Here is a 72089-nt window from a genome sequence, read left to right as displayed (position 1 = left end):
AAAGATTCATCAAGGGATCAACAAATCAAGACCCTATTCAAAAGAGGTCTTCAAAAGCCCAAAGTCAAAAAGTCAACCCGAAAGTCAAAGTAAAAGTCAAAGTCAAGGTCAACTCTCGGGAAAAGTCAACTTGGGATCAAAAACATGCAAATCAAGCTAGGAGGCTCATCTACATCAAGACTACTCAAAATTAAATGGTATAAATCTACTTTAGTCTTGTTAAAGTGATTTGCATAGCACACTAAGTTTTTATAAATTTGAATTTTGGCCCATTCACTAACTTGTGCAACAAGTTTTCTCACACGATAGTTCAAAAAAATTTTTGATTGAATTTCTAAATCACATTTTGTTTAACTAAGAGAACAAAGTTTGAATTTCTGAAATCGGATAATCGAGTAGAGAGTTATGGCCGTTTTAGTGCGAAAAATCGAACTTTTTCCCACTGCCTGGATTTAGGTTAACCGGTTTCAAAGAGGTAAACCGGTTCTCCATGAACCGGTTACCCTATTGTAAACCGGTGAACCGATTTTCCCAGAGGGAGTCTCGTTTTTCGTGCCCAACGGCTATAAACGGCTATTTTTCACTCAAACACTATATAAACTCGATTTTCACTCAAAAAATCAAGTTGGTTGAGCATTTATTACATATATCTAACCTATCTAAGTGAGATTAAGGAGCTTCTAAGTTTGAAATCCAAACCAACACATTTCACACACTTTGAGCCAAAATTTGATTTTATTCATCTTAAGTGTGCTTGCTTTTCACTCTAGGTTTCCATTGTATCATCATATTTCTAGAGTTATTTTAGCTTGTATATCAAACACATTTCCATATTGTGATTGAGGTGAGGTTGGCACCGGTTTTGTAAACAACCCGGAAATAGTGAGATTGGCACTTTAACAATCCGAGAAAGAGGTTAATAGTCCTCGGGGGTGCGAAACTATTGTAAGAGGTTTGGAAATACCTTGGTGAAAATTTCCCGGTTGTAAGGGTTAGTCAAGCCCGTTAACTTGGCTCGATATTGGAACTCAAAGCTAGGTCCATAGCTTTGAAGACCAAGGACGTAGGTGGCATAGTTCTACCGAACCTTGTAAAAATCGAGAGTTTGCATTTTCTAATCCTTAAACTCTTTACTTTACAAGTTTAATTATTTGTCTTAATATATTGCTTGCCATACTACTTGCTTTTACTTCGATTAATTGACTAATTGCATAATTTTGTGATAAAAGTTTTAATTTACCGAAATTAGTTTAAATTTCCAATTCCCCCCCTCTTGGAAACATATCTTGGGCTAACAATTGGTATCAGAGCAAGGGCTCAAATTATTTGATTAGATTTCACAATCTAGAGCATGGCGTTTCCAAGTAATTCACAAAATAATATGTTAGAAGGTTTTAGCACAAATAGAGCACCATACTTCAATGGAGTAGATTTTCCTTATTGGAAAATTAGAATGGAAACTTACCTTCAATCTATTGACTATGATTTGTGGCATATTGTGTCTAGTGGTCCTTATGTTGCTAAACATGTCATAAATGGTGTTGAAGTAATTAAGACTTATGAAGCATATGATGAAAATGATAAGAAAATGTTTTCTAAAAATGCTAAAGCTAAATATGCTCTTATATGTGGTTTGGATAGAGATATTTTTAAAAATATTGAACAAGCCTCTACCGCTTATGATATGTGGAAAATGCTTGAAGTTACTCATCAAGGAACTAGTGCTATGAAGGAAACTAAAATTCAAATTTATTCCACTCAATATGAGAACTTTAAGATGAAATCGGATGAAACCATTGCTAATATGTATACTCGCTTCACTACAATTACTAATGGTTTGAACTCTCTTGGCAAGGTACTTACTCAAAAGGATATGGTGACCAAGATTTTGAGAAGTCTCACCAAGGCTTATCAAGGAAAGGTGGTTGCCATTCAAGAAGCCAAGGATCTCTCAACACTTCCCTTGGAAGAACTAATTGGCTCACTCATGAACCATGAAATTTTCATGAGTGCTCAAGAAGAAGAGGAAGTTGAGAAGAAAAAGAAGACTATTGCATTCAAGTCTTCCTCCTCCCATGCCATTAGTGAAGAAGATGAGGAAAGCTTATGTAGTGACATGGAGGACTTGGCACTCTTCTCTAAGAAATACAAAAAGTTCATGAAATTCAAAAAGAACTTTGGGAAGAAGACACAAAGAGGGAGTGACTCAAAAGAAAGAAAAAGCAAAGATGATCCACCAATTTGCTTTGAGTGCAAGAAGCCCGGACATATGAAGATGGATTGTCCAATGAGAAAGAAGAACAAATACAAAGGAAGGGAAATGTTGGCGGATTGGCTCAATAGTGATGAAGAGGACTCCGAAGAAGAAGGAAAGAATGAAGTGGCAAACATGTGCATGATGGCACTTGATGATGGGGTAAGCATTTCTAACCAAAATGGTTGTGATAGCGAAAATGATGATGATAACTTAGATATGTCATATGATGAGTTGTCTAATTCATTTAATGAACTATTTGATGATTTTGGTAAATTGCTTGTTAAAAACCAAACCCTTAGAGAGAAGACCAACATGCTTTTAAAAGAAATTGAGATTTTGAAAATAAATGAAAAAGAACTTATAGCTAAATCTCAATGTGCTACATGTGCTTCACATAAGAAAGAAATTATTGATTTGAAAGCCCATGTGAGAAGCCTAAAAAATGACATATATACCTTCACTAGAGGTAAGGAAGGCTATGATCTCATGGTGGGAAACCAATCATGTGGTTTTTCAAAAAATGGTATTGGCTATGATCCTAGTAAGAAACAAAAAATTTTGAGAAACTTTTTTGTGAAATCATCTAGTCTACCTCACTTTACATGCACGTATTGTAACCGAGATGGTCATACTATTTCCTATTGTCATGTAAAGAAATTTGCATATCTAGGCAAGACTAAATGGGTACCAAAGGGTTCTAGAACTAACATAAATGGACCCAAAGTTATATGGGTACTAAAAGCCAACAAATGAACTTGTTTTTGTAGGAATCAACAAGAAAGAGCCAAAGCTTATGGTTCTTGGATAGTGGATGTTCAAAGCATATGACCGGTGATCCATCAAGATTTTCAAGCTTTAAAAGCAAGGAAAGTGGCTTTGTCACTTTTGGAGACAATTCAAAAGGAAAAATCTTGGGCATTGGTGATATCGGTAACGTATACTCTCCATGTATTAAAAATGTGCATCTTGTTGATAATCTTAAACATAACTTGCTTAGTATTAGTCAATTATGTGATATAGGTTTTCGTGTTGTGTTTGAATCCTCAAAATGCTCCATTGAAAATGTTTCAACCAATGAAGTTATTTTCCTTGGAGTAAGGAAGGATAATGTGTATGTTATTGATGTTGATTCTTTTGATAGTAAAAATAAATGTTTAACCGTTATGAATGATAATTCTTGGTTGTGGCATAGAAGATTAGGACATGCTAGTATGGATTATATTTCAAAATTAGTTAGAAAAGATCTTGTTATTGGTTTGCCATCTATTCCGTTTGTTAAAGATAAACTTTGTGATGCATGCCAATTTGGAAAACAAATTAAAACATCTTTTCATTCCAAGAAAGAAATTTCAACTACTAGACCTTTGCAATTGCTTCATATTGATTTATTTGGTCCTTCTAGAATTGCTAGTCTTGGTGGTAAATACTATGCATTTGTAATTGTTGATGATTTTTCAAGATTTACTTGGGTTATTTTCTTGACTCTTAAAAGTGATGTTTTGGAAAACTTTGTCAAATTTTGTAAAAATGTGCAAAATGAAAAAGGATATTCTATTACCTCCGTTAGGAGTGACCATGGTGGTGAGTTTGACAATGATGCCTTAGAATTGTTTTGTGATGATCATGGTTTTAACCATAACTTTTCGGCACCAAGAACTCCACAACAAAATGGAGTTGTCGAAAGGAAGAATAGAACAATTCAAGAAATGGCTAGGTCAATGCTAAATGAAATTTCATTACCAAAATATTTTTGGGCCGAGGCCGTCGATACCTCTTGCTATATTTTGAATCGTGTTTTCATTAGGCCCAACATGAATAAAACCCCTTATGAGCTTTGGAAAGGAAGAAAACCCAACATTGGCTATTTTCAAGTTTTTGGATGCAAATGTTACATTTTAAACACCAAGGACAACCTTAGAAAATTTGATGCTAAATCCGATGTTGGAATTTTTATAGGGTATTCAACACATAGTAAAGCTTATAGAATTTATAACAAAAGAACTAATGTTGTTGAAGAATCTATTCATGTTGCTTTTGATGAGACTAACCCGCCTACAAGCAAAAGTTTAGATGATGATGTTGTAGGTTTGGGAGATGAGGTTCAAAATCTCGAAATTGGAGAGACTTCCAATGCTCCTTCACAAACTCCCAAAGAGGAACCACCCATGGAAAAGGTAAATGAAAGCCAAGGTATGAACTCTAACCTTCCACATGAGTGGAAATTCAAAAGTGCTCATCCTATAGACCAAATTCTAGGTGATCCTTCTCAAGGTGTCACTACTAGAAACTCCCTTAGAAAGTTGTGTAATTTCATTGCTTTTATTTCTCAAATTGAACCAAAGAATTTTAAAGAGGCCGAAGTTGATGAATTTTGGCTTCTAGCTATGCAAGAAGAAATAAATCAATTTATAAGAAATAATGTTTGGGAGTTAGTTCCAAGACCGTCACATCAATCGGTGATTGGAACAAAATGGGTCTATAGAAATAAGGTAGATGAGCATGGGGTCATTGTGCGTAACAAGGCTAGATTAGTGGCCCAAGGTTACAATCAAGAAGAAGGAATTGATTATGAGGAAACCTTTGCCCCGGTAGCAAGACTTGAGTCCATTAGAATGTTGTTAGCTTTTGCATGCCACAAGAATTTTATCTTGTATCAAATGGATGTAAAAAGCGCATTCTTAAATGGGTACATTATGGAAGAGGTTATGTCTCTCAACCACCCGGTTTTCAAAATCATAAATACCCTAACCATGTTTACAAATTGAAAAAGGCTTTATATGGTTTAAAGCAAGCTCCTAGAGCTTGGTATGAAAGATTAAGCACTTTTCTTATTTCAAATGGTTTTTCAATGGGTAAATCGGATAATACACTTTTTATAAAAAGAAAATCCAAAGACATTATTATAGTACAAATCTATGTTGATGATATTATTTTTGGTGCTACTAATGATGCTCTTTGTGAAGAATTTTCTAAGTGTATGCATAGTGAGTTTGAGATGAGCATGATGGGAGAACTCAACTTTTTTCTTGGACTTCAAATCAAGCAACAAAAGGATGGCATATTCATAGGTCAAACTAAGTACATCAAGGATCTTCTTCAAAAGTTTGACTTGGCAAATGCAAAGTCCATGAATACACCCATGAGCACATCCATAAAGATGGACAAAGATGAAAGCGGTAAGAATGTGGACATCACCAAGTATCGAGGTATGATTGGCTCTTTATTATATTTAACCGCTAGTAGACCGGATATTTTGTTTAGTGTTGGTCTTTGTGCTAGGTACCAATCTTGTCCTAAAGAATCCCACTTGAGTGCCGTTAAAAGAATATTTAGATACTTGATAGGCACAATGAATCTAGGACTTTGGTACCCCAAGAACTCAAACTTTGAAATAGCTAGCTACTCGAATGCCGACTTTGCCGGTTGTAAGACGGATAGAAAAAGTACTAGTGGAACTTGTCACTTTCTAGGAAATTCCTTAGTGTCATGGTTTAGCAAGAAACAAAACTCGGTAGCTCTATCCACAACCGAAGCCAAATATATAGCCGCGGGTAGTTGTTGTGCACAAATACTTTGGATGAAACAAACTCTTAAGGATTTTGATATTGATTTTGAATGTACACCCATAAAGTGTGATAACACTAGTGCCATTAACCTCTCTAAGAATCCAATATTGCATTCTAGAGCCAAGCATATTGACATAAGGCACCACTTCCTTAGAGATCATATCCAAAGAGGTGATATTATGCTAGACTTTGTAAGCACCGATTTCCAATTAGCGGATATATTCACCAAGCCTCTTAGTGATGAGAGATTTAGTTTCATTAGAAGAGAGCTAGGCATGACCAACCTAAATGAAATATAAGGTTTGTTAGCTATAAAAAAATTTCATGTCTCTTTACTTACTTATTTATGCATAATTGTTCCAAATATGATATTAATAAGATTTATATGCATAGATGAGAAAATTTATTGATACTTGACCTATATGAACTATCCTTGTTGAAAGACTTAAAATTATAGGTCAAAATGTGGATTTTTGGTGAACTTTAGACTTGTTTTTAAACAAGTGAACATGTGAATTTTTGCATATTTAATTTTCTTATGTGTCTATATGCTTGAATATGTGAAATTGAATGTATTTAGTATGCCTATAGGTTTATCTTGATTGAAATATGCATGAAACAAATTTTTGGTACCTCACTTGTTGAATTTTTAGATTTTTAGGCCTAAAAGAGTGTTTTTTGCCAAACTCTCTCATTCTTCAACATTTTTTGATTCCGTAAGTTTGTACACCTCACATTTTACTTTATAAAACTGCTGGAAAAAGAATTTTTCAATTTCGTTGCATAAAACTCATTTTTGGTACGGTTCTAGTTTTCTTGGCAATTTTCGAAAAGCTTACCGTAAATCGTCATTTTTCATCATTTTTGAGTTTTTCTTGTTTGAGCAATTTTGTTTTATCATATTTGAGGTGCTAAAAAAATTTGGGGTCAAACGGTTGGGCAAAACGGGTTTTCAAGCAATTTTCGGGAAATCGGCCTGCTGCAGAAACCGGTTTACCGGTTCTGCATATGCCTGATAAACCGGTAAACCGGTTTTGTCGCTGGGCCCGATTCCAAGGCTGTTTCAGTCTTTTCAAAAACGATTTTTTTGCTATAAAAACCCTACTAACGACTTCCTCACCCCCCATTCAGATACCTTAACCCTAAATAGAGCCTCAAACCCTTTTCCTTTCAAATTCTCACTCTCTAAACCTAATCTCCTTATTCTCTTCAACCTCCTACCACCATGGCCTCTTCTTCAAGACCAAAGAGGCAAAAAGTGTCAATGCAACAAAAGGAGCAAAGGACTAAGGCAAAGCATGATCTCTTCTCACATGGAAAAATTGCAAGGAAGTTCAAGGAAGATTACTCTCAAAGGGATGTCATCAATGGTAAGCAATGTGATCTCCAAGCCCTTGAGTATGTCAACTTTAATTTTCTTATTGAGCGTATGGGATGGGAAAAATTGTTAGAAATTCAAACAAATATATATCCTAGGTTAGTTAGAGTCTTCTATGCTTGCATTGAGTTTCAATGTGATCCATATAGCGTTAGGGGAGATCTCAAAGGAGTACATTTTGAGTTAACTATTGACTCGCTTAATGATTTTCTAAATGCACCTAAAGATGGCCTCTTGCCTGACCATAGACCTCGCCTTAAAAATAATGCCTTTTTCAATTTTAACCTCTTTAATAATCATGTGTGTGTAGGTAACTCCTTTAGGTTAAAACAAAAAAGAACCTACCTCACCCTTCAAGGGAAAATAGTCCATGCCTTTATATGCTCTAATCTTATTCCTAGGAAAGGCCATCAAGATGAGGTAAGTGCCATTGATCAAGTTCTCCTATACAATCTTATAATGGGCGAAAACCAAATTAACCTAGGCTATCTCATCCTTAAAACCATGCATGAAGTGTTTAAACCTTCCCTAAAAAGGGCATTACCCTATGGTTATCTCCTTAGCTATTTATTCCCACTTCTAGGAATCCCAATAGAAGATGAAATTGATGTTTATGAACCCAAGGATTCCGACACTCTTGGTGAGATCACATTCAAATTCATGCGCTACAAATTCGATGAAGAGGAAAAGAAGTGGATTCCCACCACTTCAATGTCCCATGTCCATGAGGATGAACACTTGGTCCCAAGTGAAGATGAAGGGGAAGAGCAAGATGTCCAAGCTCAAAATGAAGAGGAAGGCGAAGAGGAAGTGCCTCCAATACCCCAAGCTCCTCACTTTAACCTTGAAGAAGCTTTTGCCAACCTTACCACTTCCATGACTTCCAATTTCACCACCTTGAGAGGTGAAATGAACAATCAATTTTCAACTCTTCAACATGAGATGACAACCATAGGGAGTGATATTACCACATTGAGAGTAGACATGGAGCAAGGGTTTGACAACATGCAAGAGGAAATGACACAATGGAGGGCATACATGGATCGCTTTGGCCCCCCACCAAACTAGTTTTTGCATATTTTTTTTTTCTTTTTGCATCTTTATTTTATTTTTTTGTTTTTGGTTGTGTGCAAAGGCTTCATGCCTCTTGACTTTGTGTTAGTTGGCCTTTTTCTTTGTTTTATTTTTTTTTTGTTGTGTTGAATGTTATTTTGGATATTATATTTTTTTTTAATGCATTGGATTGTTGCTTTGTTTTTATTTTTATTCTTATTATTTATTTTATTTTTTTTTTCTCTTTTCTTTTATATTTTGTGAATTCCTTGCCACCCTTTTTGATGAATCAAAAGGGGGAGAACAACTATTGATTAATTTTTGGCATCACCTCAAATTTTTTTTTTGGTATCTAATTCATTTATCATAAGTAAAAATTGAGGGGGAGTTTACAAATTCATGCAAGGTAAAATTAAAAGGTAAATTTTTTTTCTTGCACACATTAAGGGGGAGCTAATCCAATTTACTTTGTTTAAATTTTTCTTTCCCTTTCAAAATAATCAAATATTTGATATCATCAAAAAGGGGGAGATTGTTAACTCAAACTTTTAGATCTCCTTGTTTTGATGATTAACAAATATTTGATTATTATTTGTTACTAATGATTTATTGATTTTGTAGCAAATTTAAAAGAGAAAATAAATATTTTGGTAATTTTACCAAACTTTTGAAAGCAACACTAAATGGACTCAACAAGCATATCAAGAGCAAAAGATTCATCAAGGGATCAACAAATCAAGACCCTATTCAAAAGAGGTCTTCAAAAGCCCAAAGTCAAAAAGTCAACCCGAAAGTCAAAGTCAAAGTCAAGGTCAACTCTCGGGAAAAATCAACTTGGGATCAAAAACATGCAAATCAAGCTAGGAGGCTCATCTACATCAAGACTACTCAAAATTAAATGGTACAAATCTACTTTAGTCTTGTTAAAGTGATTTGCATAGCACACTAAGTTTTTATAAATTTGAATTTTGGCCCATTCACTAACTTGTGCAACAAGTTTTCTCACACGATAGTTCAAAAAAAATTTTGATTGAATTTCTAAATCACATTTTGTTTAACTAAGAGAACAAAGTTTGAATTTCTGAAATCGGATAATCGAGTAGAGAGTTATGGTCGTTTTAGTGCGAAAAATCGAACCTTTTCCCACTGCCTGGATTTTGGTTAACCGGTTTCAAAGAGGTAAACCGGTTCTCCATGAACCGGTTACCCTATTGTAAACCGGTGAACCGATTTTCCCAGAGGGAGTCTCGTTTTTCGTGCCCAATGGCTATAAACGGCTATTTTTCACTCAAACACTATATAAACTCGATTTTCACTCAAAAAATCAAGTTGGTTGAGCATTTATTACATATATCTAACCTATCTAAGTGAGATTAAGGAGCTTCTAAGTTTGAAATCCAAACCAACACATTTCACAAACTTTGAGCCAAAATTTGATTTTATTCATCTTAAGTGTGCTTGCTTTTCACTCTAGGTTTCCATTGTATCATCATATTTCTAGAGTGATTTTAGCTTGTATATCAAACACATTTCCATATTGTGATTGAGGTGAGGTTGGCACCGGTTTTGTAAACAACCCGGAAATAGTGAGATTGGCACTTTAACAATCCGAGAAAGAGGTTAATAGTCCTCGGGGGTGCGAAACTATTGTAAGAGGTTTGGAAATACCTTGGTGAAAATTTCCCGGTTGTAAGGGTTAGTCAAGCCCGTTAACTTGGCTCGATATTGGAACTCAAAGCTAGGTCCATAGCTTTGAAGACCAAGGACGTAGGTGGCATAGTTCTACCGAACCTTGTAAAAATCGAGAGTTTGCATTTTCTAATCCTTAAACTCTTTACTTTACAAGTTTAATTATTTGTCTTAATATATTGCTTGCCATACTACTTGCTTTTACTTGATTAATTGACTAATTGCATAATTTTGTGTTAAAAGTTTTAATTTTCCGAAATTAGTTTAAATTTCCAATTCACCCCCCCTCTTGGAAACATATCTTGGGCTAACAGAGATCTCGATCATTTATCTCTATTCATCCAAGCTCGAAGGACATTATTGTTTTCTTCTAAATTCTTATAGAAGCTATAGATTCTATACCTATGATTAGCGCTCCCACTCTATTGAACTACCATGTTCCCAAGATGTAAATATTTGCCAGAACCATTTGTTAGCTTCCACGAACAACTTGAACAACATAAATAATACAACTATGTTGAACCTACTCATATCAGGATTAAGATCCATAGACCTAAGATCAACCATTGATATTGAGTTAGGAAGATATAATGGTAAGTTTATGATATCTTATCTAAGATCAATATCGGTCCCTTCCAATGTATACTCCATACATCCGATACTGGTAAACTTTGTCGATGCCCTGAAAAGTACATAACACCTATCCAAGGTGTAAGTTGTGACAGTCAGTAGTCCCGTGATCCGTAAGGGGAAATACCGGGTAAGCTGTGCAATCCCACACTGCCTGGGGAAGGTCAAGTGGGATGATTCTGAGACTGTGTAGGTATGGGACTACACAGTTAAAGAGAGCTTAAATGGATTGATTGGTACTACCTATATCAACAAGGTGCATCTTGTTTTTCGGTAGCCCATCTCGAAAGAACTCCACGAGTTAAGCGTGCTTGGCACGGAGCAATTTCAAGGATGGGTGACCTCCTGGGAAGTTTGCCCAGGAAGCGTGTGAGTGAGGACAAAGCACGCTGGAAACACTCGTGTTGGTCTGTAGGGTCAGTCATCAGTCCATGAAGCAGCCAGAGTGACGTACTCGTGTATAAGAGCCATTCATTCCGTGGGTGTAAGGGCCCAATGGAGGCTTGAAGCGGGGACGTTACAAATGGTATCAGAGCCTTGACCCAGCCGGAAGTGTGGTCGACGAGGACGTCAGACCCCGTAAGGGGGGTGATTGTGACAGTCAGTAGTCCCGTGATCCGTAAGGGGAAATACCGGGTAAGCTGTGCAATCCCACACCGCCTGGGGAAGGTCAAGTGGGATGATTCTGAGACTGTGTAGGTATGGGACTACACAGTTAAAGAGAGCTTAAATGGATTGATTGGTACTACCTATATCAACAAGGTGCATCTTGTTTTTCGGTAGCCCATCTCGAAAGAACTCCACAGTTAAGCGTGCTTGGCCTGGAGCAATTTCAAGGATGGGTGACCTCCTGGGAAGTTTGCCCAGGAAGCGTGTGAGTGAGGACAAAGCACGCTGGAAACACTCGTGTTGGTCTGTAGGGTCAGTCATCAGTCCATGAAGCAGCCAGAGTGACGTACTCGTGTATAAGAGCCATTCATTCCGTGGGTGTAAGGGCCCAATGGAGGCTTGAAGCGGGGACGTTACAAAAAATATGAGGCAACGACGATGGTTAGAACTGGTCAAAGATTATGACTGCGAGATTCTCTACCACCCTGGTAAAGCAAATGTGGTAGCGGATGCTCTAAGTCGGAAAGGACCAGGGCAAGTTTGTGAACTAAAGGAAATCTCAGCCAAGTTGGCTGAGGATATGACGAGAGCGGGAATTGAATTTATAATTGGAAAACTTGCTAATATCACCATACAATCTAATCTATTGGAAAGAATTAGAGTAGCCCAACAAGGTGACCTTGAGCTACAGGGACATAAGGAGAAGTTAGAGGCTGGATTGGCAAGAGACTTTTCATGCTTATCTGATGGGTTGTTGCGATACAAAAACAGAATTTGTGTACCGGTTGACAAAGAAATCAGACAAGAGATTCTTGATGAATCTCATACTACACCGTACTCCTTACACCCGGGAACAACCAAGATGTATCATGATGTGAAAGCTTTATACTGGTGGCCGGGTATGAAGAGGGATATTGTTGAATATGTGTCGAAATGTTTAACCTGTCAACAAGGTGCATCTTGTTTTTCGGTAGCCCATCTCGAAAGAACTCCACAGTTAAGCGTGCTTGGCTTGGGGTAATTTAAGGATGGGTGACCTCCTGGGAAGTTTTCCCAGGAAGCGTGCGAGTGAGGACAAAGCACGCTGGAAACACTCGTGTTGGTCTGTAGGGCCAGTCATCAATCCAGGAAGTAGCCAGAGTGACGTACTCGTGTATAAGAGCCATTCATTCCGTGGGTGTAAGGACCCAATGGAGGCTTGAAGCGGGGACGTTACATAAGTACACCTTATCACCGATTATCATGTCAGTCTAAATCTAGTGAACTGAAAAATCATGGGAATTAAACTTTTGAACGTATAATCATGATTATATTTCACTGTCCTGACGACACTATAATCATGAATAAATATGTAAATATTTATATATGTTTTGGACTTAATAGAATTTATACATTAAGTATAATTATGAAATAAATCATGTGAACCATACAACATAAAAGAATGATTTCTAATCTTATATTAATTAGTAAATTTGATTATATTGAAATGAGTTTTATTTAGGGCACAAAACCAAACAGATATTGCATTGCTTTTGGAAACTTTTCCATTTATTGTCATTGGAAGTTGTACTTTTCCCATGGAATCAACATGTCTCCATTGAAGCCTTGCAATTGAATTGGACAAGGCAACATGTTTGCTTCCACAAGACTGATTGTTTTGAAGGAACCTTTGAAGATGATATTGATAGAGCTTCTATTATGTACAAGAATTCTTGAAACCCTTTTATTTTCTATCTGTATGCCTCTATCACCAATGGGTCCTTGTGAGAAAAATATACATGCCTGGCATCGTTTTCTATGAAAGTCATTGGCAAATTCACTATCCTATGACGCTATGCAGGTGATTGTACCAGGTTGCAAGCTTTGTTTTAGTTCAATTCATTCAAGTACATTTTTTGTGCATTTCAGGTGCTTTCGGCAATGTGTGGTCCACCAGAAATGGTTGCTACATGACCATCCAAAGTTGGCACAACAACTCCTAGGGTATGGATTTCTTGGACCAGGGGCTATAGCTAATGCTCCTGCTGGAGCATTTTGTTCCCCCTGAAGGGCTTGTGCATTTGGAGCTTAGATTTTAGGAGCTTGTGGATGGCCTACTCCACAAGGAGGATATATGGCTCTTTGCTATCCCAGAATAAAAAGTTATCCATTTGCAACCCTTGTCCTGGATAAATTACTAGAATCTTCACCCAATTAGAAAGATGTCCATTTCGTTCCAGTCCTTTAATTTCATCCTTCAGATAGTCATATTCAGTTGTGGTGTGTCCAATATCACCGTGATATTCACATATCTTGTTTGGATCTTTTTTTTTTTTTTTGTATTTTGCCCTTGTCCAATTGTAGAGGCTTCTTGTAATGAACCATGTTATAAGTTTTCTTATACACGCTCTACCAAATATCTGCAAGACTTATGTACTCAGTGTATCTTGACTCTTGGGTCTTTCCCTTCTTTGTTGAATAACTCCAATTGGGACCTATTGATTTCTTTTTACTCTATGACTGGGTTATGTTGGACTGTGCAACTTCCACTTTTTGGTTTGTTTGTCTGGGAGCTGTACTATATCTGGTTTTTACAGCTTTGAACTCGAAAGAACTAGCCTGTGCAGCTGGCTGTACGGAAGAACGTGATCCACACACTGTAGGAGTTGTAAAGGTCGTTGGTAGAGTATAAAAAGATGGAGTTGTCATCTGTGAAGTTTGGGCATTTGGTATATCGGTGGAAGGTTCTAGTAGTACTCCATATGCTTGCGTATAAGCTTCTTCTAAATTTATGAATCCTTGAGCTCTCATCAAGAAATCAGTTATAGTGTCTTCTCTTTTGCGTTGAAGGTCTCCCCACAACAAAGATCCAGTTGCAAGTCCTAATGTTAAGGCCACAATTTTCATGACATCAGTGACCTTGGTTTTAGTAGCAACATCTATCATGCGTTGGATGTATTTCTTTAGGCTTTCTCTTAGTTGTTGCTTGACACTGGTCAGGGAACTGGCTACCAGGTTAAATGCCTTTACTGCTACAAACTGCTTTCTACACATTGCTTGCAAATCTCTCCAATTGTGGATCGATCCCCCAGACAATATCTTCCACCAGTCCTCCACAGATTTGCTTAGTGTTAGTGAAAAGCATAAACATTTTGCATCGACACTGGCCTTGGTGACTTGCATAATGTAGTTGTAGTTAGACAGGTGGTCCCGGGGGTCCGTCCTTCCTTCGTATAGTTTCATTTGTGGCATTCTAAAGTGCTTTGATAGTGGCAGTTCTTTACTTCTTTTTACGATGGCTCCGTATCTTCTTCTTCAGATTTTGACACAGTGTAATTTTGCTTCCTAAAGATCTTTTGCGTGATTTTCATTAACTCCTCAACTTTTCATTCCAGGCGTTGAGTCTTGTCACTTGAGGATTGTCTTTCGTGAACACAATTGTTGATATGATTTCTCATATCGTTCCCACAGGCTCAGGCTTTTTCTACTTTGGCACTTTTTTTCTCTCGTTCAATCTTCTTCAAAGATCAGCCGTGGAGAGACTTCCACTGTTGCCATATGATATTGGATACACCTCATCAACATCATTATCTTGATTGCTGGAATCATTGGGATGATTTTTGTCCTTCCAGGACTTTGGCTTTCGCGTTTCGGCATTAGTATTATTTTCTTGTGCGAATTTACCTCTAGAATTAGTCTGGTCACCATGCCCTTAAGCATGGTTTCCTTTCTTCTTATGTTTAGGTTGGTTGATAGTTTTAGACTTTTTATGCTGGTTGGTGGAAGTAGTTTTCTTTGGGATTTCAACGACTATCCCTTTCCTTTTGTCTTTGCGAAGACCTGAGGTTCCAGGATCTTTTGGATGTGCTCTTTCAGAAGCATCAGTTGTTGGAGGAGCTTGTACATAAGGAGGAGTCTCTTTGGTTAGGGCAGTCATTACACCCTCCATTCTTGTCACCTTTCTCAGAAGTATCTCGTTGAATTGATCTTGATGAGTCAATCTACTTTCTGCCGACAGAAGTTGTTTAGCCATAATTACCACAGGGTCTAACTTATTAAGTTGATTCTTCTCTCTAAGATCATCATCAACAGTTTTGTTTTGAGGATCATCTTTAGGTATATCCTCGGGTGTATCCTGAGAATTGTCGTTAGAACTATTATCTCCATATTTTGCATCTTCGATTATTGGATTGTCTCAATTTCGCTCTTCATCATTGTGATCTTTCTGGCGACTGGTCGCCTCATGTGGGTCATCAATATTCCCTGCTTCGGTGTTAGGACAAGTAAAATAAAGACCAGGCTTCGTTCGGATGAGTACCATGATTACTTGAATGCAATCTCTAAATGGTATCACTGTTGGAAATTATTTTACAAGGATCTTAGATCTACTCACAAGTATGTTGATTAACACCCTAAATATGAACTTTCTAAAACGATGAAATAAACACATATAAAGTTTAGGAAACCTTACATTGGGTGCAGCGGAATATAATGACTCCTTCCGTTCAGATATCTAGCCCTTGATTCCTTTCTGTAGCAGAGCATTATCAATATCTGAACCTGGATCTCTTTCTCTGATTCTTTAGTGCTGAAACTCCTTCTTGCTGAAAGTCTTTCTTCACGATCTTCCTCACTATGATTGAGGTATCACTTGATGTATGTGGGCACTACTCTAACACTAAGAATTTTGAAATCTCAAGGAGGAAGAGAGAGAGGGAGTGGGCGGCCAAAGATAGGGAGAGAGAAAAGCTCAGTTTTTTCTGAATGAAAAAGTAGAAAATTTAAGTGTAAATTTCCTAAAGCCTTCACTATCTATTTATAGCATTCCACTAGGGTTAGGTTTGAATTATTTGGCATTAAAATAATGAAAATATCATAGGATAATTCCTATAAAAGTGGCCGGCCATGCAAAGTGGATTTGGGCCTCACTTTTTGCAATTTTGCAGTTTTATCTTTTCTGCATCTGATTTTCTCAAAAACGCCAATTTTCAAATTCAACCATTTAAATGCCAATTCTAACTATTTAATAACTATAAATAATTATAATATTGTCATTTATCATATTTATTAATTGAACCATACAAAGTATCATAATTAACAAATATGCCCCTAAAACTCTTTCTTTACAATTTCGCCCTTACTTAGTGAAAAATTCACAAATAGACATAGTCTAATTTGAGAATTATAATTGATTAATCAAAACCAATTATATGAGTCTTACAAGAAATATTATCTCAACTAGTGGGGGGATCATGGGTCTATATAACCGAGCTTCCAATAAGCACATCAAGAATTTATAACCTAAATTCACTAACTTATCAATTCTTCGTTGAATCCACGCATAGAACTTAGAATTGCACTCTCAGTATATAGAATGCTCTATATGTTCCACTATATAGACACATCATTAGTTATCCATTGTTATAATCCTAATTTGATCAATGATCCTCTATATGAATGATCTACAATGTAAAGGGATTAGATTACCGTTACACCCTACAATGTATTTAATCCTTAAAACACTTAACCCCGTATAAATGATATTTCAGCTTATGTGAAATGAGATCTCCACCATTTATTTTCGTTTGGTCAAGCTCGAAGGAGATCATCCTTTACTTACTATTCGCCAGATAGAAGCTATAGATTCCATGTTTATGTTAGCGCTCCCACTCAATTGCACTACCGTGTTCCCAAAATGTACGTATCACCCTGACCTAAAAGTAGGCTTAACTAACAAATCAAAGAACACGAATAGCCTCTTGAGATTGAGCCTAATCATAACAGGATTAAGATCATTTGATCTAGGATCAACTAGACGATATTGACTTGAATAGATATTACGGTAAGTTTAATAAATCTAAGTCAAAGTTCAATATCGATGCATACTCCATGCATCCAACCTGAGCTTTACTTTAACTAGTGCTCTGGAAAGAACATAGCATTTCTCCTAATGCAAGTAAACTCTGTTGTAGATTATCATATCAGTAAAACCCTGTGTCTAATAAATCTAGGAAACTTTATTCACATAGTCATGTTTACTTTCCAATGTGTTGACCACACAATAAACAGGATCAAGTATGTGAAAAGGGTTTCAAATGAATTCATACATTATGTACATATAATCATGAAATAAATCATGTGAACCATGCAAAATTAAATGTTATTTCTGATCTATATTAAATAGTAAATCTGATTATATTGAAATGAGTTTTATTTAGGGCATAAAACCCAACAATCACTGCTTCCTTTAGCTCTTAATGAAAGCACTAAAATATTTATTAAGATTTTTGGAAAACTAATTTTAAATAATCAGAACTGAAGAAATAAACAATTAAAAGAGAAAAAGTAAGAAAGACACAAAAAGTCCTTACGTGGTTGAGGCGTTAACTAGCCTTAGTCCACGAGTTGATGCTATTATGTAACACTTTAGCTAGAAAAGCCTTTGGGAATACAATGAATGTAAGTTCTCAAGTTTTCCTGAGCATGTATTGCAAGAGAATTCACCCTTTCCGTAGGATTCATTGTGTATTTATAGTATTTTGAGAATTACACTTAGTTTCCCTTTCCCTTTATTAGGGAGTTTACAATGAATTACACACTTGGGTTGCTTCATGAAGTCCAACCCATGAATGAAAAGATATGCTAACGAAGAAAATTGGATACGGTTGTGTTATACCCAAAATTCGGCTGTCATCTCAGTGGAGGACACGTGTCACGATAAGGGGAATATGGATCGATGCAATTGCCTTATATGGAATAACTCAATAATTACGTGAGTATCATAGTATATTTGTAACATGTAGACTGTAAGGTCTTAGGCGAGGAACTAACATACAAACTGGTACTTAGCATATTAGCGAGAAACCATATGTCACTAAATGTAAATTGCGAGGCATTAAGGACAGTACACATTCGAAGACGAAAGCGACATACATCAATTGCGAAAGTCCTTAGGATACAAATTAAGTGTTACAAACGAATCGACTCAAGAACAAGTAAGCGAGGTGCTAGTCTCGTGATGGGAAGACCTCATATAACTCATCCCATTAGCATCAGCGAGGCTCACAACCCTGGCAAGTCAGAAGCTAACATTCAAATGAGTACCGAAGAATTCTTTGTAAATAAGAACTGTGATCGACACCAGACATGCATTGTCGACCTTAGAAGGAAGAATGGTCCGAGTTCGCTATTGAGATCACTAGAACCAAGTTTCTGTCGAGACAACTCCAGAAACAACAATTAAAGACGTGATTTAAGACACGATCATTTTGACCCAGTAAAAGCGGGAAAATCACAGCTATATGATTTTCAAATCATAAACTGTATTTACACTACGTGATATGTAACCAAATTCCATGATTTTAGGGATGATTGTTGTAGACATATTACAGTCAATTTAGTGAATTAATTGCTTAATACCTATTTTAAGAAGTTTTCCCTTCTAGCTTGATGTGATTCACTATCAAGATCTGGCAATCAAATATTTATTATTTGTGCGCAAGAATAAAAAGAGAAACCACACCAATCTTTTAAGAACACGTTGTCTTACCCTTCCAGACACGGTATTGAACACCTAAAATCCACGTGTCCGCTGTTAAAAATGCCAAGAGCATTTACTTAACTACTTTTTCATTGTGGTCAATTAGTCTAGTGTCAACACTTCATAAAACATTTAAAATTTGTCCTTCCCAAAAAAAAAACATAAAAGTTTGTACTTTCCCAAAAAATCTAAAAAGTCATTCGCTTTTTCCTCGTTTGGGATTGCTCAACCCAACATATCTCCTTTTCTATGTCGCATGCCTGCTGCTACAAATGCCTGCAGAGTGGTGGCGAGGTGAATTGACAATGGTCGCTGCGGCCACTTTCATTCTGCCATCGAGTCAACACACTCATCCACACCGGTTGCAGAGTGTTGCCTTAAGGTAATTTCAATAATTTTTGTTTTGAAGTGAGAAAAGGTAACCCTATAGACTATAGTATTGGTTTTTACCTAGCTTTTGGCTATGTTGATATTTGATGCATTGACAGAGCTTTTGGTTATCTTGTTGGAATTATTTTACCAGGATCTTAGATCTACTCACAAGTATGTTGATTAACACCCTAAATATGAACTTTCTAAAACGATGAAATAAACACATATAAAGTTTAGGAAACCTTACATTGGGTGCAGCGGAATATAATGACTCCTTCTGTTCAGATATCTAGCCCTTGATTCCTTTCTGTAGCAGAGCATTATCAATATCTGAACCTGGATCTCTTTCTCTGAATCTTCGATGCTGAAACCTCCTTCTTGCTGAAAGTCTTTCTTCACGATCTTCCTCACCATGATTGAGGTATCACTTGCTGTGTGTGGGCACTACTCATACACTAAGAATTTTGAAATTTAAGGAAGAAGAGAGAGAGAGTGGGTTCGGCCAAAGATAGGGAGAGAGAAGGCTCAGGTTTGTCTCTGAAGGAAAAATAGAAAATTTAAGTGTAATTTTCCTGAAGCCTTCACTATCTATTTATAGCATTCCACTAGGGTTAGGTTTGAATTATTTGGCATTAAAATAATGAAAATATCAGTTTAAATTTCCTACAAAAGTGGGCGGCCCTATACTAGTGGATTTGGGCCTCACATTTTGCAATTTTGCAGTTTTACCTTTTCTGCATCTGATTTTCTCAAAAACGCAAATTTTTTTTTATTCAACCATTTAAATGCCAATTCTAACTATTTAATAAATATAAATAATTATTAAATAATATTGTCATTTATCATATTTATTAATTGAACCATACAAAGTATCATAATAAAACAAATATGCCCCTATAAACTCTTTCTTTACAATTTCGCCCTTACTTAGTGAAAATTTCACAAATAGACGTAGTCTAATTTGAGAATTATAATTGATTAATCAAAACCAATTATATGAGTCTTACAAGCAATATTATCTCAACTAGTGCGGGGACCATGGGTCTATATAACCGAGCTTCCAATAAGTAGATCAAGAATTTATTACTAAAATTCACTAACTTATTAATTCTTCGTTGAATCCACGCATAAAACTTAGAATTACACTCTCAGTTATATAGAATGCTCTATATGTTCCACCATATAGATGCGTAATTAGTTATCCATTGTTATAATCCTAATTTGATCAATGATCATCTATATGAATGATCTACACTGTAAAGGGATTAAATTACCGTTACACCCTACAATGTATTTATTCCTTAAAACACTTGACCCCGTATAAATGATATTTCAGCTTATGTGAAATGAGTACTCCACCATTTATGTTCGTTTGGTCAAGCTCGAAGGAGATCATCCTTTTCTTACTATTCGCCAGATAGAAGCTATAGATTAATTGTTTATGATAGCGCTCCCACTCAATTGTACTACCGTGTTCCCAAAATGTACGTATCACCCTGACCTAAAAGTAGGCTTAACTAACAAATCAAAGAACACGAATAGCCTCTCGAGATTGAGCCTAATCATATCAGGATTAAGATCATTTGATCTAGGATCAACTAGGCAATATTGACTTGAATAGATATTACGGTAAGTTTAATAAATCTAAGTCAAAGTTCAATATCGGTCCCTTCCGATGCATACTCCATGCATCCAACCTGAGCTTTACCTTAACCAATGCTCTGGAAAGAACATAGCACTTCTCCAAATACAAGTAAACTCTGTTGTAGATTATCATATCAGTAAAACCCTGTGTCTGATAAATCTAGAAAACTTTATTCACATAGTCATGTTTACTTTCCAATGTGTTGACGGCACAATAAACAGGATCAAGTATGTGAAAAGGGTTTCAGATGAATTTATACATTATGTACATATAATCATGAAATAAATCATGTGAACCATGCAAAATTAAATGTTATTTCTGATCTATATTAATAAGTAAATCTGATTATATTGAAATGAGTTTTATTTAGGGCATAAAACCGAACAAACTCCCACTTGCTCTAATATAAAACAAAAAAAGTGCGTTTCAAATAATCTCAACACCTTGATATACAAATCAAGTGTAGTCGTAGTAAACTCCTCGTAATAGGATCTGAAAGGTTGAATTAAATACAACCTTTTCTCCACCATTACTCTTCCTTTAATCACAAAATCATTGATAATGTGAAATTCCTCTCTATATGTCTACTCTCTTGGGATACTGGATTCTATATCTTTGGCAATTATTTTTGGTTAATCAGGAAATAACACTAGTAGTTAAGGCAATTTGGAATGGTGCCAAAGATGTATAGAACTTTCCTTAGACTGAATAAGTACCTCTCCTGCAACCTTAACATTCAGTCCCTCTCTGGTAGACCTAGAGACTTCAGATAGGTTTTTACACTTCTCCAAAATCACTATTCCACCCCCAGAGTAACAACCATCTTATCAGAAAGATTTACTAGCACAAAGGCAAATTTCGAAATCTGATATGGTGTAGTCTAAGAGTTTTAAACACACCCTTATAGACTAACATATAGTTCCTCTTCTTAATCTTAAGATTTACTTGATTGTCTTCCAATGTTCTCCTGGATTAATCTGATACCTACTCATTACTCCCACTCAACAGCAAGTGTCTGGTCTAAGGCATACAAAAGCATATCTAAGACCTCTCACTGTTGATATGAGAAATTCTTTCATGGCTTTATCTTTTCTGGAATAGTTGAGACTTTTGCTTAGATAAAATCTATGCCTAAGAAGTTGTGAAGCTTCTATAGATTGCCATTAGAAAGAAAATGCTTCAGCATCTTACTAAAGTAAGTTGCTTGCATTAGAGTAAGTAATTACCAGGTATACCACAAGCCATAGGTTTAGATAAACTCAAACCTATAATACTAGGAACAAGAAGTTTGTTAAGTCCATTGAATAGACTTATAAACGAAAATTTCCTTTTATGTCCTTGTAATAGAAAACTTTAGGTTACTCCATGTGAATGGATTAAACCATAGTTCTATTGGCTTTCTTCTTAGTTTCTTATCTTGACAATCCATTACTTGTTTAAACTCACAATGGATTTTAATCACTAGTGTGTCCCAAGTCATAAGAAGGTGAGTTCCTAGAAACTCTAACACTACGACAAGGTACCGTGAATTATGTCGAAGAAAACTAAATGGTATTGATCTCTTCGGTTGTGACAAGACAACAGAGGTAGTGGGATCATCATATGTTATATAAGATGATAGAACACTTTTGGAATCAAGAAAAATATCTCCTTTATTTGGTACTTGTTTTCAGACTTAGTCATTATCTTAGAAAAGTAGTATTTGTTTGAACAAACACTTTCTTATCTATTGACAATGGTATGGTCCACCCCTAATCACTTAGAATAGCTAACAAACCATGGTTAACAGTTCTAGCTTTTCTTAAGATTTTGATTAGGTCATCCATGAATCTAGTAATGATTTACATTAAGTATACAACCATTACATCATTCTGAAATTGTATTACCATAGAAGGATTTAGGCAACAACTAGTAACTAATCATCAATATGCCAATCGAAATTTCTGGGGAGGTAAGTTTGGATATAATTGAAAAATCAATTTAATGATCTTTGAACTGCATATCTACTAACTATTTCTCCACCCCTATCAGTTCGCAAGATCTTTAACCACTTACCTTAATGGTTTTAACCATTGCTAGAAATTAATGAAATTTTTCAAACATTTCAAATTTCTTTGCATAAGGTATAATCTAGAGTTATCGTTTTAAGAATACAACGAAAAACTCATATCCACCCCTGAATGTACATCCATCTGCGAATGAGATGAACTACTTTCAGTGGATATAGGCATATTAACTCTTTGTAGAGATTGATCTTGTCTAATCCACTATGAACAAGATACAAATGCCATAGATTAAAAAAAATGTGGTAGTGTCTTTTGATGACTTAGGTTTATAAAAGAATTCTTAGAATAGTGCAAGTGGATCCTGGTCACAGAATACCTAACTCATATTCCATACGTTTGAATCCATTAATAAAAGATGGATATTAAACACTTAAGAAAGTGTAACTGTATTGTATCTGGAATTAGAAATATAAGAAAATTTCTATTTGGAATCTAAAATTAAAGTCAAAGACTTAAAATTTATACCAAATATAATGAGTAATTCTATCTTGGACCACCACTACTAATTTAATTCTAAGTCTGATTTGCCCATACAAGTAGGAGATTTCTAAGATTGATGATTTATATCAATTGGGAATAGAATTTCGGGATTATAATCATATGCGTCATTTAATTTCTTAAGAGAAAATATAGAATGACATGAAATGATTTATAGACCATTCATCCAATGATATGTTTTGAAGCTAATTCGAAATGAATAAGCTAAGAGGAATTAGGATAATTTCGTTTATAAATAAGAATCCAACGATGCTTCGATTAGCGAATGTCAAAGTAATCTTATTTATACAATCTTCTTGTTTCATATCGTAAAAATACTAGTCTAAGGTGTCATCAATTGATGAACAGCTAGATGTCGCATATGCAATATTTATCTTTCGAGATCTAACACTATTATGTATGTCTAATGGTGAAAATCCACTAGGGAGTTATCTCATTAGATAAACAAGCCAAGTTAGACCAACAATGAAGATTCGAAATTAAACTACAACTTAATAACAGAAAATAACATGGTTCAATATAAATTCATACACAATTCAGAAATTATAAACATATAGCAAGTAGGAATGACTAGTGAAAATACTAAAACATACAATCCTAAATAATTTCCAAGGTTTTCAACAAACTGATATCAGTGTCCCGTTTAGGCGAGAGTCAAAGCTACCATCCATTGAATAGAGTTGTCAACTCATCTAAAATTTTAAACATTCTAGCAACCTTTTATTCGATCAAGATTGGAATTTAGCATTGTCCCGTTAAGGCGAGAGTCAGGGCAATTCTATCTTATGAGCTTCCACCATCGTTTCATAATTTGCAAGTCAAGTATGGTCGCCACCATTAGGGTGATCCATACCATACAAAACACTTACAAACTACTTATCATTCGAGATTAAACGGTGCGAAATTGCTAATGAACGTTCCTCCATTAGGGAGGATTACTCACTAAAACAAACGCGGTGTAAAACCCACAATGGAGATCGAATATCTTAATAATAAAGCTCATTATTTAAAGAGAGTTGTATTTTCATTGATTCTCTTTATTTAATCTATTTATTTTAAATATATATTTATTTAATTAAAATTTCCAATTTATAATGAAAAATTCTAAATATAAATTTTAATTTAATATTTATAAATTTTACTTAGATGGATATGAAAATAATATGAATTATTTCCACCTTAGTAATAATTTCCAATAAATATTTTTGGAAAAATATTCAATTTAAGCTGTTACAAAATTAATTTAAATTAATTTACAACTCAAATTGAATTTTCTATAAATATATATTGCCTTTCGAAAAATTAAAGTATTCAAGGACACAATTTTCGAAAATGCATGTTAAAATAAAAAAAAAAAATTAATCCTGGAAAAATTATTCTAATTTAATGTTGGCCCAAAATTAATTAATAAAATTAATTTACAACAAAAAAAAAATATAATTTTCTTATTTAATTAAATATATAAGAAAATTTTCAAATATTTAAGTATGATGATGAAGATCAACTTAAATATTAATTTTCTATTTAATTAAATACATTAGAAAAATACTTCAAGCAAAAATATCATCTATCTAGATTTTCCTTTGACTAATTAATTCAATTTCTAATAATATACTTTAATTCAATTTATTTTAAATTAATAAATAAATGAAAAAATCATTCATTTAAGTTGATCCAAGAATTAATTAAAATAAATAATTAATTTACAACTTAATCTATTTTTCAAGATAGATTCAAAATCATCTTGCATTATGAAATGCAATTTCGAAAATTGATTAATAAAATAAAGAAAAATATATTTTACTTCATTTATTTTAATTAATCATTAAATGAAAAAATCAATGATTTAAGTTGGTCCAAAATTAATCAATAATTTACAACTTTAATCTATTTTCAAATAAAATTCGAAATTCCAACATTTAAGAAATGCAATTTCGAAATTTGATTAATAAAATAAAAAATATATATATTTTGAAAATTATTTAAATTTAGTCGAAAAAATAAATTTCAACTAAAAATAATTTTCTATTTAATTAAGTGTCATGAAAAAAGAATTATTTAAGTATCATGATGAAAATCAACTTAGATATTTAATTTTCAAATTAATTAGATGTATTAAATTCAAGATATAAATAATTAAGTGTAGATAAGGCTTAATTATTAATCTCTAGTTTAATACTAGGAAAATATACTTAAAATAAATTGTACCAAAATTAATTATTTAAATAATTAATTTCACAATGTATAATATTTTCCTATTTAATATTAGAAATAATAAGTAGTCTAGAAATAACTATCTAGAAAATATCTTATTTGACTAAGTATCTTTTCCACAAAATTTGAAAAAAAAAAAATATCTAATTTAAGTTGTATTAGAAAAAATCTAGAACTTAAATATTTTCAAATTTAAATTTAATTAAATATCAAAAATTAAGTTGTAACCACTTAATTGGAAAATATTCCATTTTAAGTTAATATTCGAAAAGATATTAACTTAAAAAAATATCTAAAATATTCCATTTTAAGTTAATATTCGAAAAGATATTAACTTAAAAAATATCTAAAGAATCTTAATAACCAATGCCTAAAATTCCTCAACTTAATTTTGAAATTTTAAATCCAAAAGATATTCAGATTTAAGTTGGTTAGTTGTAGATAACTAAATATCAACTTAAATAAGAATATTTAATGAAAAATTTCAATTAAGTTTCAGAAAGAATCTAGATGGTTATAATTCTATATTTAATTAAATACAAGAAAATACATATAGTTTAGCTTAGAATATAAAATTCTTTAAACTATGGTTTTCTGAAATTAATTTCAAAATAAATGAAATTAATTATGTTGCTAATCAATTTTATTAGGTTAAACTAGTTTAATTAACCTAGTACAGTTATTCAAATCAGGTAAATGGGCCTTCACAATTGGGGTGGTTCATGTGAGGAGGTGCTGGGTTCAGTATGTCGTACCCACTACTATGGCTCCCAACTCTCACACAAGGCCCAAAAGAGAGGAATTTAACCTTAAAATGAACAACTGTTATTAATTGACTAAGCCCAAAAACTAAATGGGCCTAAATAAAATCTATCAATGACTATGACATTTTATTTAGCAACAACAACCTATATGCATCTATAATGAAATTAAACACATAGGCTCACACAGGCACACTTTGGATGGGTCCTATCATGTTGCTAGGTCATACACAGATGAAAGAAGATTGTAAATATACCTGTTACAAATTATTAACTTGACCGAGGGAGCCATGAGTTAAAATCAGATCATTGGATCTGTCAACAAGTTAACCATGGCTATTTGCAATCAAGCAATAATAGGTTTTGAAAACTTACACATAAGCTAAAACACAAACTCCTGCAACAAGGTTAGCTGGATAGTTGGATGTAGGATTTATTTAATTTTAAATTAAATAATTAATTTCGAAAATAATTAATTAAAAAAATAATTTTTCGAAAATTTTAAAAAATATTTGTAAAATTCGAAAAATTTAAAAATAATTTAAATTTAAAATTAAACCTACAATTTTGAAAAATTAGGTTTCAACCAACCTAAATATCATTTCAAAATTTGCTAACTACTTTTAAAATTTAAATGTTATTTTATAAATAAAAATTAAATAAAAAATTAAAAATAGATAAATGAATATCTTTTTCAGATTTTAAATGTAATTTAAATAAATAAAATAACAAATTTTAAAAAAAAATTAGCAAAATATCTTACATCTATTTAAAATTACATGATTATAGTTATGTTATTTTAAATTTAAATAAGGTCAAATTATTTAAAAAAAATTAATTTAAAAATTTAAAATCTGACCTTAAATTTAAAAATAAGATAAGATATAATCAAATTAAAAAATAAGATAGATTATTAAGCAAAAAAAGATAGATACTAACTATTTTTAAATTCAAATTACACTAATATCTTGAATTAAATTTAAAAAATATTAAATTAATTCATAATGATAATTAGAATTGAATTAGGAATAGTAATAGTATAAATACAGAACTACACAAAAAATCGGAAGTTAAATCCATGATAAAGCATGAAAAATTGAAGAAAAATGAAAAAAAAAATGCGAGTTGTACTGACAGTTTTCGCGCGCGTGGGGCAGTGACACCATCCCGATATTTTTCGAAACTTCAAAAAATCATAACTAATTCAAATTAAATCGAAATTGAGTTCTGTAAAAAAGTAACTTGCTTAATTTTTTCCATACTATCCAATAAAAATAATTTCCGAAACAGATATTTAATTATTTTTAACGAAAATTCACAAAAATCAATCAATCATCAAATAACACTCAATACAACATGATACCATCCAAAAACAAACAAACAATCGTTTTAAAGTCCAAATTTCTTGCAAGTAAATCAATTACCATGGCTCTGAGGCCATTTGTTGGAATAATTTTACCAGGATCTTAGATCTACTCACATGTATGTTGATTAACACCCTAAATATGAACTTTCTAAAACGATGAAATAAACACATATAAAGTTTAGGAAACCTTACATTGGGTGCAGCGGAATATAATGACTCCTTCCGTTCAGATATCTAGCCCTTGATTCCTTTCTGTAGCAGAGCATTATCAATATCTGAACCTGGATCTCTTTCTCTGAATCTTTGATGCTGAAACCTCCTTCTTGCTGAAAGTCTTTCTTCACGATCTTCCTCACTATGATTGAGGTATCACTTGCTGTGTGTGGGCTCTACTCATACACTAAGAATTTTGAAATTTAAGGAAGAAGATAGAGAGAGTGGGTTCGGCCAAAGATAGGGAGAGAGAAGGCTCAGGTTTTTCTCTGAAGGAAAAATAGAAAATTTAAGTGTAATTTTCATGAAGCCTTCACTATCTATTTATAGCATTCCACTAGGGTTAGGTTTGAATTATTTGGCATTAAAATAATGAAAATATCAGTTTAAATTTCCTACAAAAGTGGGCGGCCCTATACTAGTGGATTTGGGCCTCACTTTTTGTAATTTTGCAGTTTTACCTTTTCTGCATCTGATTTTCTCAAAAACGCCAATTTTTCTAATTCAACCATTTAAATGCCAATTCTAACTATTTAATAACTATAAATAATTATTAAATTATATTTTCATTTATCATATTTATTAATTGAACCATACAAAGTATCATTTTTAATAAAACAAATATGCCCCTATAAACTCTTTCTTTACAATTTCGCCCTTACTTAGTGAAAATTTCACAAATAGACATAGTCTAATTTGAAAATTATAATTGATTAATCAAAACCAATTATATGAGTCTTACAAGCAATATTATCTCAACTAGTGTGGGGACCATGGGTCTATATAACCGAGCTTCCAATAAGTAGATCAAGAATTTATTACTAAAATTCACTAACTTATTAATTCTTCGTTGAATCCACGCATAGAACTTAGAATTGCACTCTCAGTTATATAGAATGCTCTATATGTTCCACCATATAGATGCATCATTAGTTATCCATTGTTATAATCCTAATTTGATCAATGATCCTCTATATGAATGATCTACACTGTAAAGGGATTAAATTACCGTTACACCCTACAATGTATTTATTGCTTAAAACACTTGACCCCGCATAAATGATATTACAGCTTATGTGAAATGAGTACTCCACCATTTATGTTCGTTTGGTCAAGCTCGATAGAGATCATCCTTTGCTTACTATTCGCCAAATAGAAGCTATGGATTCCATGTTTATGATAACGCTCCCACTTAATTGCACTACCGTGTTCCCAAAATGTACGTATCACCCTGACCTAAAAGTAGGCTTAACTAACAAATCAAAGAACACGAATAGCCTCTCGAGATTGAACCTAATCATATCAGGATTAAGATCATTTGATCTAGGATCAACTAGGCAATATTGACTTGAATAGATATTACGGTAAGTTTAATAAATCTAAGTCAAAGTTCAATATCGGTCCCTTCCGATGCATACTCCATGCATCCAACCTGAGCTTTACTTTAACCAATGCTCTGGAAAGAACATAGCACTTCTCCAAATGCAAGTAAACTCTGTTGTAGATTATCATATCAGTAAAACCCTGTGTCTGATAAATCTAGGAAACTTTATTCACATAGTCATGTTTACTTTCCAATGTGTTGACGGCACAATAAACAGGATCAAGTATGTGAAAAGGGTTTCAGATGAATTTATACATTATGTACATATAATCATGAAATAAATCATGTGAACCATGCAACATTAAATGTTATTTCTGATCTATATTAATAAGTAAATCTGATTATATTGAAATGAGTTTTATTTAGGGCATAAAACCCAACATATCTGTGATTGAAATCCCTGCTATTAAAAGTTTTAATGTTCAATTGTATATATTGTTGTTGGTTAAATGGATCCAAAATATGAACAAAGGCCTCAACGTTTTGAACAAGTTCATTTGGAAGACCTTTGCTTAGTTCGAAGGCTTGGCATCTCAATCGAAGATGCTCTCTTGGCACAAAGCTAATTCCATTGGTTTGCATCGGTACCTTCTACTTAGCTCGCAATGCACCAAGACTGAGCCAACCCAAGTCACAGAGTCTCCTCAGCTTCCGAGTTTTGCTGCTGAGGAAGAAGATGATGGTTTTGTTATCTCGCCTCTTGCTTATTGGATCAAATCATTGAGTCAAAGGTTTGTTGAACTTGAACCCCATAAACAAATTCAATAATCTCTCCACGAGGCTACTGAGCTGGAGATAAAGTGAGCACGATTCTCCATAAAAGGTTCTCTTCGCCTGAGGTAGTATCTCAAGCTCTCAATCGACGTGGTTTAATTTTATCAAATAGTTTAGTCCAACAGTTCTTAACGCGATTTAACAATGAGTGGGTCTTGGCTTTCGATTTTTTCATTTGGGGGCAAACACAAACAGATTATAAGCATTCTCCAATGTTGTATAACTCAATGTTTGATATCTTGGGGAAAGCGAGGAAGTTCCAGCTTTTGTGGGATTTGATTGAGGAAATGAGCTGTTTGGATGGGTATTTTCCTTGGTCACAGTGACAAAGTTCATTAGGAGACTTGTTGGAGCTCGCTTGTATAAACAAGCCATATATGTTTTCAGGGGAATTGAGAAGTTTGGCATTAGCAAGGACATAACAGCGCTGAACATTCTTATGGAAGCATTGGTAAAGGAAAATGGTATTGAGAATGCCCAAGAAGTTTTCTTGGAGTATAAGGATTCAATACTTGTGAATACACACAATTTCAACCTATTAATACTAGGATGGTGCAAGGCTAAGAAGTTTTATATGTTGGGTTTTATGCCCTAAATAAAACTCTTTACAATCTAATTAGTTATCAATATAAGAAATTTGAAGTGTTTAATGTTTGCATGAATTTTACATGCTAATGATTTAATATGTTTATTACATTTACACACAAAATCAGTTAAAATCCAGATCATATGTTTATTCACAATTACAGTATCGTCAACACAGTGGAATGTGATTGTGATCATATGAATCAAAAGACTAAGTCCCTGTTTCATCAGTGTTTTGGATTTACACTAATGTGATAATCAGCGATGATGTGTACTTACACTTGGAGTAAGTGTTATGCTCTTTCCAGGACATTAGTAAAGTATACTAGTTTCGAATGTATGGAGTATACATTGGACTGGACCGATATTGTAACTAAGTTAAGATATTACAAACTCACCGTTATATATATCTTTCCAAGTCAATATCAGTAGTTGATCTTAAGATTAAAAGAATCTAAATCCTGATATGCTTAGGCTCAACTCAGGAGTACTACTCATGTTCTTTGATTTATTAGTTAAGCCTACTTTTGGGTCAGCGTGATACGTATATTTTGGGAGCATGATAGTATGATTGAGTGGGAGTGCTGAACATAAATATGGAATCTATAGCTTCTACTGGTGTATAGAAGTCAAGTGATGATTCCCTTCGAGCTTAGCAAATAGAAGTAAATGGATGAGCTCTTGTTTAACTGACTAATTATTAGATCACTAAACACCATTTACAGGTAGCTAAGTGTTTTAAGGGGCAAAATGTTGGGTTTTATGCCCTAAATAAAACTCATTTCAATATAATCAGATTTACTTATTAATATAGATCAGAAATAACATTTAATGTTGCATGGTTCACATGATTTATTTCATGATTATATGTACATAATGTATAAATTCATCTGAAACCCTTTTCACATACTTGATCCTCTTTATTGTGCCGTCAACACATTGGAAAGTAAACATGACTATGTGAATGAAGTTTCCTAGATTTATCAGACATAGGGTTTTACTGATATGATAATCTACAACAGAGTTTACTTGCATTTGGAGAAATGCTATGTTCTTTCCAGAGCATTGGTTAAAGTAAAGCTCAGGTTGGATGCATGGAGTATGCATCGGAAGGGACCGATATTGAACTTTGACTTAGATTTATTAAACTTACCGTAATATCTATTCAAGTCAATATCGCCTAGTTGATCCTAGATCAAATGTTCTTAATCCTGTTATGATTAGGCTCAATGTTGAAAGGCTATTCATGTTCTTTGATTTCTTAGTTAAGCCTACTTTTAGGTCAGGGTGATACGTACATTTTGGGAACACGGTAGTGCAATTGAGTGGGAGCGCTAGCATAAACATGGAATCTATAGCTTCGATCTGGCGAATAGTAAGCAAGGGATGATCTCCTTCGAGCTTGACCAAACGAACATAAATGGTGGAGTACTCATTTCACATAAGCTGAAATATCATTTATACGGGGTCAAGTGTTTTAAGGAATAAATACATTGTAGGGTGTAACGGTAATATAATCCCTTTACAGTGTAGATCATTCATATAGAGGATCATTGATCACATTAGGATCATAACAATGGATAACTAATGATGTGTCTATATGGTGGAACATATAGAGCATTCTATATACTGAGAGTGCAATTCTAAGTTCTATGCGTGGATTCAACGAAGAATTAATAAGTCAGTGAATTTTAATAATAAATTCTTGATCTACTTATTGGAAGCTCGGTTATATAGACCCATGGTCCCCCCACTAGTTGAGATAATATTGCTTGTAAGGCTCATGTAATTGGTTTTGATTAATCAATTATAATTCTCAAATTAGACTATGTCTATTTGTGAATTTTTCACTAAGTAAGGGCGAAATTCTAAAGAAAGAGTTTTATAGGGGCATATTTGTTAATTATGATACTTTGTATGGTTCAATTAATAAATATGATAAATGACAATATTATTTAATAATTATTTATAGTTATTAAATAGTTAGAATTGGCATTTAAATGGTTGAATTAGAAAATTGGCGTTTTTGAGAAAATCAGATGCAAAAAACGTAAAACTGCAAAATTGCAAAAAGTGAGGCCCAAATCCACTAGTATAGGGCCAGCCACTTTTGTAGGAAATTTAAACTGATATTTTCATTATTTTAATGCCAAATAATTCAATCCTAACCCTAGTGGAATGCTATAAATAGATAGTGAAGGCTTCAGGAAAATTACACTTAAATTTTCTACTTTTTCATTCAGAAAAAACTGAGCATTCTCTCTCCCTATCTTTGGCCGAACCCACTCTCTCTTTCTTCCCTCTCAAATTTCGAAATTACCTTAGTGTATGAGTAGTGCCGACACACAACAAGTGATACCTCAATCATAGTGAGGAAGATCGTGAAGAAAGACTTTCAGCAAGAAGGAGTTTCAGCATCAAAGATTCAGAGAAAGAGATCCAGGTTCAGATATTGATAATGCTCTGCTACAGAAAGGAATCAAGGGCTAGATATCTGAACGGAAGGAGTCATTATATTCCGCTGCACCCAATGTAAGGTTTCTTTTACTTTATATGTGTTTAATTTCATCGTTTTAGAACGTTCATATTTAGGGTGTTAATAAACATACTTGTGAGTAGATCTAAGATCCTGGTAAAATAATTTCCAACAACTGGCCTCAGAGCCATGGTAATTGATTTACTTGCAAGAAATTTGGACTTTAAACGATTGTTTGTTTGTGCTTTGGATGGTATCATGTTGTATTGAGTTTTATTTGATGATTGATTGATGTTTGTAAATTTTCGTGAAAAATAATTGCGATTTTGTTTCTGGAATTATTTTTATTGGATAGTATGGGAAAAATTAAGCAAGTTAGCCTTTTACAGAACTCAATTTCGATTTTATTTGAATTAGTTATGAATTTTTGAAGATTTGGAAAAATCGGGGTTGTGCTGAAATTTTCCTGCGATCGCAAAACTGTCCGTACAGTTCACAATTTTTTCGTTTTTCTTCGATTTTTCATGCTTTTTAATGGAATTAACTTCCGATTTTTGGTATAGTTTTTTATTTATACTATTACTATTCCTTATTCAATTCTAATTATCATTTTGAATTAATTTAATATTTTTTAAATTTAATTCAAGATATTAGTGTAATTTGAATTTGAATAGAATTAGTATCTATCTTCTTGCTTAAAAATCTATCTTATTTTAAAATTTGATTAGATCTTATCTTATTTTAAATTTAAAAATAAGATATTTATAATCATGTAATTTTTAAATGATATAAGATATTTTGCTAATTTTTTAAATTTTGTTATTTTATTTATTTAAATTACATTTAAAATTTGAAAAAGATATTTATTTATCTTTTCTAATTTTTTATTTAATTTTTATTTATAAAATAACATTTAAAATTTAAAAGTAGTTAGCAAATTTTTGAAATGATATTTAGGTTGGTTGAAACCTAATTTTTCAAAAATTGTAGGTTTAATTTTAAATTTAAATTTTTTAAAAATTTCGAATTTTACAAATTTTTTTTTAAATTTTCTGAAATTTTTTTTATTATTTAATTAATTATTTTCGAAATTAAAAATTTAATTTAAAATTAAATTAATCCTACATCCAACTATCCAGCTAACCTTGTTGCAGGAGTATGTGTTTTAGCTTGTTTGTAAGTTTTCAAAACCTATTATTACTTGATTGCAAATAGCTATTGTTACTTTTTGCCAGATCTAATGATCTCATGGCTCCCTTGGTCAAGTTAATAATTTGTAACAGGTATATTTACAATCTTCTTTCATCTGTGTATGACCTAGCAACATGATAGGACCCATCCAAAGTGTGCCTGTGTGAGCCTATGTGTTTATTTTATTATATAGATGCATATAGGTTGTTGCTAAAATAAATTATCATAGTTCTTTATAGAATTTATTTAGGCCCATTTAGTTATTGGGCTTATTCAATTAATAACAGTTGTTCTTATTAAGGTTAAATTCCTCTCTTTTGGGCCTTGTGTGAGAGTTGGGAGCCATAGAAGTGGGTACGACATACTGAACCCAGCACCCCCTCACATGAACCACCCCAATTGTGAAGGCCCATTTGCCTGATTTGAACAACTGTACTAGGTTAATTACACTAGTTTAACCTAATAAAATTGATTAGCAACATAATTAATTTCATTTATTTTGAAATTAATTTAAGAAAATTATAGTTTAAAGAATTCTTTATTCTAAGCTAAACTATATGTATTTTCTTGTATTTAATGAAATATAGAATTATAACCATCTAGATTCTTTCTGGAACTTAATTTAAATTTTTCATTAAATATTCTTATTTAAGTTGATATTTAGTTATCTACAACTAACCAACTTAAATCTGAATATCTTTTGAATTTCAAATTTCAAAATTAAGTTGAGGAATTTTAGGCATTGGTTATTAAGATTCTTTAGATATTTTTTAAGTTAATATCTTTTCGAATATTAACTTAAAATGGAATATTTTCAAATTAAGTGGTTACAACTTAATTTTTGATATTTAATTAAATTTAAATTTGAAAAATATTTAAGCTAGATTTTTTCTAATACAACTTAAATTAGATATTTTTTCAAATTTTATGGAAAAGATACTTAGTCAAATAAAATATTTTCTAGATAGTTATTTCTAGACTACTTATTATTTCTAATATTAAATAGGAAAATATTATACATTGTGAAATTAATTATTTAATTAATTAATTTTGGTACAATTTATTTTAAGTATATTTTTCCTAGTATTAAACTAGAGATTAATAATTAAGCCTTCTCTACACTTAATTATTTATTTCTTGAATTTAATACATTTAATTAATTTGAAAATTAAATATCTAAGTTGATTTTTATCATCATACTTAAATATTTCTTTTTCATGACATTTAATTAAATAGAAAATTATTTTTAGTTGAAATTTATTTTTTCAACTAAATTTAAATAATTTTCAAAATATATTTTTTCTTTATTTTATTAATCAAATTTCGAAATTGCATTTCTTAAATGCTGGAATTTCGAATTTTATCTTGAAAAATAGATTAAGTTGTAAATTAATTATTTATTTTAATTAATTCTTGGATCAACTTAAATCAATGATTTTTTCATTTATTGATTAATTTAAAATAAAATAAATTAAAGTATATTATTAGAAATTGAATTAATTAGTCAAAGAAAAATCTAGATAGATGATATTTTTGCTAAAAGTATTTTTCTAGTGTATTTAATTAAATAGAAAATTAATATTTAAGTTGATTTTCATCATCATACTTAAATATTTAAAATTTTTCTTATATATTTAATTAAATAGGAAAATTATATTTTTTGTTGTAAATTAATTTTATTAATTAATTTTGGGTCAACATTAAATTAGAATAGTTTTTCCAGGATTAATTTTTTATTTTAACATGCATTTTCGAAAATTATATTCTTAAATACTTTAATTTTTCGAAATGCAATATATATTTATAGAAAATTAAATTTGAGTTGTAAATTAATTTATATTAATTTTGTAACAACTTAAATTGAATATTTTTCTAAATATTTATTGGAAATTATTACTAAGATGGAAATAATTCATGTTATTTTTATATCCATCTAAGTAAAATTTATAAATATTAAATTAAAATTTATATTTAGAATTTTTCATTCTTAATTGGAAATTTTAAATAAATATATATTTAAAATAAATAAATTAAATAAAGAGAATCAAAGAAAATACAACTCACTTTAAATAATGAGCTTGATTATTATTAAGATATTCGATCTCCATTGTTGGTCTTACAAAAGTTAAATGTTTTCAATATAACCTCGAGACGCTAGACTTCGTCCCCCTATGGATGGTTATTCGTTGAACGCATTTAACACCGTAAGATTTCATTTGATAAGTGTTTTGTGAGTTTTCGTCTCTATTTAGACTCTCCCCTACGGTGACTACTTAGAGATAAACTCATAAAACATGAAACAATGGTGGAAGCTCATAAAATGAGAATAACCTTGACTCTCGCCTACCGGGACAACGTTGGATTCTTATTTTGATCGAATAAAAGGTTGCTAGAATGGTTTCTATTTTAGATGAGCTGACAACTCTATTCAATAAATGATGCTTTGGCTCTCGCCTGGGACCTTTGTATCAGTTTGTTGAAAACCTTGGAAATTATTTAGAATTGTATGTTTTAGTATTTTCACTAGTCATTCCTACTTGCTATATGTTTATAATTTCTGAATTGTGTATGAATTTATATTGAACCATGTTATTTTCTGTTATTAAGTTGTAGTTTAATTTCGAATCTTCATTGTTGGTCTAACATGTTTGTTATTCTAATGAGATAAATCCCTAATGGATTTTCACCATTAGACATACATAATAGTGTAAGATCTCGAAAGATAAATATTGTATATGCAACATCTAGCTGTTCATCAATTGATGACACCTTAAACTAGTATTTTTACAATATGAAACAAGAAGATTACATAAATAAGATTAATTCGTCTTTCGCTAATCGAAGCATCGTTGGATTCTTATTTATAAACGAAATTATCCTAATTCCTCTTAGCTTATTCATTTCGAATTAGCTTTAAAAAACATATCATTGGATGAAAGGTCTATAAATCATTTCATGTCATTATATTTTCTCTTAAGAAATTAAATGACGCATATGATTATAATCCCAAAATTCTATTCCCAATTGATATAAATCCTCAATCTTAGAAATCTCCTACTTGTATGGGCAAATCTGACTTAGAGTTTGTATTAGTAGTGGTGGTCCAAGAAAGAATTACTCATTATATTTGGTTGAATTTAAGTCTTTGACTTTAATTTTAGAATCCAAACAGAAATTTTCTTATATTTCTAATTCCAGAATACAATACAGTTACACTTTCTCAAGTGTTTAATATCTATCTTTTATTAATGGATTAAAACTGTATGGAATATGAGTTAGGTATTCTGTGACCAGGATCCACTTGCAGTATTCTAAGAACTCTTTGATGTAACTAAACCTATGTCATCATAGACACTACCACATTTTTTTTAATCTATGGCATTTGTATCTTGTTCATAGTGGATTTGACAAGATCAATCTCTGCAAAGAGTTAATATGCCTATATCCACTGAAAGTAGTTCATCTCATTCGCAGATGGATGTACATTTAGGGGTGGATATGAGTTTTTCGTTGTATTCTTAAAACGATAACTCTAGATTATACCTTTTAGCAAAGAAATTTGAAATGTTTGAAAAATTTCATTAATTTCTAGCAATGGTTAAAACCATTAAGGTAAGTGGTTAAAGATCTTGCGAACTGATAGGGGTGGAGAAATAGTTAGTAGATATGCAGTTCAAAGATCATTAAATTGATTTTTGAATTATATCCAAACTTACCTCCCCAGAAATTTCGAGTTGTATATTGATGATTAGTTACTAGTCGTTGCCTAAATCCTTCTATGGTAATACAATTTCAGAATGATGTAATGGTTGTATACTTAATGTGAAACATTACTAGATTCATGGATGACCTAATCAAAAATCTTAAGAAAAGCTAGAACTGTTAACCATGGTTTGTTAGCTTTTCTAAGTGATTAGGGGTGGACCATCCCATTGTCAATAGATAAGAAAGTGTTTGTTCAAACAAATACTACTTTTCTAAGAAAATGACTAAGTCTGAAAAACAAGTAGCAAATAAAGGAGATATTTAATTCTTGATTCCAAAAGTGTTCTATCATCTTATATAACAAATGATGATCCCACTGCCTCTGTTGTCTTGTCACAACCGAAGAGATCAATACCATTTAGTTTTCTTAGACATAATTCACGGTGCCTTGTTGTAGTGGGAGAGTTTCTAGGAACTCACCTTCTTATGACTTGGGAGACACTAGTGATTAAAATCCATTGTGAGTTTAAACAAGTAATGGATTGTCAAGATAAGAAACTAAGAAGAAAGCCAATAGAACTATGGTTTAATCCATTCACATGGAGTAACCTAAAGTTTTTTATTACAAGTACATAAAAGGAAATTTTCGTTTATAAGTCTATTCAATGGACTTAACAAAACTTCCTGTTCCTAGTATTATAGGTTTGAGTTTATCTAAACCTATGGCTTGTGGTATACCTGGTAAATACTTACTCTAATGCAAGCAACTTACTTTAGTAAGATGCTGAAGCATTTTCTTTCTAATGGCAATCTATAGAAGCTTCACAACTTCTTAGGTATAGATTTTATTTATCTAAGGAAAAGTCTTAACTATTCCAGAAAAGATAAAGCCATGAAAGAATTTCTTATATCAACAGTGAGAGGTCTTAGATATGCTTTTGTATGCCTTAGACCAGACACCTTCTGTTGAGTGGGAGTAATGAGTAGGTATCAGATTAATCCAGGAGAAGAACATTGGAAGACAATCAAGTAAATTTTAAGATTAAGAAGAGGAACTATATGTTAGTCTATAAGGGTGTGTTTAAAATTCTTAGACTACACCATATCAGATTTCGAAATTTGCCTTTGTGCTAGTAAATCTTTCTGATAAGATGGTGGTTACTCTGGGGGTGGATTAGTGATTTTGGAGAAGTGTAAAAACCTATCTGAAGTCTCTAGGTCTACCAGAGAGAGACTGAATGTTAAAGCTGCAGGAAAGGTACTTATTCAGTCTAAGGAAAGTTCTATACATTTTTGGCATCATTCCAAATTGCCTAAACTACTAGTGTTATTTCCTGATTAACCAAAAGTAGTTGCCAAAGATATAGAATCCAGTATCCCAAGAGAGTAGACATATAGAGAGGAATTTCACATTATCAATGATTTTGTGATTAAAGGAAGAGTAATGGTGGAGAAAAGGTTGTGGTTAATTCAACCTTTCAGATCCTATTACGAGGAGTTTACTACTACTACACTTGATTTGTATATCAAGGTGTTGAGATTATTTGAAACGCACTTTTTGTTTTATATTAGTGCAAGTCGGAGTTTGTTGGGTTTTATGCCCTAAATAAAACTCATTTCAATATAATCAGATTTACTTATTAATATAGATCAGAAATAACATTTAATGTTGCATGGTTCATATGATTTATTTCATGATTATATGTACATAATGTATAAATTCATCTGAAACCCTTTTCACATACTTGATCCTGTTTATTGTGCCGTCAACACATTGGAAAGTAAACATGACTATGTGAATAAAGTTTCCTAGATTTATCAGCCATAGGGTTTTACTGATATGATAATCTACAACAGAGTTTACTTGCATTTGGAGAAATGCTATGTTCTTTCCAGAGCATTGGTTAAAGTAAAGCTCAGGTTGGATGCATGGAGTATGCATCGGAAGGGACCGATATTGAACTTTGACTTAGATTTATTAAACTTACCGTACTATCTATTCAAGTCAATATCGCCTAGTTGATCCTAGATCAAATGTTCTTAATCCTGTTATGATTAGGCTCAATCTTGAAAGGCTATTCGTGTTCTTTGATTTGTTAGTTAAGCCTACTTTTAGGTCAGGGTGATACGTACATTTTGGGAACACGGTAGTGCCATTGAGTGGGAGCGCTAGCATAAACATGGAATCTATAGCTTCTATCTGGCGAATAGTAAGCAAAGGATGATCTCCTTCGAGCTTGACCAAACGAACATAAATGGTGGAGTACTCATTTCACATAAGCTGAAATATCATTTATACGGGGTCAAGTATTTTAAGGAATAAATACATTGTAGGGTGTAACGGTAATCTAATCCCTTTACAATGTAGATCATTCATATAGAGGATCATTGATCACATTAGGATTATAACAATGGATAACTAATGATGTGTCTATATGGTGGAACATATAGAGCATTCTATATAACTGAGAGTGCAATTCTAAGTTCTATGCGTGGATTCAACGAAGAATTAATAAGTCAGTGAATTTTAGTAATAAATTCTTGATCTACTTATTGAAAGCTCGGTTATATAGACCCATGGTCCCCCCACTAGTTGAGATAATATTGCTTGTAAGACTCATGTAATTGGTTTTGATTAATCAATTATAATTCTCAAATTAGACTATGTCTATTTGTGAATTTTTCACTAAGTAAGGGCGAAATTCTAAAGAAGAGTTTTATAGGGGCATATTTGTTAATTATGTGTAACGTCCCCGCTTCAAGCCTCCATTGGGCCCTTACACCCACGGACTAATGGCTCTTATACACGTGTACGCCACTCTGGATGCTTCTTGGATTGATGACTGACCCTACAGACCAACACGAGTGTTTCCAGCATGCTTTGTCCTCACTCGCACGCTTCCTGGGAAAACTTCCCAGGAGGTCACCCATCCTGAAATTACTCCCAAGTCAAGCTCGCTTAACTGTGGAGTTCTTTCGTGATGGGCTACCGAAAAACAAGATGCACCTTGTTGACATAGGTAGTACCAATCAATCCATTTAAGCCCTCTTCAACTGTGTAGTCCCATACCTACACAGTCTCAGAATCATCCCACTTGACCTTCCCCAGGCGGTGTGGGATTGCACGGCCTACCGGTATTTCCCCTTACGGATCACGGGACTGCGGCGTCACAATCACCCCCCCTTACAGGGTCCGACGTCCTCGTCGACCACACTTCCGGCTGGGTCAAGGCTCTGATACCATTTGTAACGTCCCCGCTTCAAGCCTCCATTGGGCCCTTACACCCACGGACTAATGGCTCTTATACACGTGTACGCCACTCTGGATGCTTCTTGGATTGATGACTGACCCTACAGACCAACACGAGTGTTTCCAGCATGCTTTGTCCTCACTCGCACGCTTCCTGGGAAAACTTCCCAGGAGGTCACCCATCCTGAAATTACTCCCAAGTCAAGCTCGCTTAACTGTGGAGTTCTTTCGTGATGGGCTACCGAAAAACAAGATGCACCTTGTTGACATAGGTAGTACCAATCAATCCATTTAAGCCCTCTTCAACTGTGTAGTCCCATACCTACACAGTCTCAGAATCATCCCACTTGACCTTCCCCAGGCGGTGTGGGATTGCACAGCTTACCCGGTATTTCCCCTTACGGATCACAGGACTACTGACTGTCACATTATGATACTTTGTATGGTTCAATTAATAAATATGATAAATGACAATATTATTTAATAATTATTTATAGTTATTAAATAGTTAGAATTGGCATTTAAATGGTTGAATTAGAAAATTGGCATTTTTGAGAAAATGAGATGCAAAAAAGGTAAAACTGCAAAATTGCAAAAAGTGAGGCCCAAATCCACAAGTATAGGGCCAGCCACTTTTGTAGGAAATTTAAACTGATATTTTCATTATTTTAATGCCAAATAATTCAATCCTAACCCTAGTGGAATGCTATAAATAGATAGTGAAGGCTTCAGGAAAATTACACTTAAATTTTCTACTTTTTCATTCAGAAAAAACTGAGCATTCTCTCTCCCTATCTTTGGCCGAACCCACTCTCTCTTTCTTCCCTCTCAAATTTCGAAATTACCTTAGTGTATGAGTAGTGCCCACACACAGCAAGTGATACCTCAATCATAGTGAGGAAAATCGTGAAGAAAGACTTTCAGCAAGAAGGAGTTTCAGCATCAAAGATTCAAAGAAAGAGATCCAGGTTCAGATATTGATAATGCTCTGCTACAGAAAGGAATCAAGGGCTAGATATCTGAACGGAAGGAGTCATTATATTCTACTGCACCCAATGTAAGGTTTCTTTTACTTTATATGTGTTTAATTTCATCGTTTTAGAAAGTTCATATTTAGGGTGTTAATAAACATACTTGTGAGTAGATCTAAGATTCTAGTTAAATAATTTCCAACACAAAATACATTGAGGGGTGAGAACGGTAAAATTATCCCATCTCGATGTAAATCATCTATATAGAGGATCTTTAAATCACAATAAGATTTAAACAATGGTTAAATGAGATAGCATATTGATGTCGTGGAACATATAATATGCTCTATATAAGTTTGAGAGTATAATTCTAAGTTCTAAGAGTGGATTCAACGAAGAATTAATAAGTAGGAATTTACTTGGCAAATTTGGTTCACTTATTGGAAGCTCAGCATATAGATCCATGGTCCCCATTCTAGTTGAGAACATTGTGCTTGTAAGACTCATTAATTGATTCGTGATTGATCAATTATAATTCTAAAGTTAGATTATGTCTAATTTGTGAATTTTCACTAAGCAGGGGTGAAATTGTAAAGAAAAGAGATTCTAGGTTTATTTATTTATTAATGGACTTTATATGTCTAGTTAATAATTAAATTAAATGACAATATTATTTAATAATCTATTTTAGTTATTAAATAATTAGTTTTGGCATTTAAATGGTTAGAATTGGAAAATTGGCGTTTTTGAGAAAATAGAAATAAAATTTGTTAAAACTGCAAAATCAAGTGGGGCCCATTTTCACGCCATGGCCGTCCACTAATTGTGGAAATTTAAATTGATATTTTCATTATTTTAAATGTCAAATAATTCCTAACCTAAACCTAGTAGTTGCCTATAAATAGAAAGTGATGGCTCAGTCAAAACACACAATTCATTAGTTATTTGACAGAAATTTCTCTCTTTAGAAAAACTGAGCCTTCCCTATTTTTTATACCTTGGCCGGAACCCTCTTCTCTTTTCCTCTTCTATATTTCGACCCTAGTGAAAGAGTAAGTGCCCACACACAGCAAGCAGTAACTGAATCATAGATTGGAAGACTGTGAAGGATCAAACTCAAAGAAGGACATTTGGGCTCAGATCTTGATTATACTCTGCGACAGAAAGGATACAAGGGTTAGAGATCTGAGTGGAAGGAGACATTAATTCCGCTGCATCAATGTAAGGTTTTCTTAACTTTATATGTGTATTTTATCGTTTTAGAAAGTTCATATTTATGGTGTTAAACAACATACTTGTGAGTAGATCTAAGATCCTGGTAAAATAAGTTTCAACATTATACTGCTAGGAAGACTATGGAGGATATGGAGAAATATAGGTGCCATCCCAATGCATTTTCTTATACTTGGCTTGCCAAATTTTACTGTCACAACAAGGAAATCCAAAATGTAGATGCCATTCTAGATGAAATGAAGGTTAAAGGTTGTTCACCAACTGTTGTCACATAAACCATTGTAATGATTGCTTTAGGGAAAGCGAACCAGGAACACGAAACTTCAGAGGTTTATGAGAAAATGAAGGTGAATGGTTGTGTTGTATTCTTGGAAAAGCGGGAAGGTTGAAAGATGTCGAAGAGGTGTTTAATAATCTGCCAAAGAATGGCGCTACCCCAGATGTTGTAACCTACGGTACTTTAATTTCATGTTATTGTGATCATTCACATGAGAAAGGTTTGAAGTTCCTGAAGAAAATGGAAGATAGATGTTGCAAACCAAACCTGAAGATATGCATTGCCTTGTTGAAGATGTGTTGCAAGAAGTAGAGGATGAAATTGCTTTATTTTCTTTTAAACCATATGTATTTCTACAATATAAGTATTGATAATGTTCCGGCGTAGGGGCCGTTTGGTATGGAGATTTTATTTCATAGGAATAGGTTTAATATTGCTTGGAGAGTGATGAAGGAAATTGTAAACCTAGGAAAGCAACATTACCGTGTTTGGTTGTGCACAGTAATATTATGATGATGCCTGAGAATATGAAGATTATTTTGTTTAGTTGACATAGGAATGGAATGTGACAATTTTTTTTTTACAATAATGACTTAATTTTTTTTTTTGTAAAATGCAAATAATTGAATATTTTTTTTTTCTTTGCAAGTGTTCAAAATACTTTTCATTTATTATTTTTATATAATTTTATAAAAAAAATTAACAATAATAAATAATTATAAAAAGTAAAATATATATATACACTTGTCACAACAATTAATTGCAAAATTAATTTGTTAATAATTTTTTCAAAAATTAATAATTCAAACAATAATTAAAGCTCTTTTAACACATAGTATATCTTAAAAATATTAGTTATAATCACTCAAAAAAATAAATATTGATTAAAATTTTCAATTCTAAAAATTTGCATATTATCTAGTTTATAATCCAAAAGATGAAATTAACCAACTAATTAAAAGTTTTTTCAAAAGTAAAACACATATAAATTCACCCCAAAAGTATTTTTTGAAATACCAAGAACTAATACCAACTTGTATTCATCATCCGAAAAGTAAATAAAAGATCCGTACAAGCTTCATTTTGGACAAAAAGTTTTCCAGCTTCAATTTGTTGTTCAAATGACAGTCCATCAATTTTTTTCAGTTCACGAACAATTTCAATCTTCTACTTGCACCTTCTATCTCGAACTGAAAACAATTTGTGGAAGACGAATCAAGTTTTAAATAATAACTCACTTATATGCACATATAGAACCATCAAATAATTACATTAAAAAAAAATTCATACTCTACATAATGTTCTCTAATTTGAAATAGATTTCTGAGTGTGCTAAAGTCCACAGTCGTTATATAACATATCACATAAAATTTAATTAGGGAGTTGGAAGATAAACACGCTATTATTGAACTCAAAGAAATAACAGTACAAACACATAACATACATATAAACGTATCATTGAACTAAGTCAAATATAAACAAGTAAAATTAGAAGTGAAAGACCATTTCACCTAATAAGCTTGAGCAATCCAATTGAGATAATTTCGCTGTAAAAATAATTTCAATACTAAGATTAGAAATAAATTCAAATAGACAAAAACAAAATAAACACTACAAAATCTCTAATCTTTAACTAACAAAAATAATTGACAATATATTGAACTTATTATGAAACTAACTTGTTTATAGTATTACATATGTATATATATCTCACACTTATGAAAGACTATAGACCAAGATATTTCTATATTTTAAAATTGACTTTCAATCAGTTCAAGAATGTCCTTAATATATTATGGTACATAAAAGACTAATTTATAGTTTCTATTGACATTTGGATATTTGGAAGAAACTCAAATTTAGTACAGTATAGTCTATTTCAATTCAAGAAGGAGATCAAATAAATTGTTGTACATAATAATTTAAATAAATAAACAATTGGCACCAAATATGTGGTGGTCTTCTTTTTCTAATATAAGAATCCAACATACCAAATCCAACATACCAGCAACATTTAGTAATCAATCTTTTGATGTTGGAGTTAAAGATCAGCCTATAAAGCTTAATCACGTAAGAAAAAGTAAGTCCCTCTTTTAAAATTGTATAAAAAGATAAAAAAAAATTATCTTGAATAGATTACCAAGATTGAATTTTGGCTTTGGTATACTGTGTTTCTGACATTAGAATTTACTAATGGATAATTTTTTTTTTTATCTAATAGCAATCTCATCAAATAGACACATACAAAAATTGATGCGAACAATACATTGTATATCTCAAATACCATAAAAAAGATTCAACTATTGCCTCAAATTTATCAAAATCAACCAAATACGATCGTAACTGTTATGGTAGAAATTAAAATCTGATCAGAAAATTTACACATGGAAGTTATTTACAGTTCACACATATATACATTATCATATACAGTTCACACATACATGACTTCAATTTAATTGTTTCTATGACAGAGCACCTACAAGGATATATACAAGCTCATTTGGATTAATCAGGATTCAAGACCACCAAATCCTTAATTATCCACATTATCTACATCTAAAGCCACCAAATTTTTTAGAGAGAAAAACCATATAAATGATTTTGAGAGAAAGAAGGAAAAGCTAAGTGGAAATAGAGAATGAAACAGATAATATGTTTGTAGCTATTTTCACTCCCTCTCACTAAAATGCCTTCTATAAGCTCAGAAATGGCACTTCCCCAACTCATTCCTTCACCTTCCTCTTCTTCTTTTACCCACTACAAATCCACCTTAAACCCCAATGCTCTTCTTTCATTTTCCTTAAACCCCAGTACAAACACACACACACATATATATATATGTATATCACAGATTGGTTAAAGAGAAATGGTCAATAATTTTTTCAGAGAACTTGCTCTGTACCAAGAATATCATAGTCTCATTTCTGGAAAATTTTACAAAGTAAATCATTCTTGCTTGATTGTTCTCATTCAAAAAAAAAAAAAAAAAAAACTTACTAAATAAATCATGCATAAATCACTATCAAAACAAAAAGAATAAAATAAATCAAAGAAAAGCAAAGAATATTCTTACTGAAAGAAGCTAAATATTCAAAATAAAATTTCAGTAATCGGTAATGGAAGCAATTTTTGATCGATCGAATAGGACTATAGAAAGCGTTGGTCTCGTTAATGTTTTGTAACAAAACTCGAGGGTTATCCGAAAATAAAATTCCAAGAAGATGAAGTGAGTTGCGGCTAAGGCTTCACCAGAAATGAAATGAAAGTATTTCAAAGTGAAGGGTGAGTTTTCCAGGAAAATGAAACTCTACTGTTTGAAGAGGTTGACATTACCTTCATATAAAGCCAAGGAGAACCCATAGTAAATTGAACTCCCCAACTTAAAAAATTAAAAATGCAATACTAATCACAGGCTAGACTTCAAATCCCCATTCCTGAGTAAAGAAAACGGTATACCAAACAACCCCTTATGGTCTTCTGATTACTGGGCTTATAAAGAGTGGGAGAGTTGAGCATGCTTGCTTTTTCTTCAAGGAAATGGTTTCAAAGGAATTGATTCCCCTGGTGAGCACGTATGATTTATTGACAAATGAACTTGGGGCCATGAATATGGTTGTAGAAAAAGATAAGATTTGACAAGTTGATGATGAAGGCAAAGAAGACATTAAAAATTTCTTAAGTCTGCATCTTTTTTTGTACTTAATTTATCCTTATTTATTATCTGCGGTAGTTACTAAAACAAGGGTGCTTGCTGAATATGTTGTTAGCCAAGATTGCTTGAGTGGAGGGTGGAGCACATGATGCTTACCAATGATATACAAATTAATAATACTTTGAGCAACTTTAATTACAATCTCTTATTATAATTTCTTAGTTAATCTCTATGCTTGAAATTATATGCCAGAATCGTTGTAGTCATAATATTATTCTTATAAATTTTTAGAAAATTCTAAATAGTTTACGGTATTAAAAACAAAGTTCTTAATATTCCAGTTTACCACTTGTCTTTAAAAAACTTAAAAATTATTTTTAGATTTGTAAATTATTTAAAATATTTCTAAAATTTACAAGAATGATGTTATAATTATAACGAACACTATTATTAAAAAAATTAAAAAAAAAAAATATTACCAAAAATATATTTTCAAATATAAATATTTAGTAAAAGATTATAACAGAGAATTGATAGTGTGTTGTATTTGACAATTTTATTGTATTATGGTATCTAGTCAGTTAGACTTCATTTATTCTTTTTTTATTTGTTTTAAGGTTGATGAGAACACTGTGGACAGCTAAGCTAACACAATAAAACAAAGGAAAAATATTTCTTTTTCTCTAAATTAAAAATTAGAGTATTGCTATTAGACACCAGCAGTGCTTAGCATTTCTAGATATATTACCTTATATTTGACTAGCAATACTCTTTAAAAATTACTATATTAAACTATATGATACTCGATACTTAATTGTACCAATCGTAATATTGACACATAAAAAACTAATAAACATTTCTCTAAAAATAAAAAACACTATCTTTTATGAGAGAAGCAACTTTTGTTCTGACATAAGAGAAAACAAAGAAAGAGAGTCTGCTTTCGTTTTGATAAAAATGTTACACATAAACAAAGTAAGGTAGCAGTTCCTTTCCTAGTGTTATAATTTATATAATATAAATCTTTGTGTACAAGTGGAGTAAGGTTCCATGACAATGTATCAGACAATATTTAAAAGAAGAAAGAATTGTAAAGTAGAAGTGTACAACTTTATATTTTCCATTTGGAAGAAACTTGATTCGCCACCCGAGTTTTAAAATTGAAGTTGAAGCTTTTGCCTTTATAGGCCAAGTTGCCTTAGCCTGACTTGAGTCTGTTAAGTTGAGTTAATCCTCTGGGTTTTCACTCTCATAGCTAATTCCTTTTCAAACCGCACAGACTCATCTGTTATAACATGTACATAATAATAATGGAATCAATAGCATGTCATGCCCAAATTTTCTATGTACTCTAGAACTTTGGATCTAATTGGTGTTGTTGGTTAACTTGAGAAATAGTGGTAGTGGTAATAGTAGTAATGGCCGAGGCAAGCGTGGAGGCCATTGTGAGCAACACGAGGATTGCAGATCCAGTAAAGACACCATCTTTGACAAGGTAACACTCACCCTCCAACCACCCTTTTCCGTATGGCTGCCGCCCACTCATACTGGTGGCACTACCCAACAATATCACACTGATTCCAAAGCTTATCCTACACCACCACCACCCATTAATAATAATTTCCAAAAACAAACAACAATCACATGTTAGTAAAAGGAATTTTTATTTTATAGAAAGAAAGAGAGAGAGAGAGAGAGATGATTGACCAAGAAATAATCAGAAGAAAAGTTGAAACCATGGGAGTTTTGGCATGGAATAAGAAGCAAAGCAGCACCACTACAAGATTGCCAATGATTTGAGCAACGCATAGGCAAATTAAAGCAGCAATTCCCAACCGAAATGAATGAGTCTCAGGCAAATAACATTGCTTTCCGTTCAACTTGAGGTCCTTTACCTATAACAAGACCAATTCAGATTATCTAGTTGAAATATACAAATAGCTGAAAGGCTGAATCGTTATTACATACCTTGGCTATCTTTAATTCGGCGGCTACGCATGAAGCTGCGGAACATAGGCCAAGGGAGAAGACAACACAGAGTACTGGCAACAACCCGTTTTGGCGTTTTTCCATGGAAGCAAGAGAGAGAAAGAGAGAAGATCAACAAGGATTCGCTTGCAGCTTACTCAATGTAGACAAAAGATATAAGGAAGGGTTTTTGTAGTAGTTGAGACTTTGATTTCAAGAGATGTTTCATTGCTTTAAAGAAGAGATAGATGTATACCCTATATAATCTTCTTATTTGGGCATCTTTAATTTGGAATATATTTGCAAAAATCAAAACACACTTTATTTTGAAGTAGTCAACTAACTTACTCGCTCCTTAATGCTTTTGTTCGTCAATTGCCTTGATGGTTCAAAGAATTTTGCTCTGTTTTAATTTTTTTTTGTTTTTTTCTTTTTAAACATGAACTTTTTCTTCGAAACAATTAATGATCAAACGAATGTTGAACTTAATGTTGGTTCTTAATAATACGAGGAGGATAAACCTATATATTTATATATATATATATATTATATTATATTTTATTTATGTAGGTTTATTTTATCTATATAAATATGTGGTGCAAATTACCAAAGTAGCATAATTCACGAAGATAAAATTGTATTAATTTTTCTACTTAGTGGGACCATTGACTTTGAAAGCTGTAGCCTTATTCTACAAAAGAATACAAAAAAAAAAAAAAAAAAAAAAAAAAAAAAAAAAAACCATAATTTAAGGCACTAATGTGGTGTGGTGTGCAGTGTGCTCTGGACTAGTTGAATGGTATTAAGCTCAATTAGATGTGTAGATGTTACATATAGATCGATAGAGACAATGCTTCTACTATATGTAAGTAGGTCTTATTTCGTGCTTAGTTGTTAATTATGAAAATAAGATTGACAAATCAGCCTTGTCATGACAAGACATTTGAAATATTGGAAAGCTTTGTGCACCAGGAGTTATAATTAGAACGAGTGATATCATTCAATTTTTATTATGCTCTTTTAGTTATTTTTATACAAAAACAAATACTAAACTAATTTTCATTTTCATTTTTTTTTATGACAGTGTATTACAACATTTTTATAAATTTTTGAAAAATTTTAAATTGTTTATAGTGTCAAAATTAGGTTTGATGTTTGTTGGTTTGATTGGTTTGTGATTCAAAAATTGTGTTTTTTAAAAATGTGTTTTGGAAACAAAAATTTAAATTTTGTAAGTGAAAAATTATTTCTAAATATGTGATTGGTTGTAGTGTGATTTAATGTTTTTGAGTTTTAAAAAATTGAATATGTGATTAGTTGGGAATCTCAAAATAAAAAAGTAAGAGAATAATTTGAGAGTTTTTGGATTCCATGACTTGAAAACATAAAAAACATAAAAATGGTACTTTTATTTTTTAGCCTAAAACTCAAAATAGTATTCAAATTTTATTTTTGAAAACACTCAACTAATCAAGAATTCTTAGGTAGACCCCCACCATTTTTATTTTCAAAAATATAAAACAGTTTTCAAATCCTAAACTAATCACACCAGGAACTCTTTTTCGATATTTTAAACTCTTCAAAAAAAAATTCAAAAATTTATAAAAATAATATTGTAACTATAACGAGTTCAAAAATTAGTATAAGACATATATTGTTTTCTCAGCTCAAAATGAGTGAGGTAAATGCATTAGCTTATATAGCCTAAAGGCTACGATACAAAAAATCACAAGGGTCATTAAAATGGCAACACGTGTAGAGTTTGTTACAATAAATTAAGAAAAATGACTGACTACACTTATTTCAACATGGCACATAAATAAAGGAATAAAGTTGTTTCCAAATATCTTGGAATATTTGGTAAATGACTAAAAGACTCTTAGTATACTTTCTTCATTTCTTAACTCCACCCCTCAAGTGATAGGGTGATTCCATTAGTTCAACTTTGTCGATCAAAAAATTAAATCTGCCATGCGAAAGTCCCTGTGTCAAGAAATCTGTAATTTTTTCGTGCAAATGAATGTATCGAATATCAAGTGTAACACCTTATCCTTATGAAATGCACATCAAGTTCTATGTGCTTTGTGCGAGCGTGATAAACTGAATTGGATGCAAAAGCACTAGTGCTCATATTGTCACACCATATAATTGGGGTAGCTGGAGACTTAAACTTCATTTCCTCTAACAACTTTTGAAGCCAAGCTATCTCAACTGGTAAATGTGAAAGAGATCTATATTCAGACTCGGTACTCGATCTAGCAAGCACCATTTGTTTCTTGGATAACCAAGAAATAAGAGACTATCCGAAAAATACACAATAGCCAGCTACGGATCTGCGATCATTAGGACAACATGCCCAAACAGCGTTTGAGAAGCCTTGAAGAGTCAAATTGTCACTTGGTGTTAAGTGGAGCCTGTGATGCATTATGCCTTTGAGGTATCTAAGTACCCTTTTTGTGGCACTCGAGTATGTTGTTGGATCCTTCAAAAACTGACTAAGCTTGTTTACAGCGAAAGAGATGTCAGGCCTCGTGTGACTGAGGTATTGAAGTGCATCGATGATGCTTCTGTTGGAAATTATTTTACCAGGATCTTGGATCTACTCACAAGTATGTTGATTAACACCCTAAATATGAACTTTCTAAAACGATGAAATAAACACATATAAAGTTTAGGAAACCTTACATTAGGTGCAGCGGAATATAATGACTTGATAACTCTAGAAATTAGAGTTATTTTTCACATTTTTTTTAACTAAAAATTGGTTTAGCTCTTAAGTTTTTAATTAATTTAGTAAGTTTTTAATTATTTTTGAATTTATTAGCTTTATTGTAATTTTATATGTTTTTATGTGTTTTTATAATTATTTTATTATAATATGTTATGTGGTATTTATTTTTAATTTTATTTTAGTTTTCTAATTAATTTTATGTATTTTTAGGTGTATTTGGTAGAAAAAGATTGGGATTAAAATGAAGAAAAACTTAAAGAAATGGGTCAAAAGCATAATTTTAGAAAAGGAAATCAGATCAACCTTTATGAAGCCCACTCTCGGTCAAAGTCAACAGCCCATCCGCACCGTTCGTTGACTGATCGAAGGGCTCCCATGCGTGCGTGAGCCACACTCCAGACAGGCGCAAGTGGTGCGCCAGACCCGCCTGCCAGCCTTCCTCCTGCGTGGTCCCCAGCCGTCAGCGCCCAACGAACCTCAGCACGCCACCTCACGCACGTCAGCTCCAGCCCACCAACCGCAACCTGCCAAGTGTCCGCCTGCATAAGAAAAAGAAGAAGAAAAAATTGAATTTTTATTTTGCTTTTCTCTCAGCCCAAAAAAAGATTAGAAAATGCCAAAATGCCAATATTTTCTCCCACACATTACACATAAATACCTATTTACTCTTCCCAATTTATTTCACCTAAATAAACATTCCTAATTTATTTTTACCCTATCTTTTCACTATTTTTCCATCCAAACAAATATTTATTTTTTTCAATACTCTTACACATACTCTATTTATCCTTTCTCTTCCCAACACTAATTAAATTAATCAATTTATTTATTTTATTTTGATTAATTTAATCCTTCAAATTTTGCCTATAAATATGGTGTTGGAAGACCATTTCAAGAGACATCTCTTCACCACCCTAAACACCTCTTCAACCCAAAACATTTTTCCATTCCACACTCTTCATTTTTACCATTTACTTTCTACCATTTTTACACTTTGAAGAGCATGTCAAGTATGTTTATCTTTTGTAATTTTTATCTAGTTATGAGCTTCTAATCGTTTTTTCAAGATTATTAAGATAATGATGAAGCAAAATGTAACTAGATAGTGTTTATGTTTGTATGTTGATTTCCCATTTGTGCTGTAAAGTTCATGGATTTTTCTATCAAAAATATGTCTTTTTCATCTTCAATATCATGTATTTTTGATTGTTAAAGCATATTTCTACTTAGTTCTTCATTATGCAAAAATATAATACTCTTTGATTAAATGTCTTTCATTAAATTGTTTACATCTAATTCTTAGAATAAAAGTGTTATATTTTGCCTAAACATAGTTTCTTTGATTTTGTGTAGTTTCATTAAATTGTAACACATTTAATGCTTAGAAATTATACATTTTATAAGTGAAGAAAAATCCTACCTTTTTGAAAATAACTTGTACTTAAATGAAAAATATATTTTGGAAAATATGGTGAGATTTATTTCAACTATATCTAAAACTTGGGAATCAATATACTTATAAATATTATTGAACTTGCATTTTGTGGATTCTAATATCTTAATAATCTTATTTTACACATCTTATTTGAAAATCATTTTCATACTCACTCATCTTTAATCTTAAGTATTTTAGTTACTTGTCTTTTATTTTATTTTGCAAAACCAAAATCCTATCAAATATTTGGAGCTAGGTTAGAATATTCTTATTTTGTTTGAAATAGTTTCTTTTGATGTTAGTCAACTCCCATGGGTTCGACCTTGCACTTACATGAACACTATATTCCGAAACGATTCGTGCACTTGCGAGTATAAATATTAAAACACTCACTTTTGAGGACAACAAGTTTTTGGCGCCGTTGCTGGGGAGTTGCAAGAAAGAAACGATCTTTCTACAAGGTAAGTAATACTCTTCTACTAGTTATTTTTTTTATTTTCTCATTTTCGTCAAAAAAAAAGTTAAAAAAAAAATATCGAAAAAAAAAGTTGAAAAAAAAGGGAAGTTATACATATATATTGTTATATATTATATATTATATACAATATATATACATATTTATTGGTAGTTGATGGCATTTTGTGCCTCCTACCTATTTGTTAGTTGAGTGCATTTTTGCCTCCTAACCCTTTTTTTTTTCTTTTAGTAGTTGAGTGCATTTTGTGCCTCCTACATACTTGATAGTTGAGTGCATTTTTGCCTCCTATTATCCCTTCTCTAGTGATGGCATTAGTGCCTCCTAGCTTTTATTTTTGTTTATCATTTTAGTTGATGGTATCTTGTGCCTCCTAAAATCTTATTATTATTATTACTACTACTATTATTATTATAGTTAGTTGATGGCATTTTGTGCCTCCTAACTTTAATATAACTATCTATCATTATTATTGTATTTATTTAGTTGTAATTTTATTTACTTTGCTTAAGAAAATACTTGAAAAAAAAAATTAAAAACAAAACTTGTTCTTTCAACATAAGCAATTTTTGCTTAAAGGAAATTTGGCAAAGTTCCCATCCACACTTAATAATTAACCCCGGGGAGTTGTTATTAAGTCGTGAGTAAGTGGAATCAAATAGGTCTGGGAACAAGTTAAACCAAAAAAAAAAAAAATTGAAAAATTAAAAATTTACAAAAAAAAAATCATAATCTCTTTGTGTTATAAGTATGCTCTGTGGTTGCGGTTTATAACTGATCTTCCACATCAGAAATTTGTCTTTGTGAAATTTGTGTGTTATTTGTGTTTCTTTGTGAAATTTGTGACATTGCATGCATCATTGGCAACGTGATTCTAAAAATCGTTTGGTAAAAAGAGTAGTAACTTTAGGTGAAATCGAAAGTGTTTTTGAAAAATTAAGCATAATGGAAAAAGAACCTAATATTGCGCAAGAAAAAACACTACTTGAATATTTTTCACCTATTTCATCTAATGCTCCATCATGCATTGTTTTGCCTACTACTAATGCCACTCATTTTGAACTTAAACCTTCAATCATTCAATTGTTGCCTTCTTTTTATGGTTTAGAAAGAGAAGACCCTTACATGCATGTAAAAGATTTCTTAGATATTTGCTCAACTTTTCGTTTTCAAAATTTTTCGGATGAATCGATTAAGCTTAGGTTGTTTCCTTTTTCTTTAAAAGATAGAGCCAAAGCTTGGTTAAACTCACTACCAACCGGAACCATAACAACTTGGGATCAACTTTTTAATAAATTTCTTGCCAAATTTTTCCCCATGTCCAAAACTGATAATTTAAGAAGAGAAATCTCCGAATTTTATCAAAAAGATAATGAAGAATTTTATGAATGTTGGGAAAGATTTAAAGATTTATTATTAAAATGCCCCCACCATGGTTTTGAAAAATGGAGACTTGTAAAATATTTTTATGATGGTTTAACCCCTTCAAACCGACAAATGATTCAATCTATGCATACCGGAAAATTTTTGAAATTACAAGGGCAAGAGGCTTGGGAAGCTCTTGAAGAATTGTCTGTTAATTCACAACAATGGAATTATTCTGAGCCTAGGTCTAGAGCAAATAATTCACCCAAAAGAGGAGGAAAATATGAAATTAAAGAAGAAACTGATTTGAGAACATCTTTTGAAAAATTAGCAAGAAAAGTAGAGGCCTTAGTCATAAGTCAAAATATGAATTCTCATGTTCAACCTAAAAAAGATGTTTTTGCTAGTACTTGTCATAATGATCAATCATGTCCTTCTTTTCTTGAAACATTTTCCGAAGAGGCTAATGCATTACATTCATATGGTAAACCAAATGATAGCCCATTTTCTAACACATACAATCCTAATTGGAGAAACCATCCCAATTTTTCATGGAGACAAAACCAACCACAAATGAACCAAGGAAATCAATTCAATATGCCAAATCCGAATCATGCCCAACCAAGTCAACCTTACCCTCCACAAAGAAAGCCTTCTTTAGAAGACACTTTACAACAATTCATGCAATCCACCCAACAAATCATGCAAAATCAATCTCAATCCATTGCCAAACTTGAGACACAATTGGGTCAACTTGCCAATGCCGTAACTGAGAGAGAAAAAGGAAGATTTCCTAGCCAACCCGTCCCAAATCCTAAAGGCCAATATGAAGTAGGAATTCCAAGTCATAAAGAAGAAGCTAAGTCTATTTCAACTCTTAGGTCCGGAAAACAAATTGTCAAACCCGATTACACACCTCAAGTTGAAAAAGACCAAAGCCAACCTCAAAGTTCCAACACAAATGACTTGTCAAAAGATAATGATCAAATTCTTCCTTCCATTCCAAAAGCTCCTTTTCCACAAAGATTACTCCCAATCAAGAAAGGCAACCAATATAGTGACATCTTAGAAGTGTTCAAACAAGTAAGTATCAACATCCCCTTCTTAGATGCCATTAAACAAATTCCTGCCTACTCCAAATTCCTGAAAGACCTTTGCACTGTTAAAAGAAACACTAATGTTCCAAAAAAGGCATTTTTAACTGAACAAGTTAGCTCCATAATTCAATATAAAAGCCTTGTGAAATATAAAGATCCTGGTTGTCCAACAATTTCATGCATCATTGGTGATCATTTTATTAACAAAGCTTTACTTGATTTAGGAGCTAGTGTGAATTTATTGCCTTATTCTGTTTATAAGCAACTTGGTCTAGGAGAATTAAAACCAACTTCTATAACACTTCAATTAGCTGATCATTCTGTGAAAATTCCTAGAGGTATTATAGAAGATGTTTTAATTAAAGTGGATAAGTTCTATTTTCCTGTTGATTTCATTGTTCTTGATACTCAACCTGTTGAAAATGCTCATGCTCAAATACCCATCATTTTAGGTAGACCATTTTTAGCTACATCTAATGCAATTATCAACTGTCGTAATGGTGTATTGAAATTATCTTTTGGAAACATGACTGTTGAATTGAATGTTTTTAATGTTGCTAAATCTGTTGAGTGTGATGAAATACATGAAGTAAACATGATTAACACGGAAAATATGTTTGAAATGGACATGAATGAATCTTTTGAAACTTATGCAAAAATATTTGGAATGTGCTTAAATGTTGATGATGTTATTCATGATGTCAATTCTTTGCTTGAGTCTACCCCACTAATGGATACTGAAAAATGGAAAGCCAAAATTGAACCATGTATTCCATTAGAGCATGTTGAGTCAACTCCTGAACCACCAAAGTTAGATCTCAAACCTTTGCCCGACACTTTGAAATATGCATTTCTAGGAGAGTCTAACACCTATCCTGTTATCATTGCATCTGATTTAGATGAAAAACAAGAAACAAAATTGTTAGATATCCTTAGAAAACATAAAAAGGCCATAGGTTGGACCATGGGAGACATTAAGGGAATTAGCCCAAATTTGTGTGCATGCATAGAATTCATTTAGAAGAAAATGCTAAGCCCTCCCGAGAAAGTCAAAGAAGATTAAATCCAAACATGAAAGAGGTAGTAAGAGATGATGTAATTAAAATGTTAGATGTAGGGATCATTTACCCTATTTCTGACAGTCCATGGGTTAGTCCTGTTCAAGTTGTTCCAAAAAAGTCTGGGATCACTGTTGTTAAAAATGAACAAAATGAGTTAATCCCTACTAGAGTCCAAACTGGGTGGAGAGTGTGTATAGACTATAGAAAGTTGAATAGTGTCACTAGGAAAGATCACTTTCCATTACCCTTCATTGACCAAATGCTTGAACGATTAGCTGGCCATGCTTATTATTGCTTTCTTGATGGGTACTCGGGATATAACCAAATCCCCATTGCCCCCGAAGATCAAGAAAAGACTACCTTTACTTGCCCTTTTGGAACCTTTGCATATCGTCGCATGCCTTTTGGTCTTTGTAATGCTCCTGCAACATTTCAAAGATGTATGATTGCAATATTTTCTGATATGGTTGAAAGAAATCTTGAAGTGTTTATGGATGATTTTTCTGTGTTTGGAAATTCTTTTGATGATTGTTTGCACCATCTTTCTCTTGTTCTAATTCGTTGCAAAGAAATGAATTTAGTTCTTAATTGGGAAAAATGTCATTTCATGGTGAAAAAGGGTATTGTCTTAGGTCATGTGATTTCATCTCAAGGAATAGAAGTTGATAAAGCAAAAGTAGATCTTATTTCAAAACTTCCTCCACCTAAGACAGTAAAAGAAATTAGATCATTCTTAGGCCATGCCGGTTTTTATAGAAGATTCATAAAAGACTTTAGCAAAATTTCACGCCCTTTATGTCATTTACTTGGAAAAGAAAATGCTTTTGTCTTTGATAATGATTGCCATGTTGCCTTTGAAAAATTGAAATCCCTTTTAACTAGTGCACCTATTATTCGCCCTCCCGATTGGAATGTTCCTTTTGAAATAATGTGTGATGCTTCTGATTATGCAATTGGTGCTGTTTTAGGACAAAGAATTAACAAGTTACCTCATGTAATATACTATGCTAGCAAAACTTTAAATGAAGCTCAATTGAATTACTCTACAACTGAAAAAGAATTGCTTGCTGTTGTGTTTGCATTAGAGAAGTTTAGGTCTTATTTGTTAGGATCTAAAATAATTGTCTATTCTGATCATGCTGCATTGAAATATCTCTTGTCGAAAAAAGATGCTAAATCTCGTTTAATTCGTTGGATCTTGCTTTTACAAGAATTTGATTTAGAGATACGTGATAAAAAAGGTTCTGAAAATGTTGTAGCTGATCATTTGTCTAGAATTGTTGTTGAAACTAATCATGATTCCACCACTATCATTGAAACTTTTCCTGATGAAAAACTCATGCATGTATCTTCTTTTCCTTGGTATGCTGAGATTGTCAATTATTTGGTCACTGGTGAAATTCCTTCTCATTGGTCTAAACAAGATAAATCTAAATTTTATGCTGAAGTGAAAAATTTCATGTGGGATGATCCTTATTTGTTTAAATATTGCCCCGATCAAATAATAAGAAGATGCATTCCAAATTGTGATCAATCTAAAATCATATCTTTTTGTCATGATCATGCATGTGGTGGACATTTTAGTGGTAAGAAAACTGCTTTGAAAATTTTACAATGTGGATTTTATTGGCCTACTATTTTTCATGACACTTATATGCATTGTAAATCTTGTGAGCGTTGCCAAAAATTAGGAAGTGTAACTAGGAGAAACATGATGCCTTTGAATCCTATTCTTATTGTTGAAATATTTGATGTTTGGGGCATTGATTTCATGGGTCCATTTCCTAATTCTTTTGGTAATTTATACATTCTTGTTGGTGTTGATTATGTGTCTAAATGGGTAGAAGCTATTGCATGTCACACTAATGACCATAAAGTTGTGCTTAAGTTTTTGAAAGAAAATATTTTCTCACGATTTGGTTCACCACGGGCGATCATTAGTGATAATGGTACGCACTTTTGTAATAGGCCTTTTGAACATTTAATGAAACAATATGGCATTACACATAAAGTCACTACACCTTATCACCCACAAACTAGTGGCCAAGTTGAGATATCAAATAGGGAGATTAAGCACATCTTATCAACCCCACTAGGAAGGATTGGTCCCTAAGACTCATTGATGCATTATGGGCATATCGTACTGCTTACAAAATGCCCATTGGAATGTCTCCCTATAGACTTGTTTATGGGAAGGCATGCCACTTACCCGTTGAGTTAGAACATAGAGCCTATTGGGCTATTAAGCAACTAAACTTTTCCTTAGACAAAGCGGGTGAGAAAAGAAAGCTTCAATTGAATGAGTTAGAAGAGCTTAGGCATGATGCTTATGACTATTCGAAAAAGTATAAGGACCGAATGAAATTTTACCATGACAAAAACATCTTGAGAAAAGATTTTTCTCCCGGTCAAAAAGTCCTTTTATACAATTCTCGTTTGCATCTTTTCCCGGGAAAGTTACGCTCTAGGTGGGTAGGTCCATACATTATCTGCACTGTTTTTTCACATGGAGCCATTGAAATTGAAAATCCTAATAATGGTAATGTATTCAAAGTTAATGGACAAAAATTGAAACCATTTTTAGAATTGAAAAATGTGGAAGTGGATGAAATCCTCCTTGAGGATCCAATTTACCATGATCCTTAATTGCTCTCATCAATTCTTGGTAATATGTATTTTTCTTTATGTTTTAGATTAACTTTTTGTTTTGATTTTTGTTATCATTTTGTTGCTCTTGACATGCTCCAAGATGAGGTATGACCATTCTAAACTCTCAACTCTTTCACTTTCAATTTATATTTGTATTTTGATACATTGAGGACAATGCATAAATTAAGTTTGGGGTGGTGAGTTCCTATGGTTATTTCTTTCATGTGCTTAGAAATGATAGAGTATTTTTCACTAAAAAAAAAAAAAAATTGTTGTTTGGATGCTAAAGTAAATGTATATTTTTATAAAGTTATATTATATATTTTTATAAAAAAAAATGTTTATTATTGTTTTTCTAGTAAAAAAAAAACCAAAAAAAAAAAAAAACCTTTGGTGATATCCTCTTTTCCTATGATAATACCCTTGATTGAGTTTGATTTTAATTTATAAAAATATGAATCTCTTTTAAGCTTTATTTTTAATTCTTGGGTCAATTTTGCTAAAAAATCAAATTTTGAAAAAAAGAAAAATTATTCATCTTGTTATGTGAAATAAATATTTTGTTACAATAATTTTTCTAAAATTCACATAATAATTTGATGAATAGATTTTAGATTTAGAATTTAAAATATATTTTCAAAGCAAGATTGACTATTGAATTAATTAGATAAGCTTAATTTTTATTCATATTTTATATAAGCTATTTTCAATGTGCAATTTTTGAGGACATTTTTGATATCACCAAATTAAAAAATAAAAAAAAATGTGTGTTTTTAATTTTTCTTTTGCTTGAGGACTAGCAAAATTTTAAGTTTGGGGTTGTGATAACTCTAGAAATTCGAGTTATTTTTCACATTTTTTTTAACTAAAAATTGGTTTAGTTCTTAAGTTTTTAATTAATTTAGTAAGTTTTTAATTATTTTTGAATTTATTAGCTTTATTGTAATTTTATATGTTTTTATGTGTTTTTATAATTATTTTATTATAATATGTTATGTGGTATTTATTTTTAATTTTATTTTAGTTTTCTAATTAATTTTATGTATTTTTAGGTGTATTTGGTAGAAAAAGATTGGGATTAAAATGAAGAAAAACTTAAAGAAATGGGTCAAAAGCATAATTTTAGAAAAGGAAATCAGATCAACCTTTATGAAGCCCATTCTCGGTCAAAGTCAACAGCCCATCCGCACCGTTCGTTGACTGATCGAAGGGCTCCCATGCGTGCGTGAGCCACACTCCAGACAGGCGCAAGTGGTGCGCCAGACCCGCCTGCCAGCCTTCCTCCTGCGTGGTCCCCAGCCGTCAGCGCCCAACGAACCTCAGCACGCCACCTCACGCACGTCAGCTCCAGCCCACCAACCGCAACCTGCCAAGTGTCCGCCTGCATAAGAAAAAGAAGAAGAAAAAATTGAATTTTTATTTTGCTTTTCTCTCTGCCCAAAAAAAGATTAGAAAATGCCAAAATGCCAATATTTTCTCCCACACATTACACATAAATACCTATTTACTCTTCCCAATTTATTTCACCTAAATAAACATTCCTAATTTATTTTTACCCTATCTTTTCACTATTTTTCCATCCAAACAAATATTTATTTTTTCCAATACTCTTACACATACTCTATTTATCCTTTCTCTTCCCAACACTAATTAAATTAATCAATTTATTTATTTTATTTTGATTAATTTAATCCTTCAAATTTTGCCTATAAATATGGTGTTGGAAGACCATTTCAAGAGACATCTCTTCACCCCCCTAAACACCTCTTCAACCCAAAACACTTTTCCATTCCACACTCTTCATTTTTACCATTTACTTTCTACCATTTTTACACTTTGAAGAGCATGTCAAGTATGTTTATCTTTTGTAATTTTTATCTAGTTATGAGCTTCTAATCTTTTTTTCAAGATTATTAAGATAATGATGAAGCAAAATGTAACTAGATAGTGTTTATGTTTGTATGTTGATTTCCCATTTGTGCTATAAAGTTCATGGATTTTTCTATCAAAAATATGTCTTTTTCATCTTCAATATCATGTATTTTTGATTGTTAAAGCATATTTCTACTTAGTTCTTCATTATGCAAAAATATAATACTCTTTGATTAAATGTCTTTCATTAAATTGTTTACATCTAATTCTTAGAATAAAAGTGTTATATTTTGCCTAAACATAGTTTCTTTGATTTTGTGTAGTTTCATTAAATTGTAACACATTTAATGCTTAGAAATTATACATTTTATAAGTGAAGAAAAATCCTACCTTTTTGAAAATAACTTGTACTTAAATGAAAAATATATTTTGGAAAATATGGTGAGATTTATTTAACCTATATCTAAAACTTGGGAATCAATATACTTATAAATATTATTGAACTTGCATTTTGTGGATTCTAATATCTTAATAATCTTATTTTACACATCTTATTTGAAAATCATTTTCATACTCACTCATCTTTAATCTTAAGTATTTTAGTTACTTGTCTTTTATTTTATTTTTCAAAACCAAAATCCTATCAAATATTTGGAGCTAGGTTAGAATATTCTTATTTTGTTTGAAATAGTTTCTTTTGATGTTAGTCAACTCCCATGGGTTCGACCTTGCACTTACATGAACACTATATTCCGAAACGATTCGTGCACTTGCGAGTATAAATATTAAAACACTCACTTTTGAGGACAACATGACTCCTTCAGTTCAAATATCTAGCCCTTGATTCCTTTCTGTACCAGAGCATTATCAATATCTGAACCTGGATCTCTTTCTCTGATTCTTTAGTGCTGAAACTCCTTCTTGCTGAAAGTCTTTCTTCACGATCTTCCTCACCATGATTGAGGTATCACTTGTTGTGTGTGGGCACTACTCTCACAATAAGAATTTCGAAATTGAAGAGGGAAGGAAGAGAGCAAGGTGGCGGCTAAAGATAGGGAGAGAGAGAGGCTCAGTTTTTCTGAATGAAAAGTCAGAATGAAAAAGTACAATTTTCCTGAAGCCTTCACTATCTATTTATAGCATTCCACTAGGGTTAGGTTTGAATTATTTGGCATTAAAATAATGAAAATATCAGTTTAAATTTCCTACAAAATTGGCCGGCCCTATACATGTGGATATGGGTCTCGCTTTTTCTAATTTTGCAGTTTTATCTTTTCTGCATCTGATTTTCTCAAAAACGCCAATTTTCTAATTCAACCATTTAAATGCCAATTCTAACTATTTCATAACTATAAATAATTATTAAATAATATTGTCATTTATCATATTTATAAATTGAACCATACAAAGTATCATAATTAACAAATATGCCCCTAAAACTCTTTCTTTACAATTTTTCCCTTACTTAGTGAAAAATTCACAAATAGACATAGTCTAAATTGAGAATTATAATTGATTAATCAAAACCAATTACATGAGTCTTACAAGCAATATTATCTCAACTAGTGCGGGGACCATGGGTCTATATAACCGAGCTTCCAATAAGTAGATCAAGAATTTATTACTAAAATTCACGAACTTATTAATTCTTCGTTGAATCCACGCATAGAACTTAGAATTGCACTCTCAGTATATAGAATGCTCTATATGTTCCATCATATAGACACATCATTAGTTATCCATTGTTATAATCCTAATTTGATCAATGATCCTCTATATGAATGATCTACACTGTAAAGGGATTAGATTACCGTTACACCCTACAATGTATTTAATCCTTAAAACACTTAACCCCGTATAAATGATATTTCAGCTTATGTGAAATGAGATCTCTACCATTTATTTTTCGTTTGGTCAAGCTTGAAGGAGATCATCCTTTACTTACTATTCGCCAGATAGAAGCTATAGATTCCATGTTTATGTTAGCGCTCCCACTCAATTGCACTACCGTGTTCCCAAAATGTACGTATCACCCTGACCTAAAAGTAGGCTTAACTAACAAATCAAAGAACACGAATAGCCTCTTGAGATTGAACCTAATCATAATAGGATTAAGATCATTTGATCTAGGATCAACTAGGCGATATTGACTTGAATAGATATTACGGTAAGTTTAATAAATCTAAGTCAAAGTTCAATATCGGTCCCTTCCGATGCATACTCCATGCATCCAACCTGAGCTTTACTTTAACCAATGCTCTGGAAAGAACATAGCATTTCTCCAAATGCAAGTAAACTCTGTTGTAGATTATCATATCAGTAAAACCCTATGTCTGATAAATCTAGGAAACTTTATTCACATAGTCATGTTTACTTTCCAATGTGTTGACGGCACAATAAGCAGGATCAAGTATGTGAAAAGGGTTTTAGATGAATTCATACATTATGTACATATAATCATGAAATAAATCATGTGAACCATGCAACATTAAATGTTATTTCTGATCTATATTAATAAGTAAATCTGATTATATTGAAATGAGGTTTATTTAGGGCATAAAACCCAACAAACTCCCACTTGCACTAATATAAAACAAAAAGTGTGTTTCAAATAATCTCAACATCTTGATATACAAATCAAGTGTAGTAGTAGTAAACTCCTCGTAATAGGATGTGAAAGGTTGAATTAAACACAACCTTTTCTCCACCATTACTCTTCCTTAATCACAAAATCATTAATAATGTGAAATTCCTCTCTATATGTTTACTCTCTTGGGATACTGGATTCTATACTTTTGGCAACTACTTTTGGTTAATCGGGAAATAACACTAGTAGTTTAGGCAATTTGGAATGGTGCCAAAAATGTATAGAACTTTCCTTAGACTGAATAAGTACCTTTCCTGCAACTTTAACATTCAGTCCCTTTCTGGTAGACCTAGAGACTTCAGATAGGTTTTTACACTTCTCCAAAATCACTATTCCACCCCCAGAGTAACCACCATCTTATTAGAAAGATTTTCTAGCACAAAGTCAAATTTCAAAATCTGATGTGGTGTAGTCTAAGAGTTTTAAACACACTCTTATAGACTAATATATAGTTCCTCTTCTTAATCTTAGGATTTACTTGATTTTCTTCCAATGTTCTTCTCCTGGATTAATCTGATATCTACTCATTACTCTCACTCAATAGCAGGTGTCTTGTCTAAGGCATACAAAAGCATGTCTAAGACCTCTCACTGTTGATTTAAGAAATTCTTTCATGGCTTTATCTTTTCTGGAATAGTTGAGACTTTTCCTTAGATAAATAAAATTTATGCCTAAGAAGTTGTGAAGCTTCTATAGATTTCCATTAGAAAGAAAATGCTTCAGCATCTTACTAAAGTAAGTTGCTTGCATTAGAGTAAGTAATTACCAGGTATACCACAAGCCATAGGTTTAGATAAACTCAAACCTATAATACTAGGAATAGGAAGTTTTGTTAAGTCCATATAATAGACTTATTAACTAAAATTTCCTTTTATGTCCTTGTAATAGAAAACTTTCGGTTATTCCATGTGAATGGATTAAACCATAGTTATATTGGCTTTTCTTCTTAGTTTCTTATCTTGACAATCCATTACTTGTTTAAACTCACAATGGATTTTAATCACTAGTGTATTCCAAATCATAAGAAGGTGAGTTCCTAGAAACTCTCCCACTACGACAAGGTACCGTGAATTATGTCTAAGAAAACTAATTGGTATTGATCTCTTCGGTTATGACAAGACAACAAAGGCAGTGGGATCATCATATGTCAAATAAGATGATAGAACACTTTTGGAATCAAGAATTAAATATCTCCTTTATTTGTTACTTTATTTTCAGACTTAGTCATTTTCTTAGAAAAGTAGTATTTGTTTGAACAAACACTTTCTTATCTATTGACTATGGGATGGTCCACCCCTAATCACTTAGAATAGCTAACAAACCATGGTTAACAGTTCTAGCTTTTCTTAAGATTTTGATTAGGTCATCCATGAATCGAGTAATGATTTACAACCATTACATCATTCTGAAATTGTATTACCATAGGAATTAGGCAATGACTAGTAACTAATCACCAACATGCAACTCGAAATTTTTGGGGAGGTAAGTTTGGATATAATTCAAAAATCAATTTAATGATCTTTGAACTGCATGTCTACTAACTATTTCTCCACCCCTATTAGTTCGCAAGATCTTTAACCACTTACCTTAATGGTGTTTAACCATTGCTAGAAATTAATGAAATTTTTCAAACATTTCAAATTTCTTTGCATAAGGTATAATCTAGAGTTATCGTTTTAAGAATACAACGAAAAACTCATATCCACCCCTGAATGTGTTGGAAATTATTTTACCAGGATCTTAGATCTACTCAAAAGTATGTTTATTAACACCCTAAATATGAACTTTCTAAAACGATGAAATAAACACATATAAAGTTTAGGAAACCTTACATTGGGTGCAGCGGAATTAAATGACTCCTTCCGTTCAGATATCTAGCCCTTGATTCCTTTCTGTAGCAGAGCATTATCAATATCTGAACCTGGATCTCTTTCTCTGAATCTTTGATGCTGAAACTCCTTCTTGCTGAAAGTCTTTCTTCACGATCTTCCTCACTATGATTGAGGTATCACTTGCTGTGTGTGGGCACTGCTCATACACTAAGGATTTTCGAAATCTCAATGAGGAAGAGAGAGAGAGTGGGTTCGGCCAAAGATAGGGAGAGAGAAGGCTCAGGTTTTTCTGATTCAGAAGTGTCAGAAGAAAAGTGTGTAATTTTCCTGAAGCCTTCACTATCTATTTATAGCATTCCACTACGGTTAGGTTTGAATTATTTAGCATTAAAATAATGAAAATATCAGAGGGAAAACCCTACAAAAGTGGCCAGCCCTATACATGTGGATTTGGGCCTCACTTTTTGCAATTTTGCAGTTTTATCTTTTCTGCATCTTATTTTCTCAAAAACGCCCATTTTCAAATTCAACCATTTAAATGCCAATTCTAACTATTTAATAACTATAAATAATTATTAAATAATATTGTCATTTATCATATTTATTAATTGAACCATACAAAGTATCATAATTAACAAATATGCCCCTAAAAACTCTTTCTTTACAATTTCGCCCTTACTTAGTGAAAAATTCACAAATAGACATAGTCTAATTTGAGAATTATAATTGATTAATCAAAACCAATTACATGAGTCTTACAAGCAATATTATCTCCACTAGTGCGGGGACCATGGGTCTATATAACCGAGCTTCCAATAAGTAGATCAAGAATTTATTACTAAAATTTCACTAACTTATTAATTCTTCGTTGAATCCACGCATAGAACTTAGAATTGCACTCTCAGTTATATAGAATGCTCTATATGTTCCACCATATAGACACATCATTAGTTATCCATTGATATAATCCTAATTTGATCACTGATCCTCTATATGAATGATCTACACTGTAAAGGGATTAAATTACCGTTACACCCTACAATGTATTTATTCCTTAAAACATTTGACCCCGTATAAATGATATTTCAGCTTATGTGAAATGAGTACTCCACCATTTATGTTCGTTTGGTCAAGCTCGAAGGAGATCATCCTTTGCTTACTATTCGCCAGATAGAAGCTATAGATTCCATGTTTATGTTAGCGCTCCCACTCAATTGCACTACCGTGTTCCCAAAATGTACGTATCCCTGACCTAAAAGTAGGCTTAACTAACAAATCAAAGAACACGAATAGCCTTTCAAGATTGAGCCTAATCATAACAGGATTAAGATCATTTGATCTAGGATCAACTAGGCGATATTGACTTGAATAGATATTACGGTAAGTTTAATAAATCTAAGTCAAAGTTCAATATCGGTCCCTTCCGATGCATACTCCATGCATCCAACCTGAGCTTTACTTTAACCAATGCTCTGGAAAGAACATAGCACTTCTCCAAATGCAAGTAAACTCTGTTGTAGATTATCATATCAGTAAAACCCTATGTCTGATAAATCTAGGAAACTTTATTCACATAGTCATGTTTACTTTCCAATGTGTTGACAGCACAATAAACAGGATCAAGTATGTGAAAAGGGTTTCAGATGAATTCATACATTATATACACATAATCATGAAATAAATCATGTGAACCATGCAACATTAAATGTTATTTCTGATCTATATTAATAAGTAAATCTGATTATATTGAAATGAGTTTTATTTAGGGCATAAAACCCAACAGAATGTACATCCATCTGCGAATGAGATGAACTACTTTCAGTGGATATAGGCATATTAACTCTTTGCAGAAATTGATCTTGTCAAATCCACTATGAACAAGATACAAATGCCATAGATTAAAAAAATGTGATTGAGTCTTTTGATGACTTAGGTATAGTTACATCAAAGAATTCTTAGAATACTGCAAGTGGATCATGGTCACAGAATATCAAACTCATATTCCATACAGTTTGAATCTATTAATAGAAGATGGATATTAAACACTTGAGAAAGACTTAAATTTATACTAAATATAATGAGTAATTCTATCTTGGACCACCACTACTAATTTAACTCTAAGTCTAATTTGCCCATACAAGTAGGAGATTTCTAAGATTGAGGATTTATATCAATTGGGAATAGAATTTCGGGATTATAATCATATGCGTCATTTAATTTCTTAAGAGAAAATATAATGACATTAAATGATATATAGACCATTCATCCAATGATATGTTATTGAGCTAATTCGAAATGAATAAGCTAAGAGAAATTAGGATAATTTCGTTGTTTAAATAAGAATCCAACGATGCTTCGATTAGCGAAAGTCAAAGTAATCTTATTTATATAATCTTCTTGTTTCATATCGTAAAAATACTAGTCTAAGGTCTCATCAATTGATGAACAGCTAGATGTCGCATATACAATATTTATCTTTCGAGATCTAACACTATTATGTATGTCTAATGGTGAAAATCCATTAGGGATTTATCTCATTAGATAAACAAACCAATTTAGACCAACAATGAAGATTCGAAATTAAACTACAACTTAATAACAGAAAATAACATGGTTCAATATAAATTCATACACAATTCAGAAATTATTAAACATATAGCAAGTAGGAATGACCAGTGAAAATACTAAAACATACAATCCTAAATAATTTCCAAGGTTTTCAACAAACTGATATTAGTGTCCCGTTTAGGCGAGAGTCAAAGCTACCATCCATTGAATAGAGTTGTCAGCTCATCTAAAATGTTAAACATTCTAGCAACCTTTTTTTCGATCAAGATTGGAATTCAGCGTTGTCCCGTTTAGGCGAGAGTCAAGGCAATTCTATCTTATGAGCTTCCACCATTGTTTCGCAATTTTCAAGTCAAATATGGTCGCCACCATTAGGGTGATCCATACCATATAAAACACTTACAAACTACTTATCTTTCGAGATTAAACGGTGCGAAATTGCTAATGAACGTTCCTCCATTAGGGAGGATTACTCACTAAAACAAACGCGATGTAAAACCAACAATGGAGATCGAATATCTTAATAATAAAGTTCATTATTTAAAGAGAGTTGTATTTTCTTTTATTCTCTTTATTTAATCTATTTATTTTAAATATATATTTATTTAGTTAAAATTTCCAATTTAGAATGAAAAATTCTAAATATTAATTTTAATTTAATATTTATAAATTTTACTTAGATGGATATAAAAATAGTATGAATTATTTCCATCTTAGTAATAATTTCTAATAAATATTTGGAAAATTATTCAATTTAAGTTGTTACAAAATTAATTTAAATTAATTTACAACTCAAATTTATGTTTTCATAAATATATATGGCATTTCGAAAAATTAAAGTATTCAAGGATACAATGTTTGAAAATGCATGTTAAAATAAAAAATTAATCCTGGAAAAATTATTCTAATTTAATGTTGCCCCAAAATTAATTAATAAAATTAATTTACAAGAAAAAATATAATTTTCCTATTTAATTAAATATATAAGAAAAATTTAAAATATTTAAGTATGATGATGAAAATCAACTTAAATATTAATTTTCTATTTAAGTAAATACACTAGAAAAATACTTCAAGCAAAAATATCACCTATCTAGATTTTTCTTTGACTAATTAATTAAATTTCTAATAAAATATATTTTACTTCATTTATTTTAATTAATCATTAAATGAAAAAATTATTGATTTAAGTTGGTCCAAAATTAAAATAAATAATTTACAACTTTAATCTATTTTTCAAATAAAATTCGAAATTCCAGCATTTAAGAAATGCAATTTCGAAATTTGATTAATAAAGAAAAAATATATTTTGAAAATTATTTAAATTTAGTCGAAAAAATAAATTTCAACTAAAAATAATTTTCTATTTAATTAAGTGTCATGAAAAAGAAATATTTAAGTATCATAATGAAAATCAACTTAGATATTTAATTTTCAAATTAATTAAATGTATTAAATTCAAGAAATAAATAATTAAGTGTAGAGAAGGCTTAATTATTAATCTCTAGTTTAATACTAGGAAAAATATACTTAAAATAAATTGTACCAAAATTAATTATTTAAATAATTAATTTCACAATGTATAATATTTTCCTATTTAATATTAGAAACAATAAGTAGTTTAGAAATAACTATCTAGAAAATATCTTATTTGACTAAGTATCTTTTCCACAAAATTTGAAAAAATATCTAATTTAAGTTGTATTAGAAAAAATGTAGAACTTAAATATTTTCAAATTTAAATTTAATTAAATATCAAAAATTAAGTTGTAACCACTTAATTTAAAAATATTCTATTTTTAAGTTAATATTTGAAAAGATATTAACTTAAAAAATATCTAAAATATTCCATTTTAAGTTAATATTCGAAAAGATATTAACTTAAAAAATATCTAAAGAATCTTAATAACCAATGCCTAAAATTCCTCAACTTAATTTTGAAATTTTAAATCCAACAGATATTCAGATTTAAGTTGATTAGTTGTAGATAACTAAATATCAACTTAAATAGGAATATTTAATGAAAAATTTAAATTAAGCTTCAGAAAGAATCTAGATGGTTATAATTATATATTTAATTAAATATAAGAAAATACATATAGTTTAGCTTAGAATATAAAATTCTTTAAACTATGGTTTTCTTAAATTAATTTCAAAATAAATGAAATTAATTATGTTGCTAATCAATTTTATTAGGTTAAACTAGTTTAATTAACCTAGTACAGTTATTCAAATCAGGCAAATGGGCCTTCACAATTGGGGTGGTTCATGTCAGGGGGTGCTGGGTTCAGTATGTCGTACCCACTTCTATGGCTCCCAACTCTCACACAAGGCCCAAAAGAGAGGAATTTAACCTTAAAATGAACAACTGTTATTAATTGAATAGGCCCAAAAACTAAATGGGCCTAAATAAAATCTATCAAGAACTATGACATTTTATTTAGCAACAACAACCTATATGCATCTATAATGAAATTAAACACATAGGCTCACACAGGCACACTTTGGATAGGTCTTATCATGTTGCTAGGTCATACACAGATGAAAGAAGATTGTAAATATACCTGTTACAAATTATTGAATTGACTAAGGGAGCCATGAGATCATTAGATCTGGCAAAAAGTTAACTATGGCTATTTGCAATCAAGCAATAATAGGTTTTGAAAACTTACAAACAAGCTAAAACACATACTCCTGCAACAAGGTTAGTTGGATAGTTGGATGTAGGATTTATTTAATTTTAAATAAATAATTTCGAAAAATAATTAATTAAATAAAAAAAATTATTTTTGAAAATTTGAAAAAAAAAATTAAAAAATTTCGAAATTAAAATATATAAAATATTTAAAATTAAACCTACAATTTATTTTGAAAAATTAGGTTTCAACCAACCTAAATATCATTTCAAAATTTGCTAACTAGTTTTAAAAATTAAATGTTATTTTATAAATAAAAATTAAATAAAAAATTAAAAAAGATAAATGAATATCTTTTTCATATTTTAAATGTAATTTAAATAAATAAAATAAAAAAAAATTAAAGTTAGCAAAATATC

General features: G+C 31.9%; 2 protein-coding genes, 1 long non-coding RNA gene and 1 other non-coding gene across 5 annotated transcripts; 1 reads left to right on the top strand and 3 right to left on the bottom strand.

Annotated features, from left to right (window-relative positions):
* Positions 1-29763: 29763 nt before the first annotated feature.
* On the top strand, positions 29764-30589 carry LOC115696541 (pentatricopeptide repeat-containing protein At3g22670, mitochondrial-like). Its single transcript, XM_030623437.1, has 3 exons — positions 29764-29951; positions 30044-30298; positions 30382-30589. Exons 1-3 carry the CDS (start codon positions 29764-29766, stop codon positions 30587-30589), a joined length of 651 nt encoding a protein of 216 aa, XP_030479297.1.
* Positions 30590-44601: 14012 nt separating this feature from the next.
* LOC133029169 (uncharacterized) lies at positions 44602-47371 on the bottom strand. The gene is made up of 3 exons (XR_009683356.1): positions 47016-47371; positions 45194-45229; positions 44602-44872 (listed from the first exon to the last, which is right to left on the bottom strand). It is a non-coding gene; the product is annotated as an uncharacterized LOC133029169 (long non-coding RNA).
* Positions 47372-48310: 939 nt separating this feature from the next.
* On the bottom strand, positions 48311-49816 carry LOC115696836 (protein MODIFYING WALL LIGNIN-1). 2 transcript variants are annotated; one of them, XM_030623720.2, is made up of 3 exons: positions 49303-49816; positions 49071-49229; positions 48311-48926 (listed from the first exon to the last, which is right to left on the bottom strand). In XM_030623720.2, the coding sequence occupies exons 1-3, from the start codon at positions 49405-49407 to the stop codon at positions 48891-48893; spliced, it is 300 nt and encodes a 99-aa protein (XP_030479580.1). In that variant the 5' UTR covers positions 49408-49816; the 3' UTR covers positions 48311-48890. The 2 variants fall into 2 exon arrangements, with proteins under 2 accessions (XP_030479580.1, XP_030479579.1); XM_030623719.2 differs by having other exon boundaries at positions 49042-49229; positions 49303-49814.
* A 5459-nt stretch (positions 49817-55275) lies between these two features.
* On the bottom strand, positions 55276-55382 carry LOC115724241 (small nucleolar RNA R71). Its single transcript, XR_004013042.2, has one exon. It is a non-coding gene; the product is annotated as a small nucleolar RNA R71 (small nucleolar RNA).
* Positions 55383-72089: the final 16707 nt, after the last annotated feature.

This window comes from Cannabis sativa, chromosome 7 (assembly GCF_029168945.1).
Source record: "Cannabis sativa cultivar Pink pepper isolate KNU-18-1 chromosome 7, ASM2916894v1, whole genome shotgun sequence".
Taxonomy (NCBI): Eukaryota; Viridiplantae; Streptophyta; class Magnoliopsida; order Rosales; family Cannabaceae; genus Cannabis; species Cannabis sativa.
The sequence above is the reverse complement of the archived record's forward strand: the minus strand, read 5'-3'. Positions and strand labels throughout refer to the sequence as shown.

Bases quoted from the DNA above. Each gene is read 5' to 3' on its own strand.
- LOC115696541 (XM_030623437.1), top strand. From the start codon at position 29,764: ATGCTCTCTTGGCACAAAGCTAATTCCATTGGTTTGCATCGGTACCTT. The intron at 29,952-30,043 runs GTTTGTTGAACT...TCTCCATAAAAG, and splicing joins ATCAAATCATTGAGTCAAAG to GTTCTCTTCGCCTGAGGTAG. The intron at 30,299-30,381 runs GTATTTTCCTTG...ATATGTTTTCAG, and splicing joins GAAATGAGCTGTTTGGATGG to GGGAATTGAGAAGTTTGGCA.
- LOC115696836 (XM_030623719.2), bottom strand. From the start codon at position 49,407: ATGGAAAAACGCCAAAACGGGTTGTTGCCAGTACTCTGTGTTGTCTTC. The intron at 49,230-49,302 runs GTATGTAATAAC...GTCTTGTTATAG, and splicing joins CCGAATTAAAGATAGCCAAG to GTAAAGGACCTCAAGTTGAA. The intron at 48,927-49,041 runs GTCAATCATCTC...GTGGTGGTGTAG, and splicing joins TTTCTTCTGATTATTTCTTG to GATAAGCTTTGGAATCAGTG.